General features: G+C 36.6%; 6 protein-coding genes and 1 pseudogene across 9 annotated transcripts; 4 read left to right on the forward strand and 3 right to left on the reverse strand.

The window, feature by feature from the left end:
• Positions 1-8,381: 8,381 nt before the first annotated feature.
• Positions 8,382-10,383, forward strand: LOC137713492 (uncharacterized). Its single transcript, XM_068452791.1, has 2 exons — positions 8,382-8,658; positions 10,051-10,383. The coding sequence occupies exons 1-2, from the start codon at positions 8,515-8,517 to the stop codon at positions 10,204-10,206; spliced, it is 300 nt and encodes a 99-aa protein (XP_068308892.1). The 5' UTR covers positions 8,382-8,514; the 3' UTR covers positions 10,207-10,383.
• A 2,069-nt stretch (positions 10,384-12,452) lies between these two features.
• On the reverse strand, positions 12,453-14,880 carry LOC137713391 (protein PAL OF QUIRKY-like). Of its 3 annotated transcripts, none has more exons than XR_011065299.1 (3): positions 14,614-14,880; positions 13,663-14,484; positions 12,453-13,542 (listed from the first exon to the last, which is right to left on the reverse strand). XR_011065299.1 is itself a non-coding variant. In XM_068452682.1 (2 exons), exons 1-2 carry the CDS (start codon positions 14,756-14,758, stop codon positions 13,949-13,951), a joined length of 681 nt encoding a protein of 226 aa, XP_068308783.1. In that variant the 5' UTR covers positions 14,759-14,880; the 3' UTR covers positions 12,453-13,948. The 3 variants fall into 3 exon arrangements, 1 of the variants encoding a protein (XP_068308783.1); XR_011065300.1 differs by having other exon boundaries at positions 13,630-14,484; XM_068452682.1 differs by having other exon boundaries at positions 12,453-14,484.
• An 8,745-nt stretch (positions 14,881-23,625) lies between these two features.
• Positions 23,626-25,808, forward strand: LOC137713506 (L-type lectin-domain containing receptor kinase S.1-like). Its single transcript, XM_068452808.1, has one exon. It carries the CDS (start codon positions 23,637-23,639, stop codon positions 25,665-25,667), a length of 2,031 nt encoding a protein of 676 aa, XP_068308909.1. The 5' UTR covers positions 23,626-23,636; the 3' UTR covers positions 25,668-25,808.
• A 1,486-nt stretch (positions 25,809-27,294) lies between these two features.
• LOC137712347 (ferric reduction oxidase 8, mitochondrial-like) lies at positions 27,295-41,819 on the reverse strand (annotated as a pseudogene).
• Positions 41,820-44,176: 2,357 nt separating this feature from the next.
• On the forward strand, positions 44,177-44,773 carry LOC137712348 (uncharacterized). The gene has a single exon (XM_068451443.1). It carries the CDS (start codon positions 44,177-44,179, stop codon positions 44,771-44,773), a length of 597 nt encoding a protein of 198 aa, XP_068307544.1.
• Positions 44,774-47,240: 2,467 nt separating this feature from the next.
• Positions 47,241-51,316, forward strand: LOC137712519 (DEAD-box ATP-dependent RNA helicase 30-like). Of its 2 annotated transcripts, XM_068451593.1 has the most exons (10): positions 47,241-47,439; positions 47,583-48,190; positions 48,286-48,465; positions 48,559-48,720; positions 48,803-48,957; positions 49,321-49,413; positions 49,526-49,611; positions 49,703-49,929; positions 50,650-50,880; positions 50,977-51,316. In XM_068451593.1, the coding sequence occupies exons 1-10, from the start codon at positions 47,384-47,386 to the stop codon at positions 51,081-51,083; spliced, it is 1,905 nt and encodes a 634-aa protein (XP_068307694.1). In that variant the 5' UTR covers positions 47,241-47,383; the 3' UTR covers positions 51,084-51,316. The 2 variants fall into 2 exon arrangements, 1 of the variants encoding a protein (XP_068307694.1); XR_011065229.1 differs by lacking the exon at positions 50,977-51,316 and having other exon boundaries at positions 49,703-50,507; positions 50,650-50,788.
• A 7,314-nt stretch (positions 51,317-58,630) lies between these two features.
• LOC137712349 (uncharacterized) lies at positions 58,631-59,152 on the reverse strand. The gene has a single exon (XM_068451444.1). The coding sequence runs from the start codon at positions 59,150-59,152 to the stop codon at positions 58,631-58,633; it is 522 nt and encodes a 173-aa protein (XP_068307545.1).
• Positions 59,153-62,276: the final 3,124 nt, after the last annotated feature.

Raw genomic sequence — 62,276 nt, forward strand, 5'->3', positions numbered from 1 at the left:
AGTGTTTAAATATAAATTGTAATAGATTTTGTACAAAAAATAATATTTAGAAGAATATGAATATGATAGTTTGTTGTTGTAGTAAGATAAAGAAAAGAAAAATTACCAAAGATAAAAATAAAATAAAAAAACAGAAAAGAAAAAGAAAATTGAAAAGAAGGGATTGGTATGAAACTAGCGACTTTTCCTTAACATAACCGCTAGCTTCGTAGCGACTCCCCATGAGGTAGATCGTTACTAAAGAACCGATCATATCATTTTCTTTTTTTTTTTTTCTTTTTCCATTGAATTTTTGACATGGATTATAAGAAAATTTTCACTAAAAATACATTTTGTTGAACATGAAGATGATAGTCTTGTGCTGTGGTATGGGAAAAACAAAAATTTAACACATAAAATAAATAAAATTAATGGTTAGACGCAGGGAAACACAACCCAAAACTCATACTTTTGGGAAGGCACAATGCATAGCAGAAGCATTGGAGGCCCATAAGGTTTAGAGTTTAGGGGCATGCAGATAGTAATGGGCGAATAGTAGCGAGTTGTAAAAACAATACCTTGAGTTCGGCGTGTTTCACTGTCCGGTGCACTGGAATTTTTTTTTTTGCCTCGCCGCATCGCGGTGGAGAAATTATATATATACTAAAAGAGAAAATGAACTAAAACATTGTTCATAAGCACAGTGTTGTTCTGGTTTTACCCCCTGTTTTTCCCTTTTTCAACTTTGCCATTTTGCCTTGCTATCAAGTGCAGCAGCATTCTCAAACACGTGAGATTTCGTTCCATCGACACTTCCTGCCTACTCCCCCCTCTCACTCTTGCTCACTGCTCCATGCTGCTTTATCTCCTTGGTCGCTCACAATCATCGCAAAAAACCTCAAACCATCAAATCCATTTTCACAATTTCTCTCAGAATCGACGCTTTTCTCTCGCTCATCGCTTCATCGTCAACAAATCTCAACCGCAGCCACACTACAAGCCCATCTAGACAGAAAACCCATGAAGAAATCTTGGTTATCGGCTGACAATCGGACTGCAACATTGTCTTAACTCACCCCACCATCAGCAGATTCTAGCTTCAAACCCTCTCCGACCCTTCTACCCAAAAGCCTTCTCACCGATTTGTCATCAGGTAAGATACTGGAGTTTTCATTTGGCATTTGATTGAAGTTTTCTGTGCATAAAATAAGAAAACAAACTCAAACCCCCAAACTAACATATAAAATTCTACAAATTCTCTTACACTTAATCAAATCAATCTCAAGTGTTAAGGTTTTAGGGTTTCGGTCTTCAAATTCGGCAAATTATTTCCGTCTGAACACCAGGGACAAAATTGTTGTTTGGTTGTCAAGAAAATATGTAAAAAAATGATATTCTTCTCAACATATTTAGATAATTTCGTTGGATAAATTCATCCATGCACCTTAAATTTTATGCTTGCTTAGTATATGTTTTCATAATTAGATCATATCAAGTTCCATTCATGTCCGCTTCTATTCCTAAGAGCTCGTCTTTTGTCAATGGCGACAACGGAGGCTAGGCCTGAAGCCAAACCAGAACCAAAAGAAATTGAAAGAGTTCTGAACCTCTTCTCAAATACAAGGTAATTAAAACTAAAATATCCTTTTTATGAACACCAATCAACTTCTTTGCCCGCTAGGTCCATTGTTCTTCATTTTGCATGTCTTTCCAAGGATATTTGAGGATAGAGATTTAATACTCCTCAATTTGGGATTTATGTGTTGTAGATTTTGCAACAGCAGTTCCATGGGAGGCAGGGAAGTTGTTGGTGATGGAGAGGGTGAAGGTTGCTTCACCTAAGGCCATGGAAATGAGGGTAAAAGTCAAATATACCTTAATTTATCACACTAAACTCTACATCTACCAAAGGTCAGCAATAATAGCTACTACATACATATAATATACATAATATATACATATATGTGTGTGTGTGTGTGTGTGTGTGATTTTATATGATTAAACTTTGAGAATTGCATATTTGTAAACTACGAGTAGAGTTTTCTAGGCACATTTACTTCAAGTGAATACATTGGTGTTCATTATGGCTGTCTTTCCAAAATTAAGCCCCTTGCTCAGTTGGACAAAGTTTGCATCCTCAGTTGTGCCATACCGACAGGTTTAGTGTCCTACTCAATGCTTTAGAGGCTTGAATTATGCATCCTAAACTGATACTACATATTGATTCGTTTGCATTATACTGGATATTTTGTTTTTTAATATCAAGTTTGGGTGCCTCTCTAAATGTAGCTAAACGAAAAATTATCCTCATTTGCTATTTATTGGCCTTGCTGTAAGTTTGGAGAAACTTTCTTGATCCCACATTCTTTGTTCTAATAAATTGCGTTTATTTTCTTTTCCGTATTTATACTGATACATGCATGATTAGGCTACTGAAGGTGCAAGAATTTCTAAGGCACGACTGAGTATTGGGGTGGAGTCGGTGGACTTGAAACCCAAAAGGTTTGACGAAGGTTTTTATTTTTTTATTTTTTACATTTGGATTTGGATTTGGTTTAACAGGTAATTTAGTGGAAAAACACATAAACATATTTTTGCTTAAACATTTTTTTCCTGGTCATAACTAAGAAATTTGGGGTAAATGAATTTGTGAATTCGAGTGACAATGACAAACCAGTGCACGAGATGAAAAATGATTTGCTATTGTTATTATGTGTTGGACATGTCAACATAGATAGTTAATTAACTTTAACTTATATTTTTATTTTCTTCTGCTTCTCATTTACCCAAGTCTACAATGTACATGCAACTAAGGAGAAGACTGAGACATCAACCAGTGTAGAAGCTCCTGATAAGACTAATTGCAGATAGCACTACAAATGAGCACCACAAATTTAAGCTTGATGTTGGTATGTGATTTCCACTCCATCTTTTTTTTTTTTTAATGTCAGTTTAATTTTCAAACCTTTTGTACGTATAAAGTAATTCTCCACATAATTGAATAATGACCTTTTTTTTTGTTTCTCTTTTTCGACCTCCATCAATTCATTGGTTAAATAGATGTTTTCTATATATATGAAAACGGTTTTGATAGGCACCAAAAGTTTGGCCATAATAATTTGTCGTTACAGTTAGTAAGATTAATGTAACATCCCACATCGACCAACGGAGAGGGGGTGATGTGCCTTATATGTACATGCCCACTTCCATATAGCACAAGGCATTTTGGGAACTCACCGGCTTCGGTTTCCATCGGAACTCCTAAGTTAAGCGAGTTCGAGCGAGAGCATTCCTAGGATGGATAACCCACTGGGAAGTTCTCGTGTGAGTTTCCATAAACAAAACTGTGAGGGCGTGGCCGGGGCCCAAAGCGGACAATATCGTGATACGGCGAAGCCGAGACTGGGATGTGACAGAATGGTATCAGAGCCACTCTGCCGTGTGGTGCGAGTGTATCGACGAGGACGTCGGGCCCCTAAGAGGGGTGGATTGTAACATCACACATCGATCAACGGAGAGGGGGTGATGTGCCTTATATGTGCATGCCCACCTCCATATAGCACAAGGCATTTTGGGAACTCACCGGCTTCGGTTTCCATCGGAACTCCTAAGTTAAGCGAGTTCGAGCGAGAGCATTCCTAGGATGGATAACCCACTGGGAAGTTCTCGTGTGAGTTTCCATAAACAAAACTGTGAGGGCGTGGCCGGGGCCCAAAGCGGACAATATCGTGATACGGCGAAGCCGAGACTGGGATGTGACAGAATGGTATCAGAGCCACTCTGCCGTGTGGTGCGAGTGTATCGACGAGGACGTCGGGCCCCTAAGAGGGGTGGATTGTAACATCACACATCGATCAACGGAGAGGGGGTGATGTGCCTTATATGTGCATGCCCACCTCCATATAGCACACAGCATTTTGGGAACTCACTAGATTCGGGTTCCATCGAAACTCCGAAGTTAAGCGAGTTTAGGCGAGAACATTCCTAGGATGGGTGACCCATTGGGAAGTTTTCGTGTGAGTTCCCAGAAACAAACCGTGAGGGTGTGGCCGGAGCCCAAAGTGGACAATATAGTGCTATGGCGGAGCCAAGACTGGGATGTGACAATTAATGATTTAATGGGGTTGTGTTTAATTTTTTTTGTAGTTTAAATTAAAGGGTTGAGCTTGATGGCTTTACTTTTTTTCTTTTTTGTCTTTCCTTTGCTGCATTATGTGTGAAATTCAAATGCGTTCTTCAATTTTTTTTTTTCTTTAGTTTTTTGGAGTTTTCTTGTGCTAAGTTTGGTTTTTTATGGTGAGTTCTCAACACGGTTTTGCTTATTTTTTTGTCTTCAAATATAAGTTATTAGATGCTTTTCTTTGTTTTTCTCTAATTTTTAAATTTATTTTTTTGCTATTTAGTGTGAGAAAATGGCTTCAAAATTGGAATTTCCATTATGTGGGCAAAGGAAAACAGGAAGAGAACACCAATAGTGGTGATCATGAAGAATCCCGTCTTTGCAGTGGGGTGGAAATCGACGGTCTATGTGATATCCCACATCGCCCAGGGGAGTGATCCTTAAATGTATATTCACATCTTTACCTAGCACGAGACCTTTTGGGAGCTCACTGGCTTCGAGTTCCGTAGGAACTCCGAAGTTAAGCGAGAAGGGGGCTAGAGCAATCCTATGATGGGTGACCAACTGGGAAGTTACTCGTGAGTTCCCAAAAACAAAACCGTGAGGGAATGGTAAGCCCAAAGCGGACAATATCGTGCTACGGTGGTGGAGCGGGCTCGGGAAGTGATCCGTCCCAGGCCGAGATATGACAAATTGGTATCATAGCCTAACCCTGGCTGCGAGTGTGCCAACGAGGACGTCGAACCCCTAAGGGAGGGTGGATTGTGACATCCCACATCGCCCAGGGGAGTGATCCTTAAATGTATATTCACATCTCTACCTAGCACGAGGCATTTTGGGAGCTGACTGGCTTCGGGTTCCGTAGGAACTCCGAAGTTAAGCGAGAAGGGGGCTAGAGCAATCCTATGATGGGTGACCCACTGGGAAGTTGCTCGTGAGTTCCCAAAAACAAAACCGTGAGGGAATGGTAAGCCCAAAGCGGATAATATCGTGCTACGGTGGTGGAGTGGGCTCGGGAAGTGATCCGCCCTGGGCCGAGATGTGACAGTCTATGTACAACATTTAGCCTAGTTTATAACAGCAAGGGTCAAAATGAAGAACCAATGACATGGGGATTTGTTTAATTTTATCAAGTTTTGTACTGAGGTAAAACTCCCCCCATTTAACATAGTTTTAAATGCTGATTAGTATGTGTGTAAATAGGATTGTGAGTATGATTGTATATATGTAGTAGTAGAATTAGAAACATTGTTGTAATTATGTGTAACTAGAGTTGTAAACCCGCAGCATCACGTGGGCTTTTTTGCTTGTAATCCACTAATTTCTCTATCTCATAATACTTTCCGCTTTTCTATTTTCCAACACGAAACGCTAACAAAAACAAGGATACTTGTATAGCGAAAGCAGAATCTAAAAATATAAAAAATTCAGGGCTAGCCCTGAGGGTAGTCGGGGTAGGCAGTCGCCTAGGGCCCCCAAGTTCGGGGGCCCCAATTTTTTTTATACATCATGTATATAAGATATAAATACAGGAAACGTAAAACACATCACAATTACTTTGTTGGTGTAGTGGAAACGATTCCACTCCGTTTTCTTTAATGGTCCCAATGGGCCAAAATCCTTTTTTTTTTTTTTTTTCCTTTTGCTTTTGAAAGTAATCTCCAAAAACAAACAAACAAAAATCATAGAAGGGGTGAGATTATACATACATACATATATATATATATATATATATATGTGTATATAAAGGGAGCACCCCAAAATAGTGAAACACTTAAAATATCATAAATTACCCCTTAAAAATTTTAAAATTACAAGAATTAAAAGGAGTTAAAATAATTCAACAAATATTAATTTTGAATGAATTTAAGATTTTCAACTTTAGAAAAGAGAAAAAAAAAAAAAAAAAAAAAGCTTCACGTTAGTTGGTGGTTTATGTTTAACTTCTTATTTATGTTCAAAAATATTTTAAATAAAAATTGTATAAATAGAAAAAACTTGAATTTCTTAAATAAAAAAAAATACAAAGGCCAATTGTTACACACCTACACGTGTGACAAGTGACTAGTGAAATTAATGGCCCCATGTCCAAATGCATTTTTTTTTCTTTTGCTTTTGAAAATAACCTAAAAAATAACAAAAACCAGAATAATCATAACTTTGTAATATTTTTGCTTTCAACTTCCCAGCCTTTCTCTTCTATTGAATTTTTAACCAACTATCACTTGGTCCTGAAGATTGTAATTCGAGGTAACCAAAACTTTGAATTTAAATTTTCATTTTCAATAATTTATTGTTAAACTAGGTTATTCTACAATTTGATTCGCTAGTGTAATGTTGATTTTAGAAAGAACACAAGAGAACCACTTGGCATTGTTGAATTATTATATTCGTCAATCAAGTTTTGTTGTTTTTTACTCTCTTGATCATCAAGTTTTATTACTCTTCACCCTCAATCTTAGACTCTTAACTACAAACACTTAGTGCATTTGCGTTTAAAGACATGTGACATGTAATATTTAAGTAATATTAGTATATTTGTTTCATTTTGATATTAATTTTTAATAATATTCGATGAAGAAATATACTTTTTATGTAATAGTGAATTCTTTTTACTACATACCAATATACAAAGAGTCGAAGGTCCGAGAACTTTAGGGCCCCACTTTGAAGGCTCGCCTAGGGCCCCCAAATTCTCAGGGCCAGTTCTGAAAAAATTCAAAGGTCTTACATATGGATGTACATTTCCTTTCACCTTAAGCAATGTTGTTATAGCTGCTTTAGTGTACATTATCTTTACCAAAAAAAAAAAGAAAAGTATACATTATCCTCAGAATCTTTACTATTAGAATGTCGGAATTTCATTTTGGGATTTCAAGGCTTCACTAAAAATAACAAGACTAGAAAACTTCTAAAACAAAAACAAATTCAAAACTGACTTGAAAAATTTTTGCGATAACATTAGTAGGTTAAATAATCAATTATTAGGAAAAATGAGAGAAGTGATATTAATGTAAATTTTTTTTAGTAGGCATTAGTAAGTTAAATAGTCAGTCATTATGAAAAATGAGAATTAATGAGGTCGATCAAATCGGCTCCAGAGTACATAAATATAATAGATTTTCTTCCACTACTACAAAATAATATGTGATACTAATATACATATTGTGATGTGTGTAAGATAAAATAAATCGATGTGTTGTTACATTAGTGAATTGACGAATTTTCTAATTCTTATGAACCTTCTTTTGATAGTAAACACGAATACCACCACGTATAAGGCTTCTTAGATGCTTCTAATCCTCACCTCTTGATCTATATTTGTCAAGCCAAAATCCCTCCATCCACCTCCTAATTTGGGTGAATATCAATTATTTAATTATCTTTTTTATAATTAAATAATTATAACTTCTCCCACAAAATTGGACTGGCATCCTCTCAATCACAAACACCGCAAATATTTATTTTTCGGAACGATGAGTAGTTTTTTGAAATGTTTAAAAAACTTTGAACTAATTTAAAATCACTTTAAAGCATGAATGCATGCCAGTTTCAAACGACCAAGTCGAGTGGCCTTACGCGCCTGAATTTAATTAATATTTTCTTCGTCTGATCCAAATAAAGATCCTTCGTCTCGTCCAAATATAGACATTGATACAATAGGGGGCTCGAAAGACCTTGAGCGACACATCGTAGTTATTTGTAGTTTTGTACTTCATTTTTTTTATAGTAAATATTTTTTTAACAACAGTATTATTTATAATAAGGGAGAGTATGAAGACTTAGACTCGTAATAGGCGAGCACCAATGTGGTTCAATTTCATTATTTGGCGAAAATCGAATTTAAAACCTCTCACTTGTAATTGAAGAAGAATACCACTAGACAGTAGCAGAAATAAAATATAATTTGGAAAAAAACATGAAATTATATGTAATCTGAGTTTACAAAAAGAGTAATGTTATTCTTACCATAATTTTTTATCATATTTCTTTACCATCTTAGATGGCAGATGAGTTGGATAAACTATATCATTTAATTTCAATTTTTTTATTAATTAAAATACTTAAATAATTTTAGGTGGAAGATTGAGACTATACCACAATCATTATTTAATTAACAATATTTTTATTAATTATTGATTAACATTTTGATTAAATGTTAATTAATTTAGATGATATGGTTGTTTAACTCATTTACCACCTAAGATGGTAAAAAAATGCGGTATAAAATTGTGATAGGAATAACATTATTGTTACAAAAATCTAAGTGGTATCACGTGGGTTCCACACGTTGTCTTCATATCTCACCTGCAAACGGAAGAGAGTCCAGTCGAGCAGGTCCTCTCCACTCCACGGTGACTGAGGTTTGTACGGAAGCACTCTGTTCGGCGAGAGAGAGAGAGGGAGAGAGAGCAATGTTACAGTTCCCGGGGTTCATGAAACAGTACCCGTGGTCAACAAGGACCATACCGACGTCGTTTCTGCTTCCAACCCAATGGCCCCAACCCCATAGTGAGGAGCTCCTCCTCGCCATGGAGGAGTCCGATTTCGAAGAGAAGGTGCTTTCAGAAACTTCATTTTTTTTCATTTACATATCTAATTTTCCTTTATGGGTATGTCGAATTGCCCCTGATTTCGACCTAATTGAAATTTTAATCCAAAGAATAAAGAGGGAAAATATCCAATTGCTTGAAATTATGAAAAAAGACCCTAATTTGAATCCTAATAAGATCTAATTTTGAAGGAAAGACCCTAATTTTGTAAAATTGTAACTAAAGTAAGGATTTTTATTGTGTTCATCATTTGAATTGTCTGTAGGCTAAGATATGCCTGTAAAGCTTTACAAGTTTTGTTTGGTTACTTGGATGCACCTTGTTGCAAGTTCAGTCTTTTGGTTCTCCTGAAAGAAAATTGGTTTTGAAACGTTTCGTTTTTTTTATCGTATAAGCTGTGTGAGTTCTTCTGCTGATCAGATTTGTATCGTAAAGTGTTTGTTTTGGTAACATTTTATGCCTTTTGCTAAAGATCTAGGTCAAGTTATGAAAGGTTCAGGTTGTTGGGTCATTTCGAGACTTGGCATCGTTAAATGTCAGTGTACTCGATTCAAATCCTCACTGGTATGTGGGTCTCTTTGGGAGTGTATAGTTCTCCAATTTGACTCGGGAAATCATGTGTTGGTGGTGAAGAATGCCACTCCCTTTGGGAAGGATGCTACTCGGTGATATCTGCACTAAATCAGAAACGGGGTCAAATTTCAAGGTCTTTCGAGTAAGAAAGAGCTCAGTGTTTTGGTATTTCCAGTAATAAGAAGCGGAATTTGTGTGTATATCATGAGTTACATTACTCTCTAACCTTAGGAACTCACAAAAAAAATTACTTTCATCGTTGGGTAGTTTTTCAGCGTGAGGTGCTATTTTGGGATTCTTGTGAGTTACAGCCTTGAAGATTGGGGATTGTAAAGTGTAACAAACTAGAAGAACAGACACCGTGTTCAGAATTGGTTGTTTGAGTAGCAAAACCTCAAGGAGAAAGACGAATAGTTTGAGGTGTATGATATACTCTATGGGACAGACAACTTGATCATTACACTATCAATTCCACAAGGCCAACTGGGTTTCTCAACCCCGGTTGCCTACAGAAAAGTTTGAAGTCCATCCTTTTTGAAATTGCATCTTCTCAAGATATATTTGCATAAAGATTTAGCTCGAACCCAAAGATGGGGTAATGTTTGAATTGAGCAGGATGGAGGCACATGTCACATGGGACAGCCTAGTTCTTCTGAGAGTCGGATTCATGGCCAAACGATATAACCTTAAGTTGCCTAGAAACGAAAACATTGGATCTGTGCTGGTTCAAGTGTCTTGAAACTAAAAATAGGGATGTTATTGTATTTTAGCACGTATATTTCTTCTCTTGTTTAAGTTGGCAGTCTTATGAGTTAATTGTTGCAGTGCAGTGAAATCAGAAAGAGTAGCAGCACCATGGCCGTTATTGGGAAAACCGCTGTCGACAACGATAAAGAAGACTATGACAACGATCCAGACGACGATGATGTAGACAATGCAGAGGATTCCGAAGGTGAAGAGTTTGAGCAGGAAACCACTTGAAATTGCTGACAGCGATACCCCTTGTTGTGTTTCCGTTTGGACGGCCACAAGCCTGCATCGAATGCGGCATTATCTTTACGTGTATCCTCATACATTAGCTTAAACAAATTTGCTGAACTAAGCCACTTCCCTGTTCCCTCTATTGATAAAAGATAAAGTCTCTGCCTTTTGTGTTTCTCTGTCATTTTTCATGGCCCTTAATTAATAGTAAAACATATCCTTAAGTTAGAGAGATGTCCTAAAGATATTGTTAATCAATCTATCTATCTATCTATTATATATATAAAGAGGGAAGAAAAGGTGAATAGAGCTTTGGTGTCACCAAGCTTCAACAAAAAGGCCCCCAAAACAAAAAAACTTCAAAGGCATCTCAAAATAATGCATCAAATAAGATAGGGGTATTTTTGTCATTTTAATAGTTTTTTTAAATAATTAATTATTTTATGGTTTTTTTTTTTTTTTTAATTAGTATCTCACAATAAGTTAGTAATAATTTCATTGTCTATTGGTGAGGGTGTGGGTAAGGGGTGGGCTAGATTAGGTCCCAGGTTCAAGGCTTGGTGTGGGTGGGAAAAAAAAAAAAAAGAAAAAAAGCTAGCAATAATTTGATTCAATTTTTCTATTTCTAAATATGTTCAAAACATCTTAAGAGACGTGTAATGCCTGTTATAAAAAAAATCATTCACACGCGGATAATAATGTGATTAAATTAGTTGTCAAATGATTGTTTTTTTTTTTTTTTTTTTGTAACAAACGATATTATCTATACTAAGGGGAAGGGAGGCGGGTTTAGCCTTACAATAGGCTAACAACAATGATCACTCAGTCGTTTATTAAATATTATTTTCTCTATTTTAAACATGTTCAAAACATCTTAAGATGCATGTAATGCCGGTTATAAAAAAGGTCTTTCGCATGCGGATAATAATGCGATTAAATTACTTGTTAAATGATTGTTTTTTTTTTTTTTAACAAACAATATTATCTATACTAAAGGGTGGGCTCAGCCTCACAATGGGCTAGCAATAATGTGATTCAATCAATTGTTTATTAAATATTATTTTATCAATTCTTAATATAAATTCTATAGAGATCAATTTTATTATGTGAATTCAACTGTTTTAATTGGTTTATGAGGGGTTTCTTCTAGCATGATCTAAGATTATTCATTTACTTCAAATATTTGACTTTCCTTTTGTCAATTTACACATATATATACATTTAAAACGCGTAAGTTGCACATAGCACTTCGTGATTCAAACAATGTCTTTTGCATGTGCGTAAGCGCGTGCATGGAGGCTAGTATATGTTAATGGAGTTGCAATAAATTAGGTCCATGGGTGGATCCTGGAAATTTTATTTTTGTCGTTTTTGTGGGGACGGGTTGGACTAGCCTGACAATCTTTTTCATGACTCATTAATCCGACAAAAAACGACATGAAAATAATGAGTTTCAGGTCACTTGTTAACGAGTCGGGTCATTATCGGGTAACCCGTTAATGTTGATTGTTTTCGGGTTTCCTATTAAGAACCCAACAAGATATCATTATCATTTGCATGATCTAGACATTAGGCAAGGTAATTTCTTGTATGACCTATTAATTCGAAACGAAATGTCACGACCCATTAACAAATCAAGACGTTATTGTGTCACCTGCTAAAAACCCGTTAAGATAACAGGTTTTACATGACAAGCCCTGTTAAGATAACGAATATGATGTGAAAACGACATGAACACAACAAGCACGACGCATTTGCCAAACTATGTTTGTAAATAAAATTTGATTTGCTGGAACTACTTATGGCCTAGTAGTATTTTTCTTTATTTATAAGTGAGTTTTTATGTTTGAATCTTGTAAATGACGAGCACGATACTAATCTATTGCCTCGCTTTCTTACGTGTAAATGTAAAGTTGTATTAAAAATTGGGAAATGCTATTAGCACTCCATAAATCTCATTTTACACTCCAAACTTTCTATAATTAGAAATAAAATTATACTTATGAGGAGTGTAGAATGAGATTTTAGAGTGTTAATAACAGTTCCGTTAAATTTGATGCATTGCATATTCTTATTCAATTTGCAAATGGCAATATAATAAAGCGAAATTTTTGTTTGGTGGGAATAAATTACTTATTTTGAGTTGTTCTATTCCAAAAACGTTGTATCCAAGTTCCGTGATAACAATATTATCTTATTAAATATCAACTTCGTTGTGAAGGTAGCGGCATAGAGAATAATGGAGGACAGGAAAGAGAGTAACTTGTTCTCTAAATAATACAAAAATTAATAGGAAAGATCTTATAGACCTCGAAGAATTTTTAATTTATTTCTACTTAAGATTTATATAATCACACAAGTGCTAATATTGTTCAAAACAAACTTTTTATTTTAGTGTTTATTTTGACGAAGCCGATAAGGTAGATGAGAACCCTTTGTTGGCCAACTCTATATTTAAGCGATCAACACTAAGTTTCAATTCATAGGTTATTTGTGCAAAATTTTGGCCAAGTCAAAGGTGATTGAGACATTAATTTAACAAAATAAGTTGACCAACACAACGTTTCTAAACGCTAAAATTTCATGACGTGAATTAAATGCATGAATTGTCTGCATTGAATTGATCATTTAATAAGGATAATATATGAATGGAGACTTAAAAATTAGACAATTTAGATTGCTGTAAAACAACCCAAAAACATTGTATGTTCTTTAGTTTTTTTTTTTTTTTTTTTTTTGAGCAAACGATATTATCTACACTAAGTGAAGATGTTGGGATTAGCCTGGCTAGCAGTAATATAGTTCAAATTCATTTTTAGCGAGAATCTGTTCTTAATTATCAATTTCCTGAAATTACTTGTTAAGTCAATATTTTACCGTACTCTGGCGTAACGCTTATATAATATTAGGCTCTGGAAGCCCTCCAAAGGTTACTCCAACTCACAAAGTTCCAATTTTTGGGACACTTGAATGTGAAGCAGCCCTCAAGGCAAGTTGTCGCTTTTAAAAGCCATTCCTCCTACTTAGGAGGACCAACTGGCCAGCCCTCAAGGCAAGTTGTCCCTTTTAAAAGTCATTCCTCCTACTTGAGGACCGACTGGCCAGCCCTCAAGCCAAGTTTGAATAAAGATATATTCGTTTTAGCTTTCCTGGCAACAGCTAAGAAGGTTCATCTCCTAATTATCATTAATTATTTAATTTCATTTTAAGGCCGTATTATGACTCTTAATTTTCATTCCAATTCCCCTTAATTTCAGCGCGCATGCGTTTTGGGAATATTCCTCACGGGCCCGCAGCCAAAACGACATCTGGTTCCATGTGAAACGCCACAACCACCTGCACATTAAAGAGATAAACAATAATTAGCACAGCAAATCAAATATTAATATATTATCAACAAAATAGGTGTAACAGAAACGTTACGTGTCAACGGCGGACCGACTTTAATTGGACTACCTTGTTCTGAACAAACTGTGAGCGCTACGTGGCACGCACGGAGGGCATGCTGCTGACAAGACAGCGCTGACTTAACGGCGACAAACGGAATCCAAACGATTGGCCCAACGAATTCAAGTACAACTGTGTTTTTCTTGTCATTATATACCAAACCACCTCGAAAAATGTATAAAAAATAAAAATAAAAAAAAATAAAAAAAAAGAAAATTAAAATTCCTTCTTTCGACAAACCCAATCACCCCTTGTAATTTGTATTTTAAAATGTATTTTAGATTAATTACGTCATCTAGGTTCTCTGTGGGAAGCTCCGAGCATACGACATGTCGCAGTGAGGAACGTGTTGGTGGTGGTGGTAGTGACGATACTGCTGATAATGATGAACATACGACATGTCGCAGGGCTTGCTCCTCTGAGTGTGGACATGGCAAGGATAGTAGCGGACTCGTCCGGACCCTCTCTGATATCCGGCGCGGTGTCCAGCCGGCGGCGAGACTTGAGGCGAAACGCACCGTCTTGGTGGCGAAACGAAACGTTTCGGAGGCGAATCGGTCGATGAGAAGAGCGATTTCGAAGGGGACGAGTCGCCGCCGCTCGTAGCAGTGGACATCGGAGGCGAGACTTGCTTCGGGGACTTCGGTGGCGCGAGAATGGCTCTGATCTTCAGAGCACGAGGCAGAGAAGAAGCTCGATCGTACTCTTCCATGATATTCGTCAAATCCTCGTCGGACTTTACGGCAATCAAGGTCTCCAAATCTCCGTTCGGCAATGGACACTTCAATTCCACAGAGTAGCCACAGAACTCCTTAAGCTTCTCCATTAGCTCTGAACACACAGAAAAAACTCAAAATCAGCATCGAAATTCAAACGAAGCAACTGAAATCGAGTAAAAAAATTCAAGAAATCAAGCAAGAATCGAAAGAAAAAGATCGAATCGAAGACGATCGAACGCACCTGTACATGTAATGGAGGAATCGACGGCGAGGACGCGGTTGTGGCCGCCGACGTATCGGAGCGTGCCGTCGGAGTGGCGGGGGAGGATTTTACCACCATAGCTGCAGAGGATCTTCAACGGTTCAGGTGCTTTGTTGAGGTCCATGGCTTTTCGACTGTTTCGGTTTTAGAGAGAAAAGCTGCTGTTTGGTTACAGAGAGAGAGAGAGAGAGAGAGAGAGCTGCGAGAGAGAGGAGAGAGAAGGGTTTTGGTTTTGGAGGAGAAGAGGTGCTTAAGGGTTCAAACCCCAGGGAGTGATTTTGTAGAGTATTTATAGATGGGGAGGAGTGACGGTGACGTCAGCGAGAGGCCCACGCGCTAACGAAGGAATACTAATCTCGCGGTTGTTTCCTCTAATTATAATTCATAGTCGTAATTTAATTGTAATTAGTAATTAGCTTTGCCTTTGCTGTTGAATTTCGCTGATTTATTCTTCGGATATTCTTTTTCTTTTTTTCTCATTCGTTGTCAAACAAAAGGCTGCCTGAAATGAAAAAGGATCCTTGTCCAATCTTTTTTCTGAGAATTCTAAGAATTCCGTAATCGTGATTGTTCATCGTACTGCGATTAGAAATCATTCTAAAATTTAAAATTTAAAATTAAATATAAATAGTATCTACTGAAAACTAATCACACAATATAATCACAAAATTCCTAGAATCCTTAGAAAAAAAAATCCAACAATTATCCTTAAAAAAATAATCCGGCGATGATCCTTTTCAAAAGTACTTAAAGCAAGATGGAGTGGGCATCGCTGGGCCCATTTAGGTAGCGGGACCAGTGAGTCATCATAAAAAATAAAGTTACTAATTTTTTAAAATATTTATTTTTCGTATTTTAAAAGAAAAGTGGAAGTGGTTCTTAAATTAAATCGAATTGATTCGGAGGTCACTGGCTCCAAAAGTCCAAAAGGAATCATCACGAAATTGGTAATCTGTTTACATGCCGACAACTGTTAATTTGATGGTTAAGTTGCAATCTTTTGGAAGATTCTCCAGATCTCTCTCACCAAAACTCACCAATAAAATAATTTGGATCTTTACAATTTGATCAAACGGCTACAAACAAGGAGCTCATTTAAAAGTTATAATAATTTTACCCCGTTTGATCAAATTTTAAGAGCTTGGATTAATTAATTTGTAAGCTTTGGTGGAAATCTTTTCTCCCTCCTAGACTTCCACTTAAGAATTTTAAACTTCCTACAGAAGAATCCAATTTCTAAACACCTTTTCGATCCTCGAATCGAATAAGTTAAAGATGGTTAAAAGACATACATCAATAGAGAGTGTTTAAAAATAAAAATGAGCGTGTGAATTACAATACCCAATAAAAATATCATGATATTGAACTGATTTAGATGTGCAATATTATTCTAAGGCTTTTTAGCCAAAATAGTCCCTGAGATTTGCATAACTCCTCACTTTGGTCCCTAAGATTTCAAATCAATAGAAGTGGTCCCTGAGATTGTCCACCATCCATCATTTTGGCCCTTCCGTTAAAAACACCGTTAAGTGTCCCGGAGTTCTTGGCCGGAAGTTTGGGCAATTTTCAAAGCTTCGTAACTCAATCGTTTCTTAACCAAATTCGAACTCATAATATATCAAAATGAAGATAGGAAAGTGAAGAATAAGATTATACCTATTTGGAAGCCCAATGGTTGCCGAAGATTGTCGAAAAATAGCCTCAAAGTTGGCTAGTCCGAGGGAAAACTGGAAAACTCGCTGGAAACTGGGCAAACTTTAAATGTTCATAACTTCTTCAATACTTAACGAAATGAAGTGATTCAAAAACAAAAACCATACTTCTAGACGAGACGAAGATAATGATACCTTTTTCAGCAGCTAACTCACCGTGGTTTGGCTGGAAAATGGCTCGAAAGTGGCTATCTTGGTCTCAAGTTAGCCACTTTCAAGCCTTTTTCTGGCCAAACCACGGTGAGTTAGCCACTGAAAAAAGTACGATTCTCTTCATCTCGTCGAGAAGTATGATTTTTGTTTTTGAATCACTTGATTTCGTTGAGTATTGAAGAAGTTATGAACGTTTAAAGTTTGCCTAGCTTTCGGCGAGTTTTCCAGTTTTCCCTCGAACTAGTCAACTTTGAGGCTATTTTCCGACCATCTCTGGCAACCATTGGGCTTCCAAATAGGTATAATCTTATTCTACACTTTACTATCTTCATTTTGATATATTATGGATTGAATTTGGTTAAGAAACGATTGAGTTACGAAGCTTTGAAAATTGCCCAAACTTTCGGCTAAGAGCTCCGGGACACTTAACGGAGTTTTTAACGGAATGACCAAAATGATGGATGGTGGACAATCTCAATGACCACTTCTATTGATTTGAAATCTCAGGGACCAATGTGAGGAGTTATGCAAATCTTAGGGACCATTTTGGCTAAGAAGCCTTATTCTTATATCATCCTTTTAACTTGATCATTTTTCGAATATTTTTACAATGCAAATTCACATTTTAATATAAACTTGTTTATACCCGTTAGATTAACAGATGCATCATTCTTATTGTGAATAAAAAGATTGACGAAGAGTATAACCATATAAATATTAGCGGGTCCAAGCGCCCTTTCCCTTTACATTCCAAGACCCCTCCTCCATCGGAAGTGACGCAGTTCTCTACTTGAGTATTGTTTACTCTACTTGATTTGTGTCTTGCTCGCTGAGATGAACTAATCGGTGGTCCTTTCTCGGAGTAGTGTTTGATTTTGTTGCCTTGCCTTATGAATGTTGTGGTCGGGTGTTTGCAGTGGTTGAAGTTGTCTTCGCTTTATGCGTTGAGTTCGTGGTCTCGTCTTTTAACAATGACTTTTTATGGTCTCGCTTTATTGGGATGATTTTATGTGGCCTCACATTTTTGCGATGACCTATGTGGTCACCGGTATAAGTCTGTTACGTTTATCGTGTTTTTGTAATAGATTTGTATTGATGACGTTTTGTAGGGGTAGGACAATGTTTGTGGTAGCCGTATAGGGGTTTACTATTGTTTCTTACACTGTGCAAATTTACTCCAAATCAATTTCTTGGTGGAGCTTATGCACCCGATTGGCAACCTCTGCAATTGTTTGTGAATTTTCAATGAAATACTACTCTATCGTTTCTTTCAAAAAAAAAAAAAAAAAAAAAAGATAGTGTTATCCAAACACCTACCCTTATCTTACACACATTTTTGTTAACTTTTTTTCAATTCATTTGATTATATTCATGGATTTTCTTCAATTCATTTAATTCAACGGTAGAAAATTAAAAAAAGATGTATGAGAAATACAAATAGGTGTGTAGATAAAACTACCCTCATTTAAACACCATTGCCTATTTCACTCGTTAACTGGAACCTAAAGTTCACTTTCAGCTCGTTTCAGCTTCGAGAAACTAGGTTCACTGGATTGCTCCCATTAAATAGGAATTGGCACTGTACATGTACCACCGTTAATAACTCCAAAAAAATGGGTAACAATAGAGTCTAAGGAACGAAGATCCTCTCTGGATCCTCTTTGTTACCCTTTAATCATGTTCATTTCTCGCATATTGTGCGGTCAAAAAACATTTTAAATTTTATATTGAAAATTAAATACAAATAATTTCTGATGAAAATTAACTGCACAATTTACGACGAAATTAAAAGACCTTCTAAATTCTCACAAAAGAAGATCCTCATTCAAGTCTAAGGGGTTTAAAATGTCAAATCGAATCTTTTGGTAGTACTAGCAATTGTGGAAGATAAAGAAATTGAATTCAATAATAAAAAAGAGAATGTTCTTAAATAACTAATAGTTATAATTCTGATTCTCCTTTAAATGTTGCTCTTTGAATTCGGCAATAAACTAAATTTAGCAAATTAGAGAATAAATAGAAACACGCAAGACTAAATTGGTTCAACAAAATTTTTGCCTACGTCTAGTTGTGATTTCTCTAAGTAGAAAAATCACGTTTCTTTGATTAACATAAGAGTATATAGTAGAAAAACCACGGTTACTTTTCCCTGTCTTTCTCTCTCGACGATCTCTATTTATCTGCTTGCTTTTTAGCCTTGTCACACTCTATTTATAGTCATTAGACTCTTAATTAGTGACAATATGCGATATCATGCATCAAGATTACCAGATTCCATATTTCATTATGTGTCAACGATGTCCAAAAGGAATAAACGTCAAGAACAAAATATATCACTTTTTCTATGGAATCCTATTCCATAACTTCTACAAATCGAATAGACGTTCGATGCATTGAGACTTAATATTTGCATTATTTTGCTTCCAAACGTGTACGTCGTTTTTGCCACCAGAATCTTCTAGTTTCATTCCTAGTAAGAATGATGTGGTTTTGGTTTTACTACAAATATGTGCATGCATGAACATTGACTTGTACATATTGTCTTTATCATATGGAGAAATATCAAGGAAATTCACTTAAAAGTGAGATTTTTTATGGATTATCTGCCACTTCATAATTTAACTTCAATTTTCGTACTAACATTATAAAATATTGTGCAAAAAACGTGAAGTGGTAGAAAATCCATGAAGAGTCTATCCCACTTTTGAGATCATTCATTAAATAGAAACATAATGAGTGGTAAAATTTTTTTTTTTTAAATATTGTACATAGTTTCTCGTCCTATGAATTTATAATTTATGCATTTGTTTAACCAAGTAAATTCATGAACTAATTAGTTCTTTCAAAAATAGATTGAACATTCTTCAGTGTACTACATTATTATTTTTTATGAACATTTAACGAAAAAAAAAAAAACAGAGAAACATAAAAGTATTGATTTATATATTACATGAGACTGAGACCCATATGAATTTTTACATTGTGTTATCTTATAAATTTAGCGAGTTATAAATTTAGCACATCATCCCTAAGTCAAAACCGGCCAAAAATATTTTTTAACCGAAGTTATTAATTTATTGAGTATTAAATTATCGACGTTCTACTGTATTCAAATTGTATACCATATGTAATCATTCATAAAATAGAAACTTAATGGAAGGTACCAAAAATTAACTTCACCTGCAGTTGTGAATACCCAATAATTTGCTTTTGGATCATTCAAAATTTCATGAGTTGGATACTCCACGAAAGGTTCCATATAAAGAAACAAATGCTTTGACATGGATTTGTCTTTCCATAAATGCATCTAAATTCAGGCGAATTCTCCAAGTAAACTCATATCTCCAAACCCTAGACGATCAGTTCAAATTTCAAACGTCATACCAACTTCTTGTGCATTTTTGTGTGAAAATTTAAGGTGGATCAACAGAAAAGAAGTTTTCACACTCCTCTTATATATAAATAGAATGACAGATGTGAAACGAGTTTACTGTTATCGTGGCGTTTTAAGCCATTAATATAATTCTTGCAAACATACTCCAATGAAAGACCTAATGAGTTTAGCTACAATCGATACGCAAAATGCCTAGTATCCATCACGTTGTACTAGCTGTCAAATACGCTACGGTTTCTCTGAGGCGATTTCATACATGCATGGAAACCTCTCCAACACACAGGCGTGTGTGAGGTAATTGGAGAAGGAGAATAAGGCCAAAGGACACAAGTTCCATGAACATAATTGCCCATTACGTTTGGAGACGTGACATGCGGGGACGTTTTTTCGGTAACAAGCATGAAAGCTAGCGTGGGCATCGACATCATTTCAATTGTTCCATCACCAATATGTTATCTTTTTATTTTATTTTTTTAAAGGGGATAACGATGATAGATTATGATTATTCACTTATTTTGGATACCGAAAAGACTCAAGGTATTTCAATCTTCTTCTGATTACAAGTTTGACTTCTACACCAGCAGCAAGTTTCAAACCTCAAAATTTTAAATTAAAAAAAGCTTTGTAATTCTTCTTTTACCATTAGACCACCAGCTCGTGATTAATATATTATCTTATTTGATTTCGGCCAAATGTTTTCAGTAGCTAAAGGCACAAAAGTTCGGTATTGGTATACGTTGACTAGGGAGGGCCGACGTCCGGTTTGTTTGGATTAAGACCTCAAATTGCATATTTGTAGCAATGAATATTTCATTTCATAATTTAGTCTGATTCAATTTACTCATAAAGGAATCCGTAAGATTGTAATTTTCCAGTTTTGTGGAAAGAAATAAAAGGGTCCAATCTCCGACAGTAAAGTGTATGTCGTTTACTCGTCATACACGCCCATCTTACAGAAGGTTCGACGCGCAGAAGGTAACACCTATTGAGAGGACACGTGGAGGGACGCGTGGCGTCAAGGCAGCCGGCGAGGGATTCTGTTCCTGGGACAGTTTGCTCAGAGTCCGGATCATTGCCGGCCCTGGGATCCATGAATCACCAGTTAAAAATTATTTTAAATATTTTTATTTAAAAATAAATATAAGTATGTATTTAATAAAAATTAACCGTACAATATATAATAAATAAATATAATTTATGAATATCTAGAATCCTCGTAAAAAAGATCAGATGAGGATTATGTTGGATTTCCTCGGACGCGAGGAGCAAACTCCATCCACTGCATTCTTGTGGTGGCAAAAGACTCAAAACTTATAGGGCGAAGGGGAGGTAAGATTCTTTGTGTATGGTCAAGGAGGTGATGGCATTGGTCCACATGACATATGGTTCATAACTCTTTCTGAATTTTTATGTTGTGAGACCGACTGATCAGGTAATCTAGACCGTTTAAAAGAAAGAGAGTCGGACTGTTCAAAAATTTAGTATTTTTGGAGGTGGGGCGGTAGGATGGAATAAAGAGAATCGTAAAAATTAGACTGAGTAGTTCGACTCTCTAGTATTGAACTCTTGGCACAAAAATCCAAAAAATATCTAAATTCGTAGCATCATACAAAGGGGAAGAATTTTGATGGAACTGCTGCGGATGTTTCACTCTAATGAAATTATGAGATTAAAGTTGTAGATTGATTTTTTTTTTTTTGTTTTGGGGGAAGAAAAGGGGGGAGGGTGGTGTTCGATTACTAATCCATGTTTACTCATCCATTTATCTCATATGTGTTGACCAAGATTTATTAGGTGGGAGTCCTAATTATTTGGTCTAAGGATGAATTTGGGATTGCTGTGTTTTTTTTTAAAAAGATTATTTATATTATGCTTTAAAAATAATTAGTTGTAAAATAAAGCATTTAGTGTTTGATAGATTGTTTTATTTTATAAATGATGTTGAGTATGGAAATCAATGTAAAAGCATCTGGTAAATTTTAATACAAATGTGATATAATTGTACACAATGATAAAATGGACATAATAATGGGGGCGATGGTAATAACAGTGGTGGCAGTAGTGATGGTGATGGAAAAGACAATTGCGAGGGTATGATGGTGGTGTCAACATTGGGGCATGGTTGGCGTACAAAGATAATAATGGTAGTAAAGGCGGCGGTGAAAATTGCGGTTGTGATTGTGGTAGTGGTGGTTGCAATGGTTATGGTGGTGACAATGGTGATGATGGTATGACAATGATGATGTAAAGTTAGTGGTTATAATGGTAGGGTTTCCTATTTAACTCCCTGCACTCTAGGGCGGAGTAATTTGGATCTCCAAATGATAACCCAAACTCTCAAGCAAGTGGGGGTCTCCAAATGATAACCCAAACTCACAAGCAAGGGGGTGAGGAAACTGGATTTGGATCCTCTCTTGATCCCAAGGAGATGATCCTCTTGACCAAACAGTGTAGATTGTTGGATTTTCATCTAACGGTTATAATTAATATTTTAAAAAGACATCTCCATTTATAATCGTTGAATAAAAATCTAACAGCCTATACTGTTTAGTTAGGAAGATTCTCTCCTTGGACGCAGGAGAGGATCCAAATCCGAGGAAACTCAATACATCCCTGGGTTCTCTATCTCGTTGCTTAGTCGTTGGGATGTAATTTGGAAGCCCGTGGAAACAGACCCAACCAACAAACCCACGTTCAAGTAATGAATTGACTAATAATATACATCCATGGACCATGGTCGTCAAAGTCGGCTGTGGTGTTGCCTTATCTGAATAGGATTTTATTCTGATGGTAAAGATTTTGGAGATCACTTTATCGTATTTGTTCATTCTAATAGTTAAAAATTATTTTGATCTTTTTTTTTTTAAATTAAACGTAAATATTACCTAATGAAAACTAAATCCATAGAATAATGAATGAATATAAAGAAGTGATTTCTAAAATCCTTACAAAAAGAATCTGAATGAGATATTCATCTGCCTTATCTCTTGTATGCTATGCTTTCAAACAGTCATGTCAAAACTCGTTGAGCAACTAGGTCAACGTTTTTTTCTCGTTCATTTTGGTCCTCACTTGCTCTAGATACAAGCTCTAAAGCATACAGTCACATTAATTTTCAAAATGAAAAACCAGAATGCTTGAGTTACTCTTAACTACATGAACTACAAAGTACAAGCATTCAACCAACATTCCAAATTGTAGTTCAAATTTGTCATTTTTTATTTTTTATAAAATAGCCAACATGAAAAAGGAAAATTGAACACAAGTTATCGTATAAATCCTCTTAATTAAAATACATAACTTGATAATATTACGTGACAATATCACAAAATTATAAAGATTCTTCCTCCCATTCAATTATATAAAAGTAACAATCTACATCATTTGCAAAAGAAGAAAGAAATTTAAAACTAGATTGAGAATAATGTTTCATATAAGTCCAAATGATTAAATAACGACTTGGTTTTAGTAGTAGCACCCTAATTCATAAAGTCTAAGATTCGGATCATTGAAATTTGATCCAACGGTTATAATGATTATAACTTTTAAAAGAATTCTCTATTTGTAGCCGTTAGATTAAATTTCAACGGTCCAGATTATGAAATTGGTGAATTAGATGGAAATGGATCCCAATCCACTTGTACAAAGATATGATAATCTTTCATTAAACAAAGTAACATAACAACTGTTAATCCACCCACAAACTTTCCCCCCCCCCCCCCCCCCCCCCCCCGCCGGCGACAATGGCATCTGTGCGGATGGGACCCTTCTCAGCCGTCGTCCGCCTTCTCCTCCTCCACCATCTCTTCCTCTCCCCCACCTCCGCTCTCGATTTCCTGTTCAACTCCTTCTCCAATATCACCAATGACACCGACCTTATTCTCATCAACGACGCCCGACTCGACGCCGCCGCCATCCGCCTCACAAACGACACCAACCAGTTCGCCGTCGGCCGCGTCTTCTACCCAACAAAAATTCCCATGAAGCCCACCTCCAACTCCACCTCCGTCACCTCCTTCTCCACCTCCTTCGTCTTCTCCGTTCTCCCGGATATTGCCTCGAGCCCGGGATTCGGCCTCTGCTTCGTCCTCTCTAACTCCACCTCGCCGCCCAACGCCCTCGCCAGCCAATACTTCGGTCTCTTCACCAACGCCACCGTCCCCTTCGTCGCCCCGTTGCTCGCCGTCGAGTTCGACACGGGTCAAAACCCGGAATTCAACGACCCAAATGGGAATCACATCGGAATCGACCTTAACAACATCGAGTCCGCCGTCACGACCCCCGCCGGGTACTACAACTCGACAGGCGGATTCGTCCCGATCCAAATGCGGACCGGGCAGAACGTCCGGGCCTGGATTGAATTTGACGGGACTAATCTCGAATTCAACGTCACCGTCGCCCCTGCCAATGTGTCCCGTCCTTCTGTGCCAACGCTTACTTACATAGACCCCAAGATTGCGAACTATGTATCGGCCGAGATGTTTGTCGGGTTTTCGGCTTCGAAAACGCAGTGGATTGAAGCCCAGAGAGTTTTAGCTTGGAGTTTTAGCAACACCGGAGTCGCCAGAGACATTAACACGACGAATCTGCCCGTTTTCCAGCTGGTTTCTCCGTCGTCTTCTCTATCGAGTGCGGCGATTGCCGGGATTTCAATCGGTTGTGTCGTTTTTGTGTTGATTTTAGCATCTGGGTTTTACTTGTACTGGCGGAAGAAAAGGATGGAAGGCGAAGAAACCGACGACGAGATCGAAGATTGGGAGCTGGAGTATTGGCCGCACAGATTCTCCAACGAGGAGCTGAGGGAGGCGACGGGAGGTTTTTCGAACGATCAGCTTCTGGGTTCCGGTGGATTCGGGAAGGTTTACAAGGGCACCTTATCAAACGGCACAGAAATCGCCGTCAAGTGCGTCAACCACGACTCGAAGCAGGGGCTGAGGGAGTTCATGGCGGAGATCGCCAGCATGGGGCGGCTGCAGCACAAGAACTTGGTGCAGATGCGGGGGTGGTGCCGGAAGGCCAACGAGCTGATGCTGGTGTATGATTACATGCCCAATGGGAGCCTCAATCGGTGGATTTTCGACAAGCCCAAGACGGTTTTGGATTGGGAGAGGCGGCGGCGCGTGCTGGCGGATGTGGCGGAGGGGTTGAATTACCTCCACCACGGGTGGGACCAGATGGTGATTCACAGGGACATTAAGTCGAGCAACATTTTGTTGGACGCGGAGATGAGAGGGCGGCTTGGGGATTTCGGGCTGGCTAAGCTCTACCAGCACGGGGAAGTGCCCCACACGACGCGTGTCGTCGGAACGTTCGGGTATTTGGCGCCGGAGCTGGCGACTGTGGCAGCGCCGACGGCGGCGAGTGATGTTTATAGTTTTGGGGTGGTGTTGTTGGAGGTGGCGTGTGGGAGGAAGCCAATTGAGATGGAGGCGGCGGAGGATGAGGTGGTGTTGGTTGATTGGGTGAGGAAGTTGTATTTTAGAGGGAGGGTGGGGGAGGCGGTGGACCCGAGAATAAACGGGGAGTATGAGGCGGCGGAGATGGAGATTGCCTTGAAGCTTGGGCTGGCTTGTTGCCATCCTGATCCACAGAGAAGGCCTAGCATGAGGGAAATTGTGGCGGTTTTGGTTGGTGAGGCCGCGTCCGCCACCGCACCCGCCCATTTGTTGTCTGAATTGGCAAGGGGTGATAGTAGCATTGGCGGCGGAGACGGCGGTAGTGATGATTTGTCCATGGAAGTGGCGCCACCCGAACTCCAGCAGCCTTTAGTGTGAATATGTTTTTTTTTTTTTTTTTACACCTTTCAATTACATTTTTTATATTATTTTTCAAGAAATTTAAAAAAAAATTGTGAGGCATACAACAATTTGATTTTGCATTTCAATCTGTGGATGAGGTTTGGTGTTTGTTGTAAAATGTTACGTTTCAATTTTTTTCACTTTGAAATTCAACGTTTTGACTTTCGGTTAGTCGATTTACACGTTATACCGTGGGAGATTTTGAAATGCTTTTCTACATTTAAATTTAAAGTTTTGACTTTCGCTCGATTTTGATTTATATTATGTGTCCGTATGGCCAATTACTAATTGCTGACAGTAATATAGAATAACGGAATTTATTCTCGACGTCGGTGACCATATCAAAGAGTGAAAAAAGATACACTATTTTACACTTTCGCTTTTTTCATTCTGCATCTTTAATTTTCTTTTGTGAAGAAACAAGGACTAAATATTAACTTAGACCTAGCTCACTCTCATCACAAAACCTAAATGATTCAAACACATGTGAGTCGGATAAATGTGCTCTTGAAGTCTCATGGGTCAAATTCATAAGGATTCAATTTGCAAAGGGTGCAAATTGCATTGAAAACTCATATTTTAAGTTATGTACCTCAAAACAAATTAAAAGCCCTCGTCTATGTTCGACTCACTGTTCTTACTTTTACCACGATAATCTTTCATGTAATCAAATTAGTACGAAAATATATATGTTTGCTAATTAAGATATTGGGGTACACTAAAATGATTTTTTTGCTTCTTCAACTTCCCCAAAAAGAAAATGAGTCAAGGCTACAATGGTTAAGGCATAAAACATAATCTCAGATGCAACTAGTGGGATCACCTTTGTCTAGCACATCAGATTTGCAACTTCCTCCAAATTCCATTAGAACCAAAATAAGAAGTTTTCAACATTTTATTGGGGTTTTTAACGCAGAGTTGGTGAAAGGCGTCTTTGAACAAATTGTAATTATGGTACAATTTAACAACTTCGGTTGAGATTTGTTTTTTGATTAACAAATGTAATTTTTTTTTTAATTCACATGTAAAACTTATATGCAAGAGTGGATTGAGTTTATTTGTTCTTTTGTTTTACAATTACACCGACTTGCAAAGCTATAGGGTGAAATTGAGGGAGCACCCATCTTCTGTTGGCATTCTGTTGCGACTTATTCTTTCATATTCTCACGTCCACACACCATCATTCCAATATCAGATCCACCCGTCTCATCTGAAAACTTTGCAAAGATATGTACTCATAACAAGAAAGTCGTTAAAGATGGAAAATACAGGTAGCGGGTACAAATCACAATTTGACATGAGTGCGTGAACGTCTTTTTGTGTTTTGAATGTCAGTTCAATATATGTGTCAGTATGTGATTTTCATGTAACAAGAGATGACTATTTAACCGTAATTGTAAAGAGTCAAGTTCGTTAAAGATTACAAGGGTAAAGTACCTTTATAGTTAGGCCTGCGTCCAAAATGGGTTTCATGTTGCTGAAGAGCTGCATCACTTGCTTGTATTGAACAATTTTTTCCAAGTCTTTCCCATGTTTTTGGAGGATAAGAAGAATCAATTTCTGTATCCTTCTCCATCTGCTACCAAAATGCTGCATGTTATTTTTACAATGAAAGAAGATAGGATAAGCCGATCTCTTTCGTTGCTTTGGAGGCCATTTTTTGAGAGGGAACAAAAATGTGATTGGAAATGGTAAGAAAGATCAGAAGCAGGATGGAGGAGATTCTGGCTATGGCAGCCATCCAAGCCGAGCTTTCGAGTCCACTGATTGAATAATTCAAGAACTTTGTACCAACCTGTACTGTTTTCACTTGCGAAAACTTGCTTGGTAGTTCTCTTACTGTTGTACCATACTGCTCTCGTGTCACAAATATTTACACTTTCAGACGGCACTTTTCAGCTGGCTGGTTGAAGATTAAGGTTGAGATTGAGTTTAATAGACAAATGTCTTGGGACTTCTCCACAACAGAATAAGTTGTATTGTTGGCAGAAATATATGTACGCTGACTGTTTTCAAACGAAGCAAGTTCTTGCAAGATGCTCAGAAATGGGGTTATCCCAATTCCTCCAGCAACAAGCATTAGGCTGTCATATCTGCACAAAGATCTCACATTCGTGTGAATCAAATTTTGTTTATAATTTGGTGATCAATGAGAAAGTTTTAAGAAAGTAAACTATCATGAAAAGTGAAATTTTTATGTACCTAGAGGAGTCCATGGAGACAAGTCCATAGGGGCCTTCTACTGCAATAGGTATGTACTTCAACCGATCGCTATACGTTTCTTGCCTAGTTTGGATCATATTTGAGAGAGAACTAGTCCAGGAACCTTCGGATTTGATTAAATCGACATTGTGTTCTCATCGACCCTAGAGCTGGAAATAATGCTGAATGAGTGCCATTGATATTTGGATATACTTGGTACCTTCACAAATATAACACTTGTTGGTGTATACTTGAGTCCTGCAAGTAATTACAAGTGAATGTTTCATATAATTACTCCAAACTTTTACGCAAATTTCTGGTTTCTGACCAGAGTTGAGAAATGTCTATAGCATTGGAGGGGAAGATCCGGACAAAAAGAATGCACTCGGGTTTAGATTGCATGATTCGAAGCAGCTTGTCGTGGCCAAGAAGAAAAATTCCTGGGAAAATTGCGTAGAAGTGGCGGTCTCCAGCATGAAACAAGACCAACACTAGGAAACCATGTATAGATGGTATGTGTAGTAAAATATCTCAAACTGTTTTCTCCTTATTTGAGGAAGTGATGTGATCCAAATTACTAGCCCTGTAACTCGACAAATCTCCCCGGCAAGTCATATCCGCCCGGTGTTCTGCCACTTCCATGTCTGTAGTTGAATGAATTACACCGAAAACATCAGTAAAACTAAACAGTGAAGCACCAAAAAGATCATAAAAGGGCCTAGGATTGAAGAATGTAAAAGCCACATCAGATAGTTTGACAAATTAAAATGCGTATGTACATGAGTGGTTCCACTACTAATAACACCAATTTATAACCCACCACAGGCAAGCACCAAAAAGATCATAAAAAGTTGGTGATAATAGTAGTGTTTGAAATAGTGGACTGCTGGACCTCTCTCTAAAACATTGACAAAATTTACATCTTCTTGTATATAGTGGCTGACCCCCCAAATGAACAAGGTGCTTGCACCATGGAAAGTGGCAAAAAATAGCATTGCAGTTCCGAGCCATGTATGATATTTGATTGAAGCTTCAAACTGGATGCCAAGAACCTGAAACAAGGCCAACCCTCTTACTATGGGGAAGAGAAGAAAAGCCAGACAAACTTCTGCTAGCAAACTGAATCGGGTTGCCACCTTTAAGTACTTGAGTTGCCATCTAACGAGGCACAATTGAAGCAAGAAACATGATGCAGTTCTTGTTGTGTCCAAAAATAGAAATTTTTCGGGTTTAAGAACTCACGAACTCAATGCTAGCGATTTAGAGGGCTTCAAGTTCTTGAAACAATTCAAGATTCGGGGGTAAAAATTCCATGTTAAGACCGTAAGACGAGGATGAACAAGAACACTGCTAGCATTTCTAGAGTGGATTAACACCAACAAGGGTGTTCACCACGATTGGATTTGAGAAACCAGCAATCCATCCCCTCCCTTTCTGTTATCCAAATTATGAACACAAAAGTAAAACTGTACAAGTTAAACTGGAATCTTGAGATCGACATGCATTTTAAACCTCCTTGTTGGCTCCTTAGGCTTCAAATTCAAGTAGAGAGATCCAGCAAAGCAATAGGAGGGAATGTATCCACAGCAACATTAAGACCTGCAAGAAAATTATTTAGCAACTGTTTATCTTTCTCCCGATTAAGAGGTTTGATTAGCAGAAAGCTAAACCCTATTATTTCAAGATAACCACGTACCCTTTTTCTCTTACCTTGTTTAATCTTTACGTAAGTAAGTTTGAAAATAGGATTTCTTATAGTTTGCTAGCTGTAAAGTTATTTCTTCGTCTCCCCATAACGTTCAACTTTTTATACACACATTCACGCTTTCTCCATTTCTCTTTTCAACTACTGAAGCAAAGAGATATTGTATGTCTACTGTCACATCCTGGCCCAGGGCGAATTACTTCCCGGACCCGCTTCACCACCGTAGCACGACTACTGTCACATCCCGGCCCGGGCCGAATTACTTCCCGGACCCGCTCCACCACCGTAGCACGACTATTGTCACATCCCGGCCCGGGCCGAATTACTTCCCGGACCCGCTCCATCACCGTAGCACGATATTGTCCGCTTTGGGCTTACCATTCCCTCACGGTTTTGTTTTTGGGAACTCATGAGCAACTTCACAGTGGGTCACCCATCATGGGATTGCTCTAGCCCCCTTCTCGCTTAACTTCAGAGTTCCTACGGAACACGAAGCTAGTGAGCTCTCAAAAGGCCTCGTGCTAGGTAGGGATGAGAATATACATTTAAGGATCACTCCCCTAGGTGATGTGGGATGTCACAATCCACCCCTCTTAAGGGCCCGACGTCCTTGTCGGCACACCACGGCCAAGGTTAGGCTCTGATACCAAATGTCACTTCCCGGGCCGGGATATGACATTTGGTATCAGAGCCTAACCCTGGCCATGGTGTGCCGACGAGGACGTCGGGCCCTTAAGGGGGGTGGATTATGACATCCCACATCACCTAGGGGAGTGATCCTTAAATGTATATTCCCATCCCTACCTAGCACGAGGCCTTTTGGGAGCTCACTAGCTTCGGGTTTCGTAGGAACTCCGAAGTTAAGTGAGAATGAGGCTAGAGCAATCCTATGATGAGTGACCCACTGGGAGGTTGCTCGTGAGTTCTCAAAAACAAAACCGTGAGGGAATGGTAAGTCCAAAGTGGACAATATCATGCTACGGTGGTGGAGCGGACCCGAGAAGTGATCCGCCCCGGGCCGGGATGTGACATCTACCAAATTCCGAAAATCAATAATATTTTACACAATTCTTTCGAACGGTTAATTGTTGTGCTATATCAAATTAGTCGGAGAGTTGAAGATAAAAAATTTAATCGTGCCAGTAATTCATCGTGTTCAATTTTCATGCTTTGCCATTCTTATCCACTTTATTACTTCTTTTGATGTAATCTGAATTATATTTTTTTTCATCTTCATCATGCACTTCTCTTTGGAAAGAAGCATGTTTGGCATTCAATCCACCATTTAAATGGGAAAGAGGAAGTTCCCCCCGTCACATGGTTAAAGCCATAGAGGTAAATGATTCTTTTTTCTTGGATCAAGTTTACCATGAGCCGTAGAGGTAAATAATTCTTTTTTCTTGGATCAAGTTTTTGGTACTTTACCTTGTGTCTAAGGAAGTTTTAACGAAAAGCTCACGGTACTGTTTATTTTAACGAAAAATTACATTTTTATACTAAAAACCAATCATGGTACTATTCACTTTACCCTTTATTTTGTCCTTATCATTAAAACTTTAAAGTTTTCAAGTTATTTCCATTAGTTTTCCTTATGTCCTAATGGCTTTTGTTGCTGTTTGTTTGTGTTAACTAATATTTTTGAATCCCTGGTAGTATTTTTATATTCTTTTGGAAAGAGATAACCGTTATTTCATCCTGTTTTTTTTTTTTTTTCTCAATTAAATCCATGCTTTGTTAATTGTTAGCTTTTCTTTGCTCACTAAAATAAGCCATGCTGCTGGTTTTGTGATAATATTACCATCTTTATTTCATCTTCTTTTCTTTCATTACACTTTGACTTCGTGTTACTTTTTACAATTGGTCCTTACTTGACTGAGCCATAGTAAATTGTCATAATTCACCTATATACACTCTCGATTTTGATGATTACTCAAATGAAATTTGTGATTAATTTTATTGAATCGTTTTTATTTAATGTAATCTGTAATTTTTTAAAAATATGCAGGGGGAGTTGAAAGTCAAGAGGAGGGGGTAAGCACATGTTAAGTTTTTGTATCTCAATCTGATCGTTTGATTTCAAATGCTGATTGTCTTTCTCTTTTCCTTTTCCGTTTGTTTATAAAGAATCAAACTGTTTCAGTTGCTAACAGTGTGGATCAAATTGTGGTAAAAAGGTCCTCTGCTTATATGATGATTTAATATATGAACAATTTAGATCTTCCGTTAATTGACATTTCAATTGAATTTTACTTTCATATAATTTGCTTCGCATAATGTAAAAACTATTTTAATGGTTTCAATAGGATGATATAGAACAACTATATTCATTTTCTTGACCTTTTTTTTTTTTTTTTGTTTTGCAGCTCATGAAATACTTTTCTCGAGCCTTGGACCAATAAGAGAGTGAAACACAGAAGTTCTATATTACATGTTAGTTTTAATCCGTCACTAAAAATCTTCATCTTTTTTAAAAAAAAAGGGAATAAACTTTATTAAGATAAAGAGGACTGAACAATAACATGAAAAGCCAAGAATGAACAGTCGAATACAGAGTTGATTCCCGTGCTACCACCCAACAAATTCAAGTGTTGAAATTTCATTTATTGTTCTTCGGGGAGGTAAAGCTGCTATCTTTCTATACAATATGTTGGATTTTTTATTTGCGGTTTCTTTTTTTTTTCTTTTTTTTCTCTGTTGGAAATATTGGTATTTCTGTTAGTTGTTGATGGGTAGCTTGAATTTTGTTCAAGTCGTAGTAATTTCCGTACAAGTTTACATTTTTGTGTGGAATTGGTGCAACTTTTGCTGTTTGTGTGGTGTTATTTTTATTGGTTGCTGGCTGAAACTTGGTTCCTTTGATTTTGTTATGGTGAAATTGTTTCCCTCTCTTTGCTTGATAAAATCATGTGTTTTGGATTATGGTGCTTATTTTGGTTCTTCTCTATGATTGTTGGTGATATAACATTATAGGCTTTAGGTAGCAGGTTATGTATTCTTAAAGATAACTGAGTACATCCTAATAGCTGCATCACCTAATCATTGGAGACTTCTTTTCCTTTGATCGGAAAAATCACTGGAGAGTAGTATTTCCTGTTGAAATTAACTTTGGAATGTAGTGCTTCTCTGCATTTGTAATAGGTGAAAACTAACGAGTGCCAAGTACGTGCCGACGAATTTATTATGTTAAAAGCTTAAAATTTTTCATTCCAGCCTAATTGAATTTTCTTCTATTTTGAATTCGATATAAATGCATTAAGACCACTCCAGTTTCATGTGTTTCGTCTATATTATGATTATTATTATGACTTTCTACATGATTTAGCTATCTTCTAATTTCTTGCTTTTAAATTTAATATACTTTCTTAACAAATTTAAGTTACATGTTGGTAGCCCCATTGACATTTATATTCCATTTGCCTTCTCCATAACAGGCCTTGGACATTGGTAAAGAACAAATGGTTGATTTGCTGAGGAAGTATGAATAACGAGAACTAAAGACATGAGCCTCAGAGTGTTGTAATATATTGTACAAACATGTATCTTTTGTTTTTTTATTGATCATAAAGATGTTAATATATTTTGATATAGAAGTAAATATATTTTAATATATTTTATATGTTTAACATGGTTTTAGATCCGCGACATCGCACGGGCTAAGTTGCTTGATTTTTTGATTCCACCAATTATTATAAAAAGATTTCTTGTTTAGCCCACCACCTTCTCAACTAAATTTGGAAAGTGGATTCCACACTACTCTTTTATCTTTCAATATTCTCCTTAATTATGTCCGTTAGATTCTTCTCTTAATTGTTCAATTTAATGCTAGTCACTCCCCTTGATGGATGAAATCTATTGATATTTTATCAAATATTCCAACTAGCCAACTACTTATGTGAAATGTCACTCAAATATTCCAAATCTCCCTAAGGATATACAATATTCTCAATCCTGAAAAAATGAATTGCCACGACGAAATCACCAACTGATCATTTTTTACAAAATTATATATATATATATATATGTACATATTCTTCCATGATGCAAGTTTCTTATTCCCACATCACTGTCTTTTATACATTATTTTCTTTGGAGTGAATATGGATATTCTATCTGTTTTATATGTTATAAATTTAATTTATTTTTAGCAGGAGGACGAGAGTCGACCTTTGACTCGAGAGTAGGATTAAAGTAAAATCTCCATCGATCGAGCTAGAAGCTGTCATGTGGCCACTTTAATTTTCTCGACATGACTTTATATTTTAAACCCCCCATTATTCTTGGTTCACTTTCATGGACATGGATCCTCTCCGGATCCAATTGTTCTAATATTAGGGATCCATCAATTTGGACAGGTGAAATTTGATTCAAAGGTTAAATTTATTATAACTTTTATAACCGTTGGATCAAATTTCAACGGTCCAGATTGATAGATCTCTAAGATTAGGACAATTGGATCCGGAAAGAATCCATGTCCCACTTTCATGTACCATCAACTCGAAGTGGTCGTTATCTAATAATTCCTCCACCAACCATATGGTATAGGTTTCTCCAAAAAACCATATGGTATATAAGTTATTATTCAAGTTGTATATGATATCCAAAGCATATCATCCTGCATGTATGTGCTCATGATTAGTGCAGGGTTATCAAGCAGATAAGAGCTTGTTTGGATGTGTTTTTGAAATGACTGAAAGCGTTTTTGGTGAAAATGTTTTTAGAACCAATCGTTAGTAAAGATGCAAGTAAATCCTGAAAAAAAAAACACTTAAAGTACTTCATGGAAGAAGCACATAACTGGTGCTTCTTTCAGAAAACACTTAAAGTGTTTTTGAAATCTAAAAATATTTTCTCTAAATGCGCTTTCAATCATTTGAAAAGCACATTCAAACAAGCCATAACTAAATGAAAAATCGTGGTGGTTGTCTAAAAGAAAATGATGACGATAGAGCACGACATGCACTATATCTTCAAGACTAAGTCAATAAAAACTTTATATATTTAAAGACGAATATTAAACGTATTATTATATTTAGTTATAACGAATGTATCTTTCGTTTTGCATTTGAATTTGAATTTCACTTTTTCATATTTAAATTTAAATTTAAATATCGTTTGTAAAAGAAATAAAAAAGTTCATAGGATAGCCACAACTTCCCCTATGTCCTTGGTGAGGGTTAAGATCGTCCATGGGAAGTGAAAGAGACCTTGATGCCTGTGAAAGGAGACCACATGGCATGTCAAATTGGACCTCAAGAGTCATCAATGACAACATTGAACATTTTATAACGAATGTCAACACATGTCTAAAATAAGACTTGTGTCAACTATCCCATTTTATTTACTATAAATTTACCACTATCTATAAATATTTATCACGTCATTCGTAGAGCAATTTTAAAAAGTACGAAATTCTTGTATTATTATCTCACTTAATTTGACACTAATCAAGCCCAACCAGTGAGAGTAAACCTAATCAGGAAGGCTACCAAAATTTTCTACTTCATTTTCAATTGTAGAGTGAGATGAGCAATTTTTGTGAATGTGTTCTCTCTCTCTCTCTCTCTCTCTCTAAAACCTTTCCTCCTCTCTGCCTTCAATAAAAAAAAAAGAAAAAAAATCCTCCTAGCTGCTGCTACTCCTTGCTCCTGCTTGGGGTTGGTAGCAGCCTGAGTCCCATATCTTTCTAGCTTTCCTTCCCTCTTTCTCTTCCTTCTCCATCCTCTACATATTCCCTCCCTCCCTTTTTTTCCCATCTTCCCCCTCCTTCCTTCTACCCATCCATCTCCACTCTTTGCATCTTCCCTCTCCCCCTCATTTCCTTCATCCTTACTACACCTTTCCGCGCAATAAGTTTATTTTTTATTTTTAATTTATGCACTTTTTTCTCTTTTGGTGTTGGTTTTGACTTCCCTTGAGTTTTGTTCTTTGAACGTTGTCTCAATTCCCATGAGCTAGTCTCAGATCTAAACCTTCATGGCCCTCTCATGCTCCGATGATACTGTTTGTCGCACGTCCTCTACTACTAGCCTTTGTTACTTGGCCCGTGTACTTCTCTTTGGGTGTTTGGTGGCTGTTAAAGCGCTTTTAGCACTATTGGGTAGGATTATAGGAACACTCACTGCGCGGGTGGCTTGATCACCCCCATTTTCCTTTGATCATGTTGTTCCGTTGGTTTGTTCTCTTGGTGGTGGTGGTGGCATTGCAATGGAGGCACATCTGGTGGCTACTGGTTTTCATTCCAGTCTTAGGGGTTTTATTGTTGTTGTTCAGCTGGCTACTTTTGGGCCTATCTACTGTATTTTCTTATTTGCTATTGGGCTTGTATTTAGGTGGTGGGCTACCTTTTCCTTGTACTTGCCTTTTTATATAATGGAAGTGTTTTAGTTTGACCAAAAAAAAAAAAAAAAGAGTGAGATGAGCAGTTTGGTGATGAAGTTTTAAAAGTAGCCAAGCCAAGCCTAGGTAATTGACCTAACTATTTTGGATAAACTGTCGTTTGACCTCTTAAACTATTGTACCAGTTGAAATTGACCTTTAAACTCTTTTTCTAGTAAATTAAACCTGAACTATTTGAAATCAGACAATTAACCCCTCACTGTCAGATTCAATGAAATTTTATCAATTTGCCATCAAATATGGCATGAGTTTACCTTCAAGAGTGAATCACGTGCTAGTATTTGACGACAAAGTAGATGAAATTTTATCGAATCTGACGGTGAGAGGTTAATTGACTAATTTCAAATAGTTCAGGGAGTTAATTTACCAGAAAAATACTTCAAGGCGTCAACTTCAACTGGGATAGTAGTTAAGGTGGTCAAACGACATTTTACTCTAACTATTTTATATTTTCTTGTATCAAAGGGTTTATTGACTTCTTTTTTTTAAGTACATCGATATTTTTACACTAAGGAGAGGGGAAGTTCGGCTAAGCCACACTATGAACAACCTAATGTAGTATCGAATTCGTCATCCATGAGATTCGAACCTAAGACCTCTCACTACTTAAAAAAAAACTTCTATTTCTTGCATCCAAAGTTCATGATTTTGTGCCACTTAGTACTACGGTTTAGTGGTATTCCTCTTCACTTGTAAGTGAGAGTTCTTATGTTCGATTCTCAACAAAGGTGAATTGGACCACATTATTACTAGCTTATAGTAAGACTTACCCACTCTCCCACCCTCTTAGTGTAGATAATATCGTTTGTTCAAAAAACAAATTTATGGTTTTGAAATTACAATAAAGATTGGTCTTACTTAGGAAATCCCAATGTAAGCTTATTTAAATCCCTCCTAGCACCATAAGAACAAACTCCATTTGTTGCTGCAGCTGTAATTTTCTGGTGTGTATTTAAACTTATAAATAATCGTTTTCAAAATAACTTCTAGCTTCCAAGTTCTGATTCATCAAGGACTTAATATTGCTAAACTAATGTTGTCAAAACCTTGGTGTGGCATCCTATGACTAGAAAAGGTGTAAATCATTATAAATTTATTAAAATTCATTTGTAATGCGGCTAATGGTAACTGTATACGTCATTTAAAGTCGCTTAATTCGTTTAAGTGAAAACCATATATATATATATATATATATATATATATATATATATATATTCTCTTTATTTAAGTAGATGTTATATGAATGACATTCAGTGATCATATTGCTAACGCATTCCCTTTACAGGAAAACTGACTCATTTAATCGGGTTGCATCTCTCCCCTCCCAAGACGTGTCTAACAATTTTGGGCATATTTAAATCTTTTTTATTGTTTAAGAAACTAACTAGTTAGCGTTTGAGCGCTAATATAAATTTTACAGCTAAAACCAAGTAAATAATAATAATCATGTTAGACAGTTACAACCTGTGGCGGTTCATAGCATTTTTAACCGAGTAATATATTTTTGTAGCATATATAAGGTTGAAGGGGTCTGATATTTTATATAAATCACATTCAATTTTTGCACCAGATCTGTTTGTATGCATGCAAATGTGTGCGAAAAGGCATGTATCCAGACGAAGAGTCGTGAAAACGTAGGCATGTTGAACAATCTGCAACAATTTCCTAACCTCTATGGCACCAGCTTTCTGTGTTGTTCTAGTAAAAGATCAAACTCTGCAAGTACTTTATTTGCTTTGCCTATCAAATTCATCTCTTTTTTCAAACATGATCCACACACTACACAAAGAGGTGAAAATTTGTGACCTAAACACAACACAGATAAAAGACCAACATAATTAACATTGTTCGTTTAATATTATACTAATAAAAATTTAACTCTTCTCAAATTTTTATGATGAATGGTGTGAGTTTTTGTAATATTATATTACTATTTTATATTATTTCATGTTTTGATAAACTTATCATTTTGTGTGTTGATTAGCCTTTGAGTTAACACGAACACGACATAACATGAACAAGTCAACTAAAAGAGGAGGCATTGCCACATAGAATGTACCCTGTTCCCCAAATGCAAGGTCGATCAATACCAAACCTAGAATCTATGGAGGAGAAAAAGAAACCGAAAAAGTTTGATTTCTTTTGCACCAAAAGGCACCTAAGCAAAAGGGATGATGCTATATCCCTTGACAAAATAGAACCTCCCCTTTTGTTCCCTTTTCTTTTGGTGCTTTGATAGCAACGACTCTTTCACTATAAAACTGCCATGTTTCTTTCATCCAATCTTGTTATTTTCGCTTCCTATCAATCTCCATATTTTCAATTTTGTGCTCACTGTACTTCTGGTCATGTACGCCTCGATGGAAGACGAAGATTATGTTCTAGTGGAAGCCAAGGATTTTTACTAGACTTAAATTAAAGCAGGTGCGTTGTCACCGGAGATTGTGGAGAATCTGGAGATACAAGAAGAGGATAGCAAGAGTACTAGTGTCACAGAAAGTACTAGCAAAGATGTAGTCCTTAACGATGTTTATGTTGCAGTTGGCAAAGATGACACAGATGTCCTGAACTGGACGCTTGACAATGCTGCTTCCCCTGGTAGTACTCGGGTTTTTCTTGTCCACTTCTTCCCTCCGATCAGCCACATCCCGGTAAACTAGTTCACCTGTTCATGTTTTTCTTGTCCATGTCTGCCTATCAGTGTACTGTATTTATGGGATTCTGATCAAACACTTCATGCATTCATCAAATATCTTTTTTTGGATTCGGATCAGTGATTAGGGTTTAGACTTTTCTTTAACATCTGCAATTGTTTTTCCTGATCACCAATCCTAAGCTATATCTCGTACTTTCCTGTCATAAAATATTGATAGCTGGAAGGTTAACAAAGAGCCAATTAAATGAAGATCAAGTGCGATTATAAGTTAATGAAGAGAGTAACAAGAGGAGTAACCTCTTGCAGAAATACGTGAACTTGTGCAATGATGCTAAGGTGTGGATTATACTCCCCTGCGTTGTTTATGCTTCCAAACAGCAAGATTCCATAGAATTGGTGATGATGAAATTTTATGCTTTCAATGTGACTGCAGGTAACGGTGGAGACAATGCTCCTTGAGAGCAATTGCACAGCAAAACTATTTCTTCATCTTATTCCTGTTCTTAGCATTACTCACCTTGTCATAAGAATAAAAAGACAATGAAGGTGCGTAGTAGCATATGCCAGTTATTTCATTTCCCCGACAAATTTTAGAGATAAAGTAAAACCTGAGTACTGCATTTCTCATAAAGATGAGACATGTGGGAATCATGTCTATTAGTAGGTGTCACTTATATGAGAGATACGATCAACAATGTGTTCAGTAGATATATTACATCCAAAGTAGAGTGAATTAGGTGTTCAATTAATGGGGTTAAACTATGTTGTGTAGGCAAGCGAGAAAACAATTGTCGTTAGGAGAATTTGTTAAGAACAATGCACCGGACTTTTGTGAGATTAGCATCGTTCATGAAGGCAACAAGGTGGAGGTCAATCAGCAAGTAAATGGTCCAACAACGCCGGAAAATATTGATCGCTTTGAAAGAAGCCTTCTTTTTTCATGCTTTCCAGGCAAGTATAATTTAGAAATGAATCTCTTTCTCTCACTTCTGTATATATACAGGCTATATATTGCCATCACGTTTTGCAGTACTAATCTTTGAAATGAATCTCTCTCGCTCACTCTACTTTTTTGGATAGATAGTGCACGGGAAGGCCAAGATTTCTTAAGCATCAACTGCAAAAGTTGTGACAGAGATGAAACAAACTTGGCTATGCATTACGGATCATATGGGACGGCCACATACTCAAATTAATGACATATAAACTGGGCAACTTGAAAGCTGGCAAGCTGAAGATGCATTACTCCCAGTCCAGTTAATTAACATGTCGAAGTTTATATTGGTAACTGAAGTGAAACAGTACTTTATGCGAAAAGAAGGGAGTCTAAATAATTCTAACAAACTTCACAGGCTCTATTTGTAGATATTTATCATCAGAACAACCATTTTCTCCTTAATTTCCATACAACTTTGTTCATAAACTCATATAAATAGTCCAGGCCTGTGTTCTCTTACTTCTGAAAATGTCGTGTTACAATGTTGAATGACTTCTAGTTGCTTGGATCCTTAAAGCACTAACAAAAAATAAAAGAAATGGCAAGTAGCTAAACCCGGCATGGCAACAAGCCATGGATTAAGCCAAAATTTAACATTAGCAACTCTCCATTGAAGATGGTCTAAATTATCCAAATTTGCAATTCTAACATTCATTTAAACCTCCTCAAATGGTAAGGATGTTTTAAACATTAGAGCTAGAAGATTTTATTTCCTAATGTTTATACTTAAAAAAAGGTTGAACAAATAATTTTTAACCTTGCTGAACAAACACCCAGATAGAGAAAAAAATACGCCTATCCTATTCCTTGTTTTTTTTTTTTTTTTTTTTTTTTTTTTTTTTCAGGTAGACCAAATTTTTGACTCCATGTCTTCTGATTTTCTGCTCTAGTAAGTGGAAAAAAAATTCTCTCCAACCTAAAGATGTCATAGTGTCTTTTTTCAAAGCGTCTACTGACATACTGGAATCCACCACTCTAACCAGGCTTATGTGACTTATCTTTTCAGTATGCTTGCCGATTTGGGCCAACCATTAGAGATGATTTTTTTTAAGGCTTAATTTAAGCCTTATGCCAATTATTGGAGATCAACTTAGAATTTGAAATTAACGCAAATAAGTGATGGAGGATCTTAATCCTATAGTTTTTAGTTGCCTCCAATATTTTATTTACAAACTAAAAATAAAGTAAAATCTCGAGTCCTCATTACAATATTTTTGAGCATTGAATCAAATAACGTCGTCTTTGTCATCAAACACCCTATATTCTACGAGATGAAAGGTTGGGTTTAATCTAAACTTGGTATTTAGATTATAAAGGAATTCCATATTATGTAATATGTATAAAGAGTAATCATGACATATATGATTGGGTAGGAAGTGAAACTGATATGAAATACTAACTACCTACCAATTCAAAACAAATATTTTATGACTCGTTACAACTTATTCTCATGAAATAAAATGCATTATTTGTCCATTGTTCAAAAGGAAAAAATCATAATCCTTACCTGAGTTCAAATTTAGAATAATCTCTTGCGTAAGATTAAAAATAAATTCTATTATTTGACCTTAAGTCAAGGAAATTATTATCGGCATTTCAAAAATCTCATTTTGCACTCTAAACTTTCTATAATTAGAAAGAAAAATACATTTGTGAGAAGTGTAGATTGAGATTTTTGGAATGTTAATAACAGTTTCCTAAGTCGATATACTAATTTTCTTGTTAGTACAATACTCTTGTCATCATTGCTAGTGCTTAGGAAATGTCATTTCATTTGTAGCTTAATTTTTTGAGTGCATTTTTGCTCTTTACCCTATTATGTACTATCTGATTAGTTTATATTTTGAAATTTGTGCAATAAATAGATTCAATCAAACTTATCTAATGGTGAACATCATCATCATTTAAGGGTGATGCGTAAAAATATTTCTTAATTTTTGACTGTTTTATCGTTTGAAATTGAAAATGAATAATCTATACAGTGATAAAGGTGATTGCCATACATCATTTAATTTTAAAAAAAATAATAATAATACTAGAAAAAAGTGTAGTGATCAATACATTCATGTGGAGATACCCTGACCACCTGTTTACTAATCTCATCGCTAATAGGATACCCTGACCAAGACCACCGAGGACCGTACCACTTCTAGTGAGATCTACAGCTACCATGAGCCAAGCAAGGTGGAGCCGCCATATATTGGGCTAGTTAAGTCGGCACTGTCACAAATTCGGTTGAGAAGAGCAATTCGTTTATGGAAACAAAAGTCGTAGAGCGTAGAGGTGGATTCAAGTAAATGACCTACCAACAAATACAATTCCAAACCAAAACCACGATCAAGTCTCAAATCAAGTTTCATCTTGCAAGGAGGTCAGATGAACCCAACACCGATTGAACCTTCTTTGCACTGCAGATCCGAAATCCTTGTATGAACCCCAACCTGCCACCATCCCTCATCAGATCCTTATGTAGCATCGACAACAATGAGGCGTGGGGTGGTGGAGAGGAAGGGGTGCGGTGGTTGTGATAAAAGTAACGGTAAAAGAAGTAGACGAGTGGGGAAGAGAGGAGGACTAGTGGGAGGGAAGAAATCAGGAAAGAAGACGCTGAAAGCTGAGAAGAGAGGGGCGGAGGCAGAGGTGAAGGCATGGGTGGGAGGGAAAGTTGGGGTGGTGGGAGGGAAAGGGGATGAATGGAAGAACGATTTTAGAAGGGAGAGAGTGGTTGCCGCCGCACCAAGCTGAAGAACGGACCGACAACCGTTGTCAAATTTGGGTTGTTGGGATATGGGTTGTACTAGGGTTTCTCTAGCAATTGCGTTGTTATGAAAGATCAGCGAACCAAAAGAGTCCAAGTTCAAACCATTGTGATGCCCTGACGCAATATTGAAATTTCATTAGAAGTGATGCCATGTGTTTCAAACCAGAAGTCACATTGCATTTGAATTGAGGAGCAAATCCATTGGATACAAATTATACGCACATTGGTTGTTGGTTGTTCATTGTTTAAAGGAAGAGATGAAATATAATAAACCTTTCCATTTATACATTATATAGTTGATATGAAAGAAGTTGAAATGACACAATTTGCAGAACAAATGTGAATTAATCTCATATGCATATATATATATATATATATATATGTATGTATGTATATTTACAAGTATCATGAAATATTGATTCCATCTTTACCGTCCAAAAACAATGATATATGGTGAATTCAAAGTTCAATCACCCATACTTACTTTCAAGATGTTTGTTAGCTCAGAATATCTTGAATTGGAATTACAGTTTAGTCTCTGTTTTGCTGCGACACGTTCAGTTTCTTGCTGGGTCAAGATCTTTGCCGGATCCTCCAATTACATTCGTTTATCGTACATCGTGCGGTCAGAAATTATTGTAAATTTTTTATTTAAAATTGAATATAAACAATACATGATAAAAACTAGTTGCACGATGTAAGATGAACAGATGTGGTTGGAGAATCCCCGGGATCCTCACAAAGAGGATTCGACGAGGATCTTCTCTCAGGTTTGACATGCAAGCAGCATCCTTTTTAAGCCTAATATGCAAGCTTTCTCTTTCCTTCAATGCTTTGTTTGAGGGGATTATATTCACAGGAAAGGAATCCTCTCCGGATTCCTTACTCCTAATCCACCAAATCAGGGAATCTGTGTCATTGCATTTGATCCAATGGGTACAAACATGGGTCTACTTTAAAAGTTATAATAACTTTAGATGTTGGATCAAATTTCAATAACACAAATCTCTTGATTTGGTGGATTAGGAGGAAGGGATTTGGAAATGATCTCTTTCCATATTCACTAACAAGGAAATTTGGTGTAGCCGTGTTTTTGACACACTGAAATATTTATTTTTAAATAACGACTGAGACAATAACCATGTCAATCCTTACACTTTACTAATCGTAACCAAAGAGGCCAAACAAACATGACAGTTGCGATAAGTATTTTTTTTAACAAACGATATTATTTCTACTAAAGGGGAGGGGTGGGCTTAGCCTCACAATGAGTTAGAATAATGTGGTTCAAATTCACCTTTGTCGAGAATCGAACTTAAGGCATTCTCTCTTTCTCTTTCTCTAAACCTTCTCTGTTTCCTCCTTCTTCTTTTGCAATCTCTATGTTCTTTTTTCTACATATTGCTTAACATGGTATCATCGCCGAATAAGCTTCGTTGCAAGCTTTTTCAATCCTTAGTTCTTTGCTTCTGCTACATATTTCTTTCTTCTACAATCTTTCTGTGATTTCTTTTCTGAATTTCTGGCTTGTGATTCTTACCCATTTATGTCTTATGTTTTATGCAAGTTCTTACACACCAAGTGTTTGTTTTAAGTTCTCTGAGAAAACTGATCAACATGGTTACCGCGAGTCAATTGCAGATCTTACATTCACCGATCACGGGGTTAATTTCATCCATTTCAACTTCAGTTTCACTCAAGTTGGATGAGACCAACTACCTTCAATGGCACTTTTCAGATGCAATTGATGCTTGAAGGTCACAGAATTATGAGGTTTGTTGATGGCACAAATATGTGTCCTTCCCAATTTCCATCTACCTATTATGGAGATTCTACAGTAACGACTGGTGTCTCATCTTCAAGAATTGAGACAGATGAATACAAGGTCTGGAAAATGCATGATATGGCACTTATGCATCTCATTACTGCAACCCTATCCCCTTCTGCAATTTCTTGTGCTATTGGTAGCACAAGTGCAAGGAATTTATGGGTTAGGCTCCAAGAACAATTCTCTATTGTGAGTAGGGCTGCAATTTTTCAAATGAAATCAAATCTTTATACCATCAAGAAAGGCACTGATTATGTGACTCAGTACTTGCAAAAAATCAAGGAAGCAAGAGATTTTCTTGCTGCTGCTGGAGTCACATTTGCAGATGAGGATATTATTATTATTCTTGCTCTTAATGGCTTGCCATCCGAGTATAACACCTTTAGATGTGTGATCCGTGGCAGAGAATTATTTGTCTCAAAGATTTTCGATCCCAATTGCTTGCAGAGGAAGCTTTTGTTAAAAACAATTCATCAATACCATTCCTCTCTTCTATGGTGGCACATGATCAAAGACAGGGTTCCAAATATTCAATAACTGCCAATTAAGGTCATGGATCATCTGCATCAAATGGCTCTACACAAAGTCTGGGTTTTCAAGGCAATGGTCATTATAGTTTCTATGCCAGTCCTTGATGCAATGGAGGCAATGGACACAATCAATCCTTTAACTCAAAATCAAGGGGTACATGCAAATTTCAATATAATCACGGCCAAAGGTATTCTAATCCTAAAAGTGTTGTACATGAATTCACTTCCCAGTTTAACAATGGGGCTTCTTATTCTATAATCATTTGCCAATTGTGTGCTCAACAAGGTTATAATACATCTAATTGTATTTACAAAATCACTGATTCACCTGAGCCATGTCAAATCTGTAATTGGAGGAACCATAGTGCTGTCACTTGCTTATACAGAAATAGGACCTATTCATCTGCACCTCCAATGACTGCTATGCATACCAGTTTCACTGGACAATACCAATCGTATGTGATGCCATCTTCTATGCCATCTCACTTATTTAATGTCGTGCGATGTGGTAAAGGTCGATTCCACTACAATAATGGTCCAAGGTTTAATACATACAAGTCTTTTCCTCAATTTTCACTAGGAGTTTTGGCTCACCTCCATCTTCGTATCCTAATTCATAGAAGGGTCATTTTGCTGCTCATTGTTATCACATACTAATCCTCATTTTTCAGTTTCAGCCCCTGAATCATGTCAAAGTACATTGAAAATATCTCAAGGAATTCTTGACTCTCATCCTCCACTGACAAAATATTGTGAATGTTGTTGGCCCAATGAAGGATGCTTCAGTGGATGTAATCAGGATTATGGCAGGAGGGGATATTATATTCCAATAGAACATGGTGCGACTAACGACATGACTAGTGAAGGAGCTGATAAGGAAAGAATAAAAATCATGTTTGGTGAGAAGCTGGAAATATCGGCAACAAAGAAAGCTATTTTGTCTATGGAGTTGTATGATTTACAAAACCACACTCACCGCGCTCCATTGACACCATCATTTCAGTGCTCATATCATGAAATCGATATATCACCTTCCTTGTGCCATTCTACAAGTTACCTTCCATCACTCAAATCAGATATTACCATCAAATCAACTGATGAAAAATCAACACGATTCTCTTTGGGAAATTTAGAGATTGGTGGCATTTGTCTAGAGACAAGTAATACCTTATAAGATATATGCTCTTACCACTATCAAGAAGACTATGACAACATTGGAAAACTTGGTGAAATGCATACCTTGGTTAGGTTATGTGATGGTGCAAGTATTATTGATCTTAAGCCAGCATACCATATGCTAATTATTGACAAAGGTGGAGGCCCTAAGTTTTTGTTCATAAGCATTTATCTTGGATGTACTTTGAGAATGATTTCTTCCTTCTTAATTGCTGGGTTGCTGAGCTGGCTTTTACAATTTGAGTTGGAATTTCTTGTTGCTATAATTAGATTACTTGTGCAGCTGGTTGGAAGAATTCAATCGGTATGAATATCAAAGTATGTTCTTCATGAACTGCACAAGTTTAAAGATGTTGATGACAAAGGTATTAGTTTGACTTGTCACTCGTTGAAGATAATGTGCTTTGTTCCTTGCAACAATCTCATATTTTGATAGTATAACCATGAGGTTGAGGGAGGGAGACAATGGGATGGAGACAATCTTATACCATGGTCATCTGTCAATAAGCTTCTTGGTTAAGTTTCTCTTCTTCTGAGCAATTTGCTGACATTCTTACCAAAGGCCTGAGTTCACCATTGTTCAATACTCACTGCAACAATCTCATGCTTGGACAACCATGAGCTTGTGGGGGGATGCTAGAGTATATAGGATATGGAAGGTGTGGATCATGACACATGTCATTAGTTAAACAGATAAGGCAGTTAGGATTGTTGGTATTGTAAGATTCAGATAAGGTAGTTAGCTGAGTATTCACCTATAAAGCAATTGTATCCTTGTAACTAGAAATCATTCAAGAAAATACAAGTGAAAATTCGTTCTCTTTCTCTCTTTCTCTCTCTCTCTCTCTTTCTCTCTCTCTCTCTCTCTCTCTCTCTCTCTAAACCTTCTTTGTTTCCTCCTTCTTTTTCTGCAATCTCTATGTTCTCTTTTCTGCATATTACTTACAAGTGAAGATAAATACCATTAGATCGTAGTACTAAGTGGAAACATCTGCGACAAGTTAATTTTTTGTTTCTTGAATAAACGATATTATCAACACTAGGAGGAGGGGGTGGACTTAGTTTCATAATGAACTAGCAATAATATGATTCAAATTCGCCTTTGATGAGAATCGAACCTAAGATTTTTCACTTACAAGTGAAGTGAAGGTATCACTAAAGTAGCAGTAAGTGTGTTAATTCTTCTTTTAGGTTAGCATCGCTGTAAGCCTGTTATACGGTATCTAAACCGCCACGTGTACTTGATAATATCAAATTTCCCTCCGACAAGACCATGATAAGAGCTGGGAGATCGAAGACTTGGCTCCTTCGAAACAAAGACCACGGCGAAAACTCAAATCCAAATTCCAATTTGGCTCGTTTTTAGGTTTTCTTCTCCCGTCCGGTTTTGTGCTCACAGAAACCCTAGAACTGCAATCCAACCTCTGCAATTCCGTCATTGATGTACGCCTACGACAACCGACACGCCGACGTCAACTCCTACCGTGAGCGCCGAAGGTAATTTGTAATTACAATTACCCTCAAAGTCGATTGCTTTCCGATTCAGATCGCTGCTTCTAACTTTTTTCAAATTTCGATTCAATTCTGTGTTTTAATGTTTCTTCATTTGTGTTTGGTTTTATGTAATTGTGAATTTGCAGTGACCTAATGGGTCCAGCGCCTGCGGCTGGTGGCTCCGCTTATGGCCGTGGCGGTGGGGCAGCTCCGTATGGGGGCCCATCGCCTCCGGTTGCTCCGTATTCGGCAAGGGTGGGTGGACCGGCACAGGGTCCAGGAGACTTTAATGGGTACCCGCCGTTCCAGCCCCCTTCCGAGCGGTTCAATATCGGCCGAGGTGGTGGTAATGGGAGCTTTGGTGGAAGAGCGTCGAATGGACATGTTGGTGGTGGAAGGGGTCGTGGTGGGAGATTTGGTGGCGGTGGCAGGGGTTTTGATGGAGGCCGTGGTGGCGGTAGGAGCTTCGGTGGTAGTCGTGGTGGAGGTGCGGGTTTCGGCGGTGGGCGTGGAGTTGGTGGAAGAGGAGGTAGGCATGGTGGCTCGTCAAGAGGAGACTTGGATAATATTATGCTTCCCAAGCAAGATTTTGGGACCTTGGTACCTTTTGAAAAGAATTTCTATGCTGAAAGTCCTTCAGTGAGGGCAATGTCAGAGCATGATGTTATGGTGTATCGTACTAGGCGGGAGATTACTGTTGAAGGGCATGACATCCCAAAGCCGATTCAAATGTTTGAGGATGCGAATTTTCCTGGTATTTCCTTGCTGATGAATGCTACAGTATTTGTTTTCTTATTAAAGTTTACTTTTTGTGCTTGTAGCTTATTTTGGTGTAATGTTATGTGTTAGATTACTGCCTCGAGGCAATTGCGAAATTGGGTTTTGTTGAACCAACACCAATTCAGGCACAAGGATGGCCAATGGCATTAAAGGGTAGAGATTTAATTGGCATCGCTGAGACTGGTTCTGGTAAGACCTTGTCTTATCTGCTGCCTGCTTTGGTACACATTAGTGCGCAGCATCGGTTAGGTCAGTATTGGTTACCATTCCTGTTTTAAGTTACGATTATTTGTTTCCTAGCAGTTGACCCTGATTTGGTTATTCTTTTGCCATAAACTTCAGTGCAGGGAGAAGGTCCTATTGCGTTAGTATTAGCACCTACTCGAGAATTGGCAGTTCAAATTCAAGAAGAAGCTTTAAAATTTGGCTTACGTTCCAATATTAGGAGTACTTGCATTTATGGAGGTGCTCCAAAAGGGCCCCAAATACGCGACCTTAAAAGAGGTATGTATTAGCTTATGTTCATTTGGCAGTGCATAAATAGGACCCCACATATAGTAATGTCCTAATGTCTTCCATGTGGCAGGGGTTGAGATTGTCATAGCTACACCTGGCCGACTGATAGATATGTTGGAAGCTCAGCATACAAATTTGCGAAGAGTCACTTATCTAGTTTTAGATGAGGCTGATAGGATGTTGGACATGGGATTTGAGCCACAGATAAGGAAAATTGTTTCCCAAGTATGTTAAGTTTTATCATTTTGGTTGCTTCACCACTAATCAGCTGAAAGTTATATTTTTTGTTTCGTCAAACAGCTAACAGACTAACAATAATATTAGTATTTAAATACAACAGATGACTTCTTTAGAATATTTGTTATGCAAATTTGTCAAATATTCTATGAATCTATGATGTTTCTAATGTGCTTGAGCACATGAACTTTTGTTACATGAGGGACTTTGCAGAGCTGCTCTTTAGTTAGCCTTTATGTTTCTGCCGACACGATTTTTATGTATATATGAATTTGGCAACTAATGTACATACTTGTAGTGCTGTTTGAAAGAACTTAGGAATTGCATTTGATTAAGTTAGTTTTCTTGCAGACCCGACCAGATCGGCAGACATTGTATTGGAGCGCCACGTGGCCAAGGGAGGTTGAAAGTTTAGCAAGGCAGTTTTTACGTAACCCATATAAGGTCTCTTTTGTAGATTTAACCATATCAGTATGATACATTGATATTCAGCTTGGTTGTGCAGATGTGTCTGAAATAAATTGTGATATAACTTATATCAATTCTTTATGTTTAGGTAATCATTGGATCAGCAAGCCTTAAAGCAAACCAGTCCATAAACCAAGTTGTTGAAGTTGTGACGGAGGTGGAGAAATACAATAGGTCTGTCTCTTGTGCTTGACATCTGGTTACATGATAAGGTTGAATTTTTTTTTGCTTTCATAGTAAGTACTTCAAATTGTTTTGTTGGCAGGCTGATCAAATTGCTCAAAGAAGCGATGGTTGGGAGCCGAATGCTGATATTTGTGGAGACGAAAAAGGGATGTGACCACGTTACTAAACAATTGAGGATGGATGGATGGCCAGCTCTATCCATCCATGGTGATAAAAACCAGGCCGAAAGGGACTGGGTCTTGGCTGAGTTTAAAAGTGGCAGGAACCCAATAATGACTGCCACTGATGTGGCTGCGCGGGGTCTTGGTAGGATCACTGTGTGCTAGAAACCTTGGTGTTTAGGTCTTGAATTTGAAATATTACGAGTCGGCCGGCTGCTGTCCAGTTCCTGAGAATATAATTTGTGGTTTGGGTGCGAAGGGCAGGTGCCATCACATGTGATAACTCTTACCAGTTTAATACCCCCTGTGATAACTCTCTGGGTGCTTACCTTATTTGAATTTCATGTTACATGGACACAAGGAGCAAGGTTTCACTGGTATGACTCGGGTTAACTTCCTAAGTCTGGGTGGTATGCCGTTGTGCAATGCAAGCCTGTATCTTCCATTGGTCTGGAAATTCTATTTTTATATACATGGGGCATTTGATAATTCATACGGCTCTCTGTAAGGAAAGTTCTCAATTATTTGTACTAGAGGTGCCTGAAATGGCTTGGCTTCTCCTTTCAAGTGTCTAAGTAACATGGTTGAAATCATTGTCGCCCATCCACGGTTACGGAGCTGGGTATCCTCGCAGCCCGGTTGACTCATGCATGCTTGTTCATTTGATTGGATATGGGAAGTGGTGGTTGTGGTGAAGCTGCTCCTTATCCCTGCTAGGTTAAGGTGGGCACATTTACATGATGAATGTGTTGTCTTTAGTTTGATCTTGAGATCTCAGGGGTGCAGGGATAAGGTTGTTCGCAGTTTTCTCCGTGTTTTGTTGTTTGCGTACCGTTTACCTAACTTGTGCTATGTTTTGTTGTAGATGTGAAGGACATAAAATGTGTGATCAATTATGATTTTCCATCAAGCCTTGAGGATTATGTCCACAGGATTGGAAGAACTGGACGTGCAGGAGCAACAGGAACTGCTTTAACCTTTTTCACGCATGCAAACGCAAAATTCGCTAGGGATCTAATCAAGATCCTTCAAGAAGCAGGTCAGGTTGTGAGCCCCGCATTGGCTGCAATGGCCCGATCAAGTGGTAGTTTCGGAGGTAGGCTCGGTTTCCTCTTTGAATACGGTGTCATTTGTGCGCATAGTTTTATGGGATGGTGAACAATGCTGTTTTTTATTTTCGGTTTTTCATCAGGATCCGGAGGGAACTTCCGCAATAGAGGACGGGGAGGAGGATTTGGGAACCGGGGCATGATTTCTGGTTCAAATACCGTTCCTATCGGTTACAAGAGACCTTGGTAGTTTGTGTAGTGTCACAACTCACCTGGCTAATTTATGTTTAGTTTTGTAACGTTGAAAGAAAGTTGTGTCGAAAACTTGCTATTTTTTTAGTTTCCCCAAATGATATAATTGATTTGTGATGCAAGACCAAATAGCTGTTTATGTTTACCTGTTGCTTTCTCTGAGAGAACATAACAGGGACCGAGTTGGAAGAAAATTGGGGACGAGTTGTGAGCAAACAATTGAAATTGTTATTATGCTGACTTCATTACGCAGAATTTACTTTTTGTTGCAATTTCAAGGTGTATCAATTTTTTTATTGAATAATATGCTTCTTGAACATCCCAAGGACGAACGAAAGTAGAAAATTTATCCAAGTTTAAATGTGAATGTCGTTATTTAGTATTACGGTTTAGCGGTATTTCTTTTCACTTTGAAATAAGAGATCTTAGGTTCGAATCTCGCGTATAGTGAATTAGATACCAAATTATGCTGCCTATTGTATGGCTTAGCTGATCTCTCTCTTCTCTTAATAGAAAAATATCGATGTACTAAAAAAAATAAAAACGTGAATATTAAGAATTAAAGCTAGAATATTAGGATCTAAAGTTACGTCTGAACTAAAGTTACGTCTTTGTTAAAGGATGTGCATCGTTTATCATCATGGGGCATGAAAATAAAAAAGGTCATAAATAGTAGTGATAACAACGTCATTGTCCTAGTGGATGCTTATCGCGTGCTAAAAATTTGAACAAATTAATCGATGGATACTTGCCATGTGGCATGTTTGGTTTCATAAAAGTATCTCTCCTATTTTTCACAAGGTTTTAAATCGTGACAGTTGATGCGTATATTGTATTCCAAACTTTTTAACTGTTAGATCTTAATATTTTTTTTTTAACCACAAATTTAACTGTTAAAAACTCAAAAGTATCTAGTACTCCCCTAGCACCATAGAAAATCCCCTTCTCAGAAAATAAGTTTTAGTCTAACAAAATGTTGTGGATCCAAAAGGAGACTTGTTTCAAGTTCTACTTTAGGGTTTGATTTTGGTGGCCGGTGTTGAATTATTGAAGCAAAATATGAGTGTGTGCTTTCATGGGGTCCACAGTTCCCTCCGGAGCAAGTCCAGTTCTAATTATCTGGCGTGAATTGGACGTACGTGGGGGTGGGGGTTCTACATTTCAACACAGAAAATGAAAAAAATAGGCGCGCAAGTTGACTGCTGCGCAGTCTGGATCACGTATATGCTGGTTGTACATGACAACTCTGCAATTTTCTTGTTTTCTTCCTAGGTATTCGTAGCATAAACTTTGGTATTACCGGGTGTATATGTACGTACGTGTAAGCACCTCTCATCACGTATTGTATATGTTTTTTCGTTTTTCTTTCTTAGCGCCATGCGTTTTGTTTCATTTTGTAGACCTTTAAATGTTTGAATAAAAAGGGTCAAAACTCTAGTCGTCAGTAGATGTATATCAGTACATAAATTATTAGTCTTGCCGCAGAATTGTATACTTTTGTAATTCCTTCAAGTCTACAGGTGGCCAAACCTTATAGTTTGTCTGATAACTATTTTCGGAAAATTGAAAACTAAAAATTCGTTTGATAATTATTTTCAAGTTAAATAAAAAATTGAAACCAAAATAAAAAAATAAATTGGTGATCAAACAGCGTCTTAAGTGTAACCGATTATACGTGTAAACCATATAAACCTGGTGATACGTACGCGTGCTGAAGCCCGGTGACACGGCTATACGTCTGCCGGACAGGGATGGGGGGTCTGGTTTAATTTTCAAGGTTGAAAATTGGGAAGGACAAGGACGTACAAGGAGAGAAAGTTTATAGGCCAGTTCTCACCACAAGGTGTGGAAGAAAGACGACAACTACCTGAGCAAGCTAGCTACTTGTTTGATCAGGAGACAGGTAGGGGTAGGTAAGGTTTGGTGGTTGTATAAACACTACAACTATAGCTAGAGTTGATTTCTAAACTAATTAAAAATATCCTTGTTTTCTTCAAAATTACCTCTCAAATCTGTATGTAATGTCAAATCTTGGGGTTTTGCTTCAGTGCTTTAACGTAGGGAGTACATACTTGTTTTTTTATACCTTGAGCCGTTGATCATTATTTCAATACTGATTCAATTTATCTTTGTAATAAGTAAGTTAACGTACTAAAAAAATATTGTTTTAACTTCATCAGTAGCATAAAAATCTCTACAATATATAGACAACGAACTAATATTGTTTTGTTATAATATACATATACATACACACATAAATATAATTATATATTCAAGAAAACTAATTGAAATGACTTCAAAACTTTGAGTTTTAATCAAAATGACAAAAAAGTGTTGTAAGTGAATGATACTAGGAATGATTTTTTAAAATAAAAATATAATTTTCGTTAAAAATGAACAATACCAAAAATGTTTCGTTAAAATTCATAATATTTTCATATTCGGATTAGTGTTAGGATTTGTTGTGGTGCATCAGTGCATGCTTACGTCAACAAACTTTACGTTTTGTAGCATTTGGTGGCCGGGCAAGCCAAACCACTCGTGTAGGGGTCCCTAGCTAGCTATATTTCCTAATGTTGAGGGCTGATGTCTCCCTAGTGCTTATTTATGTTGAGTGCTTTTCAGTCTGTTTCTCTGGATGTGTCTTTTCTTGCTGCAAACCCTAGTTATATTTGATTGGCTACTCTCACCATCTGCCTTAGAACGTACTCATAACTTTAAATTGAGAAAACTTAAGCGTGATACCTAACTACGAATTAGATTCTTTTTTCCAACACTCCATATACATACATGCCAAGTCTTCGTTGTGAAGGGAAGGGGATCATTGGGATGGACACTAGTCACACTACTCAACTCAACTCTCTGAATGGTATACATTGGACCTATTGGTAGGGTTAGTAATGGATTATGAGCTGGAAAATAATACTTTTCATATTGGCTATCATGCATGATGCATCATCAACCCGAAGTGATTTATGTCGACCTCTTTTTCAACCCCTGCACTCTTTCATTTATTGACTTGTTTCGATACGATGACTTTATATAAAATAAAAAATTGAGGAGATTATAGTATTTTTATTGGTCGAAAGAGGAGATTATAGTATGTAGTAAAGAAGAGTGCACAAATCACTTCTCGTCTTCGTATGTGTGTGTGTGGGGTGTGCTGTGGACAGCATGCATGGAGAGTTTGAATAAAATAACAAAGTACAAGTATACAAGAAAGGTTTCTTGCCTCTTTGGATATATAATTGCCTGATAAGCGAAGTGCTCAAATTTGGAGTCATTTGGTTGAAGAATACATGTCAAAACATGACATACGTGATAAAAGAAAACATGACCATTTTAGACTTTTAGTTGCAGCAAAACACTGTTAGGAGAAAGTGGGGAATGACCCAGTTTTAGTCTTCATATTGTTTTGTCCATAATTCCACTACCTAATCGCTTTTCTCTCACATATATAAGAAAGATAAAGACTTCTTAGTAAAATATTACATGCCTAATAAGTAATAATTAACGACTAATCAATAATATAAAAATATTTTTTAATATCTAACAGCTCGTTTGGAAGCGTTTTGAAAGTATATTTGGTGAAAATATTTTTAGAATCAATCCTTAGTAAAAACGGAAGTGAATCTTAAAAAACACTTGAAATACTTCATGCAAGAAGCACATAAGAAGCATCAATATTATGTGTTTATTTTAAAAAGTACTTCAAGTGCTTTTATAATTCAAAAACATTTTCTCCCAAAATACTTTCAATCATTTTGAAGTACTTTCAAATGTGCGCTAGATCTTTTTTCTGTCCATGGGTTGACTGTGTGATGCTCCCAAGCTAATGGGGTGAAGATGATTAGCTAGGTTACTGTAATTTTATTGATATCCTTTTACAATTCGAATTCTCATTGCGTGAATATAGTTGTAGATCGTTGCAGTCATCGTTATAAGCTATTGGATCATCTTGAATGCACTCATTGTGAATTCATATTATAAACAAACACGATCTTTAGTGGTTCAAATAATAGAATTAAAAATAAGTAAAATGTGACGCAGAAAAGTAAATAATTGAGCTATATAAAACACAGAAATTAGTATTTGCATAACTTTAGTTTTAATGGTGAATCCACCTGTCTTACTCTTAGATAAATTATTTTTACACCTCAATTTTTTGTTCTATACATTTCTTTTTATTTTTGGCAATTGAACAATTAAAAGAGAATTAAGGAACAAAAATTAAAAGAAGTGCGTAGAAAACAAAAATGAATGTTTGAAAATCGTTTATCTATTCTTTCTTGCTATTTACGGTTATAAAAAAATTTCAAGGATATTTTTTTTTTAGAATAAGTAATATTCTATACTAATCTACATTAAGGGGAAGAGAGAGAACTAGAAGTCCAAAAACAACCAAGATGAAGATGAAGACCCTAATAACTAGGGCAATCTACCACCTGAACATTATATTTAAATAAGTTAAAACATACAAATTATAGCTAGTTGTTGACTAATTAATATATATTACAGATATATATCATTTGAGTAATATGAGGAGGAGGAGGAGATGATGATGCCATCATGCCAGCAATCTACCCCTTGAACATTATATTTAAATAAGTTAAAACATACAAATTATAGCTAGTTGTTGACTAATTAATATATATTACAGATTATATATCATTTGAGTAATATGAGGAGGAGGAGGAGGTGATGCCATCATGCCATCTTGATCAAGTGGATGTCTATCAGACACCACCTAGACCAAGAACATACCTCCAAATTAATAAGTCGATAGATTGAATGATTAATATTTGATAATGCGAAAGAACAAGGGACATTACGAAGTAAACATTTGTTATTAAACAAGTAAACGGATCATTTTGACGTTTGACATTCTTCCTGATCACTTTCACCTTCATGCATGCATACCACAAGAATATTTTTGTTCGCCACCTTCAAGCGATGATGATGTTCATCATCCTATTAATCATTGTTAGATGAGTTTTAATTTCAAGATATGTGTGACAACTCTCAAAATTTAAGCTCATCTAATAGCAATAAAAAAGGTGATAAGCAAAAATACATCCACATGTAACTACCTTAACATATATTCTTTATCTTATACCATTTGTCGTCAATTTATAGAGCTCTCCTTCACCTAAGAACAATTAAATTGTTCATTTTTTCAGTAGAAAAATTATTTTCACACACCTATGAGTAATTATTATATTATATTTTATTCTATTCTTAGTTATATTTTATATTTGGTTTTTTTAGAGAATTTAGATACCTTTTTTTTTGTGTTCGATTGTAGAATAAGAGGAATACACTTTTCCTCAAAAAAGTGACGAAACAAAGGAAATTTGGAGTGATTTCAATTGGAACTGATTCCTAAGGAAGTGAAGTTGATCGTGTTAAATTTTCGGCCCTTAATTCTTAACCGTTTGATCGTGACAATTAAATGAAGACAAATGCAATATGTTGGCAGATTAACATTTTGAGCTTGCATGGGCTATAAGTTATTGACGTTTTTGTGAAAAATTTCCTTCTACAACATTGATGAGGACTTCTTATTTTTTCCATTGACATCTTTTTGGGCATTTTATATGCTGTCCTGGCCAGTCAACGGAATGAATCTTCATAGAATTGAAGTTTTAATCAGAATAGGAATGTAATTATAAGATATATTATTTTATTTGATTTTTCAGATTTATTATGAGACCTATGTTAGACAAGATACTGATTTCCTAAGTTTTTATATGTAGAAGAGCCTTGCTTTGGGGTTGAGGACGTGTTTTGGATCTTTAGAAGACTCTCTCTCACCTTAGTATAAAAATATCGATATACTCAAAAAACATTATGATTATGTTTAAATAATTCTCATTTTGCCTTAACATGACTATGTAGTTTATTTTCAATTTACTTATAATGTTAAATTGGTTAATGCTTCTTATGGTTAGAAATTGTAAGTTCACTTAAGACAAATATCACGCTCTTATGAATTGCATGCTTTTTAAAAAGGTTTTCTCTCTATATGCTTTTTCCTATTTATGACTTTTATATTAGATAAATAAATCAAAAGAGAATAAAAGACGAAATTAACACGAGTGTGTAAATATAAAAATAACAATAATGTGCAGAAATCATTTTATTTTTAAATTGAATGATGCTATTCCTTCTAAAAACATGACCACGTGGAACTTCAAATCTTTCATGCCAATACTATTTTCTTTGTAAAGAATATAGTGAGCGCAAGTTGAAATGAATTATTTCGTTGTTTGTAGGGCAATGATCAACTAAAGTACAAGCATTATTGTCCATGAAAACATAAATAATAATTAGGAAAATAAGGATGAGTCCCATCCCTCCAGAGTGGGTCTTGGGCCCTCACCTCAACTTCAAACCCGATCATCAACTCGTGAATGATGACCTTCTTCACACTTTGTACGTGCCATGATACAGCCAAAAAGGGAAACACTTAGGTCATTTCCAACCGAAGGGTTTAAAGGATCAGAGAGTCGAAAATAGTTCGAAAATCATCTTCAACCTAGGATCAGACCAAAAGGCTCGTGGACCCCACTGGACAAAAAATGACTAAAGGGCCAACTAGCAAGCCCAAAGGAGCCAGCCAGCTAGCCGATTGGAGGTCGGGCCAGAATTTGAAAACCAACGATAACTAACTGAAGTCAGCTAGCCGTTATTTATTATTATTATTATTATTTTACAGTTTTTTTTTTCAAAATTTGTTTTAAAAATTGTAAAAATTCTTTTTTTCCCTATAACTTCTTAAACCATTAAACATTACATAACATTAAGTAACATTAAACAATATTAAACAATATTAAACAACATTAAATAACGTTAAACAACATAAAAATTAAACAACATGAAACTTAAATAATATTTCTAAAAACATTTAACAACATAAAACTTAAACACCTACTCCATGCTTTTTTTGGCTCAAAGATGTGCAACAAGATCCTGTTGTAGGTAATTGTTTGTGGCATGGGAACGTATCATTCTATAGTGCCTCATATACTCATTTAAAGAGATACTACCAGTTCTTTGATTGAAAGCATCATATATTTTTGCACGAGCCTTTCTTAACCTATTTGGATCGTATTGGTCATCATCGGACTCTCCATCAATATACCCATCTCACTCATCCTCCACAATCATGTTGTGTAATATGATGCAAGACATCATGATGGAGTCCAAATTTTCTCGACTCCACCCTCTTGCTGGTTCACTGATGATCTTCCACCGTGCTTGTAGAATACCAAAAATTCTCTCAACATCTTTCCGGTATGCCTCTTGGTGTAAGGTAAACAACTTTTAGGCGTCATTCGCAGGGTTTGGAATTGCTTGGACAAGTGTCACCCACTTTGGGTAGATGTCATCTGCTAAGTAATACCTCATATTGTACCGACAATCGTTGATGTAGTAGTCAAGTTGAGGTGCTTTACCTTCCGTCAAGCTATTGAAGATGGGTGAACGCCCAAGAACTGTAATGTCATTTTAGGATCCAGGGACTCTAAAGAAAGTATGCCAGATCTATGTGTCATACGAGGTAACCACCTCTAACACAATAGTTGACTTTCTTGACCTTCTACTGAAGCCTTCTAGCCATCCGGTGGGACAATTCTTCCAATCCCAATGCATGCAGTCTAATGACCCTATCATGCTTGGAAACCCATGGTCTTTAACTTTGCGAATGAGCCGATCCAGATCTTCTTGATTTGGCTCGTAGAGGTATTCATCTTTAACAATTGTGTCACAGAATTCAGCAAGAGTATCAAGGCATGTAGACTCAGACATACCATGGGCTTCATCCATCGAATCAGCTGGGGAGCCATAGGCCATCATTCGGAATGCAACAGTAACCTTTTGATGAGGTGAGAAACTTAGGCGGCTTACTCTGTCATGCTTCTGTCGAAAGTATGGATTGACATGTTGGACATCACGAAGTAAACGCTCGAAGACATGACGCCTCATCTGGAAGCGACGTCTAAAATCCTCTTCTGTGTACACCGTGTTGGGGTTAAAGTAGTTGTTCATCAGATTGGCATGAGTCATCGCTCTGTTTTGTGGTTTGTAAGAGCAACCAGCAACAGAGCCACCCCATTGAGGTTGTTACTCAGTTGACTGACACACCATGGCCGCAGCCATGGCTGCCACATATTGTGTGTTTCGTCTCATTTGCACCCATTTTTCTTCCCATTTAGAATTGGGTGATGACCCCCAGTTGGAATCTGAAGAGGATCCAAAGTTGGAATTCATTGCAAACTTGAATTGAAATAGATTGAATTCAAAGGTGTGTGAATTATAGCCCAATATCCACCCTATTTGTAGCCCAAAAAAATTCAAATCTAACGGCTAACTGAAGTCATGCTCACATCACTTAGCAATTGGATTTGAATTTAAGTTGTAGTTTTTAAATAATAAATTATGTTTGGCCCTCGGTTGGAGATGGTAAGAAATATGACCTTGTACTGTTCATTAAAATATTAATTTCTTGGAGGGTCAGATGGCTAAAACGAGTCATCTGGCCAACTTTCGGTTGGAGATGACCTTAATAACCGAAACGGTTAAATATAGAGATGTCCAGAATTATAGTATTGTAAGAAATTATTTTTAAATAAACAGTGTTAGGCTATATTCATATACCATCTCTAATAAAATGGATATAGCTTCCTCAATAATTTATTAGTTTTAAGTTTATATTTTAAATTTATTGGTTAGTTTAATTAAATTATGGTTGGTTGTTTACAAATCTAGCCGTCATTGTTCTAAAAAATCCTGTCTAGCCTTGGTGGTTGGCCACCGCCCCCGATTAACGCCTAGGTGTATGAAAATTAAGAAATGGCGCATAGACCTACTTACGCGTCCGCCTTGCTCGCTTAGGCACACGCCTAAGTCGCGACTTGCACTTAGGCAGAAAATTGATAACTTTCATTTTGCATTTTATTTTATTCAATAAAATGTAAGAGACTTGTTGAATACTTTGAAGAATAATCATTATATACTTGTTCCCCATGTGTTTATTATATAACTTTATACAATTATGTATGTTTAAGTATAAATATACACTTATTTAAACAATATATTAATAAATTCACTTAAATCCCCCTAGTTCCCTAAGCGATATGCTCTAACCCACTGCCCGACTAGCGCCTAGCGTCCTTTAGAACCTTGCTATCTGTTGAATTCAAATTAATTATTGCAACTGAGGAGCTTGGTTGCAAAAAAGAGCTGGGAGGGCGCTACATTTGGCTAGCCACCTTGATACCCCTTTGACCAAATAATGGTTTAGTGAGCTCTATAAAAACATAGCCCAACCATCATGAGTTGGAGATTGATTTTTTAGACCAATCAGACCTTCTTGCTTTTTTATTTTTAACCTTCTCCATTACAATTTACTTTATACAAAACAAGAAACTGGACGCACGTCCCTCACCATTCATTCATTCATACGTATATATCCAAGGTCACTGCACTACCTCAGAAAAATTATGTGGTATATTTTTCATTTGATTACATATTTGGTTTGGTTTTCTTAAATAGTTGGATTTCATTTGGCCTTATTAAGTTTGTACATTCAGATCGTACTCATTATCTCATATTCTTTCGTCGGAGAGAGAGAGAAATCAAACTAATGACTTCGGATGCAAAACTAAATGATCATAACAACTTTAAACTACAAACTCATTCACCTCTACTCTCAAAAGCATGTATCAATTTCCTTGAAAAAAAAGTTGCATAATAATTTTGACTTGTGTGAGTCCATTTTCAAATTGGAAATAAAATAAAATCTAGGGTTACCTTATCTTTCTCTCTTGTTTTATTTTTCCCGAAAGAAAAGGCTAGAAGATTAGTTTAGATTATCTTGTTAAGATCCTTTATATTCAAAAAAAAAAAAAAAAAAAAAGGGTCAAATCAAGTTCCCAGAAGGATAGAGGATTAGGATTAGGAGGCATATTGCAAGGTACGTACAAGTGTACAACACATGAAGCATGTGTGCCCGATAAGTCACGAGTTTAGGTTAGCCACTCCCGTGACAAACATTATTATGCTTATGTAATAACACAATTTAAGCTCCATATAATCAAAATTTTGAGAAGAATTCGCTACCGTTCGAATTATTCCTTCTATTTCTATTTAACCGGTCACGATTAAATTACTTTACAATATCATCAATAATAAGGAGGTGGGCAATGAGCTAAGCCTCACAATAGACTAATAATAATGCAATCAAATTCGTTTTTGGGGAGAATCGAACTTAAGACCTCTTAGTTACAAGTAAAAATGAATAATACTAAACCGTAGTACTAAGTAGTTGATATTTTATGAGTTCGAGAAAAGAAAAGCAATTAACATATATAAACTTTACCATCATTAGGTGAGAAACTTAGTTACATCCCTGGTCTGCATGACGTGAAAGATAAAAGAACCAACATGATCCTCTTCGGATCATTTTGGTGAGGATCCTGGAAATCTGTAAATTGTGTTTGTTTATCGTATATTTTGCAGTCAGTTTTTATTAGGTATTGTTTGTATTTAATTTTAGAGTAATGCTAGGGAGACCAAATTTTCAAACCAAATGATGTGTCACTAGTAAGAAATCAGCACGTTAATCGACACTTGATTAATAATTCAATAATCGATAATCACATCATTTGATTTACACAATTTGGTTTAAAAATTTGGCCTCCATAGCATTACTCTTAATTTTAAATAAAAAATATTTAAAATAATTTCTGACCGTACGATGTACGATGAACGAATATGATTCACGAATTTTCGGGATTCTCACAAAGAGAGATCCGACGAGAATCCAGATTCATAGAAGAATAAACCATAAGCTCTCAATGAAAAGATTCTAGTTAATTACTTGTCGTGTCATGAACTCAAAGATTTTTCAATGTCTCTATGATTCGATAAATTATTACATGTTGTTTTACGAATCCATGGGTGTTTTTCGAATCTATGGTACGTAGATTTAGAATAATATTATTAAATTTTAATAAAATAAATAGATTTGTTTACTAACAATTAGGTGGTAAGTCAAAATGATATATGTGCCAATAACAACACTCCAAATTTCACAATGATATATGTGCCAATAATAACACTCCAAATTTGCGTTTTTATTTTTGGCATTAGAGAAATTTGCAAACGGTAAGGGGTTGGAAAGAAGAAA

The sequence above is a fragment of the Pyrus communis genome, chromosome 13 (genome assembly GCF_963583255.1).
Source record: "Pyrus communis chromosome 13, drPyrComm1.1, whole genome shotgun sequence".
NCBI classification, from domain to species: domain Eukaryota; kingdom Viridiplantae; phylum Streptophyta; class Magnoliopsida; order Rosales; family Rosaceae; genus Pyrus; species Pyrus communis.

What these genes read in the sequence shown, in the direction of transcription:
- LOC137713492 (XM_068452791.1), top strand. Translation starts at nt 8,515, where the DNA reads ATGTTACAGTTCCCGGGGTTCATGAAACAGTACCCGTGGTCAACAAGG. An exon ending in AGTCCGATTTCGAAGAGAAG is followed by an intron (nt 8,659 to 10,050) that starts GTGCTTTCAGAA and finishes TAATTGTTGCAG; the next exon opens with TGCAGTGAAATCAGAAAGAG.
- LOC137713391 (XM_068452682.1), bottom strand. Translation starts at nt 14,758, where the DNA reads ATGGACCTCAACAAAGCACCTGAACCGTTGAAGATCCTCTGCAGCTAT. An exon ending in TTCCTCCATTACATGTACAG is followed by an intron (nt 14,485 to 14,613) that starts GTGCGTTCGATC and finishes CTGTGTGTTCAG; the next exon opens with AGCTAATGGAGAAGCTTAAG.
- LOC137713506 (XM_068452808.1), top strand. Translation starts at nt 23,637, where the DNA reads ATGGCATCTGTGCGGATGGGACCCTTCTCAGCCGTCGTCCGCCTTCTC.
- LOC137712348 (XM_068451443.1), top strand. Translation starts at nt 44,177, where the DNA reads ATGAGGTTTGTTGATGGCACAAATATGTGTCCTTCCCAATTTCCATCT.
- LOC137712519 (XM_068451593.1), top strand. Translation starts at nt 47,384, where the DNA reads ATGTACGCCTACGACAACCGACACGCCGACGTCAACTCCTACCGTGAG. An exon ending in TAAGGAAAATTGTTTCCCAA is followed by an intron (nt 48,958 to 49,320) that starts GTATGTTAAGTT and finishes GTTTTCTTGCAG; the next exon opens with ACCCGACCAGATCGGCAGAC. An exon ending in ATCAAGTGGTAGTTTCGGAG is followed by an intron (nt 50,881 to 50,976) that starts GTAGGCTCGGTT and finishes GTTTTTCATCAG; the next exon opens with GATCCGGAGGGAACTTCCGC.
- LOC137712349 (XM_068451444.1), bottom strand. Translation starts at nt 59,152, where the DNA reads ATGACTCATGCCAATCTGATGAACAACTACTTTAACCCCAACACGGTG.